Raw genomic sequence first — 71,297 nt, forward strand, 5'->3', positions numbered from 1 at the left:
ACCCTCCGAAGCTCTATTTCCCTGGATGAAGAATGGCTGTCTTATTCCTATTCCTGGGTCCTTCCCCGTAAACTCCGACGTCTAGATGTCTTCGCATTTGAGAGAAACTGGGACCATTAGCGCCTTTCACACTAAGCGAGACTTACTAGGTGAAGTGACCAGTCTGGCCGGACACAGGAAAACCTATAAAAACTACATTACCCAGAAGACTATGCTGCCCGCGGGCCCAATAGTGGACCAGGACGGGGTGTATTTCCGGGTTGCTCGCCCTAGACGCCGCTGACCCCGCACTTTTGGTTCCCAGGGAACCAATATGCGGGGAGCCTAGGGTCACTTTCCAGGCCTGTACCCGGATTCTAAAGGATTGGAAAATAAAAATTCTCTCCGGAAGTCCGTGCGAACCTGGATGGTCTGGTCCTCCGGCGATCCGCGACCTCTCAGCCTTTGTCCTTCATCTCGCTGCAGCCAAGGGCAGCGGTTGGGGCTGGTTTGTCATTTCCACGGAAGATCGCGCTGTCCCGTGTCGAGCCGATTTCCGTGGTCACCTGGCCAAGGCCGGACGGGCGTGGAGAGGTTCAGCCGAAGCTTGCAAGGTGCTCCATCCACCTCACTCCACCCCCGAAAAGTCCGACTATGGGATCATCCAGGAAGGACTACACGCAGGTGAGTGAGTTGCGAGCTTTAAATTGCCGCTCGTCGGAAGGTTGAGGCGAGACACCCGCCCTGGACTGAGCTGTAACCGATGTCATTTTTTTTGGAGGGCGGGGGTGGGGGTGGGGCTGGGGGGGGGGGTGGTGCAATGGGGCCATTGGTTCTAGATGCCTCCTAAAGATGCTATTTGAACTGTGCGGTAGTTTCCAGAAGGAAGCGACACCTGACTGATTAGAACACCAGTGAATGGGAAGGGATTGGGACTTTGCAGACCAAGACCCTGTTTATTAATTATCTTGGGCTATGTTTAACCTCTTTATAGCTATTCCTTGCCCACCTCAGTGTCTGACCTAACATCATTGTGAAACATAAATAATGAAACATTTGAATGTGTTAGCTTAGCAGACTATTAACTTCCACTAACCACACGTGTGTGTGTGTGTGTGTGTGTGTGTGTGTGTGTGTGTAAGTGTAATTTCAGATAGCATTTGAAGCCTGTGGAAAAGGTTTCTCCACTGAGCTCTAAGCTGCCAGCCTGATATATTTGTGAGTTGTCCGAGAGCAAGAAGGTAGATCTAGTTAGTATAGCAGAAGTTATATTTTAATATGCTGAGGGTCATCACACAATGTCTACAGGCTGTTCACTTGTGCAGTGCGTCTTAGCTGAAGGTCAGCTCCAGGCTCTAACAGAAGTGTCTTTATTTGCGCATCAGGATCCTGGGGGAAGAGTCTCCTCCAGCTGCAGGGCAGATCAAGGTGGCATCTCTCCAGCTGTGCAGAACAGAGCATTGCTCTTGGTCTCAGCTTATACACTGTCCAGTGGCCTCCCAGGGGTTCAAAGACTGTGCCTGGCTACCTCGAGTGAGTGACGTCACTGGGTTCTGATTGTCAGGTGCACCTTTCTCATAGTGGTGTTCCCGACTAAGCAATTTTTACATGTCTAAAAGTCATTTTTGTTTGCTTGTTTGTTTCTTGAGGCAGTTTTTCTATGTGCGTTGGCTGTCCTGGACTTGCTTTGTAGACCAGGCTGGCCTTGAACTCACAGCGATCTGCCTGCCTCTGCCTGGGATTACAGGCATGCTCCCCAGTGCCTGGCTTTCACTAACTCTTTTAAAAGAAATCTTTAAAAAAAATTTTTTTTTTTCAAGACAGGGTTTCTCTGTATAACCACCCTGGTTATCCTGGAACTGGATTTGTAAGCCAGGCTGGCCTCAAACTCACAGATAACTGCCTGCTTCTGCCTCCCCCAGTGCTGGGATTATAGGCGCATGTCACTAGTGCCTTGCTAAATCTTTTTTTCTCGTTCTTTCTTTCTTTCTAGCTTGCTTTCTTCCTCTGTTTTTGGTTTTTCGAGACAGGGTTTCTCTGTGTAGCCTTGGCTGTCCTGGACTCACTTTATAGACCAGGCTGGCCTCGAACTCACAGAGATCAGCCTGCCTCTGTCTCTGCCTCTGCCTCTTGAGGGCTAGGATTAAAGGTGTGCCCCACCACTGCCCAGCTTAGCCTTAAATTACTTACTGCCATGTGAAGACCTGATGATGGTGACCTCGGAGACTGTGAAGGATTAATAAAGCTTTCTGAGCCGGATGTGGTGGCACACGCCTTTAATCCTAGCATTTGGGGAGGCAGAGACAGGCTGATCTCTGTGAGTTCAAGGCCAGCGGGTTTACAAAGAGAGTTCTAGGACAGCCAGGGCTGTTACACAGAGAAACCCTGTCTGGAAAAAAAAAAAGAGAGAGAGAGAGAGAGAGAGAGAGAGAATCCTGTTGTCAGATAGAACTGCTATTTTTGTTTTGTTTGTACATTTATTTAATGTACTTGCGTGCACGTGGATGAGCGAGGAGATCAGAGGGCTGCTTAAGGGATTTGCTTCTTTTCTTCTATGATGTAAATTTCAGGTATTGAGTTCATGTTAGCTGTATTGACATCACCTTTGTTTCTTTTTTGTTTTTTGTTTTTTTGTTTTTCGAGACAGGGTCTCCTGTGTAGCCTTGGCTGTCCTGGACTCACTTTGTAGACCAGGCTGGTCTCGAACTCACAGAGATCCGCCTGCCTTTGCCTCCTGAGTGCTGGGATTAAAGGCGTGTACAACCACGCCCGGCTTCATCTTTGTTTCTATATGCTCTGATTTCCTAGAATCCTTACTGTCTGCATCTTATAATCCACATGTTTTTGTTGTTGTTATCATCTTCTTTCTGGTTTTGTTTGGAGTAGTGATCTTTTTCACATTTATTTATTTGTTTGTCTATTATGTTTTTTACCTTACTTATTTCTTGTGTGTGCTCACATGTGTGTGTGTGCGCACGTGTGGGTGCAACTGTGTGCATGCCTGCGTATAGAGGTCAAGGACAACTTGAGGGAATCACTTCTCCTTCCATCATATGGGTCTCTGGCTTAGTGGCAAGTGACCTTACCCACTGAGCCATCTTGCCTGCTCAGTTGTTTTGTTTTTGAGGCAGTCTCAAGTAGCCCAGGCTGGCCTTGAGCTTGCTGCATAGCCCAGGTTGGCTTTGAAATGGTAGCAGTCTTCCAACCTTCAGCCTTGAGTTTTGGGATTAGAAGTGTGAGTGGCCAGACTTTGATGACTCTTTCTTTTATTATTATTATTTTTTAATTTGTATTTATTACATATACAATGTTCTGCCTGCACACCAGATGAGGGCAGCAGATCTCATTATAAATGGTTGGTGAGCCACCATGTGGTTGCTGGGAATTGAACTCAGGACCTCTGGAAGAGCAGACAGTGCTCTTAACCACTGAGCCATCTCTCCATCCTGATGACGCTGGGATTAAAGGTGTGCGCCACTACGCCCAGCTTGCTTTGATGACTCTTGCACAGGAGGTCTCTCTCCCTACACCTCTATGTTCCCCTAACCCTGAGTCTTAGAATAGGACCTGAAGATATGCTTTGGGCCTTCATCTCTCTTAGCCTCTTTCAGTGAAGCATAGGCGAGCTCCTCTGCTCTAACGCGAAGGCTAACACGGATGCCTCTGTTTGACTTGGCCAGGTGTCTCTGACATTTGAAGATGTGGCTGTGGCTTTCACCCAGGAGGAGTGGTGGCAGCTGAATACTGCTCAGAAGACTCTGTTCCGGGAGGTGATGATGGAAGTCTCTAGGTTCCTGGTCTCTCTGGGTAAAGCTTTCTACTCTACTTTCAAAAAGAAAAAAAAAAAGGTGGACATGGTGGTGCAGGCCTTTACTCCCAGCACTCGGGAATCAGAGGCAGGCAAATCGCTGTGAGTTCGAGGCCAGCCTCGTCTACAAAGTGAGTACAGAATAGTCAAAGCTACACAGAGAAATCCTGTCTCAAGAAACAAAACAAAAGAAAAATACTTCAAAAATGAATATGGTTTATTTTGTATATGGGTTGGTGGTACACATGTGTCTCGTGTGGAGGTCAAAGGGCAACTTCCAGATACCCTGTTCTCGTCTTTTACCATAATTGGTCCTGGGAATCAAACTCAGGTTCTCAGGCGTGGTAGCAAGCAACTTTATCCACTGAGCCGTCTTGTCATTCTGCACCAGCAGCACAGCAGCACCAGCACCAGCAGCAGCAGCAGCACCAGCACCAGCACATTTTAAAAAGCAAGATATCTCATTCTGCTCCTCAGGATGACCTGGAATCAAACTATGTAGCCCAGGTTGACCTCAAACTCATGGGCAATTCTCTGGGGGTGACATGCACATTTGTGTGTGCACCCGAGCAAACACACACACACACACACACACACACACACACACACACACACGTATGCACACACGCAGGTATGCACGCACTGTGGTTTAAATGAGAAATGTACCCATAGACTCAGGCACTTGAACAGTTGGTCTTTGGTTGGCCATGCTGTTTGAGGAGGTTATGGGGAGGTGCAGTCTAGCTAGCCTTTGTTTTTCATCTTTTGAGGTGAAACCTCACTATAGATTATAGCCCAGGCTAGCCCTTGTACTCGAAGTGATCTTCCTACTTCACCCTTCCCAGTGCTGGGATTACAGGCACATGCCACCATGCACATCTCAAAACTCTACATTAGATCTAAGTAAAAACTTCCATCGGAAAGGACGCATACAGCTGCGTATTGGCTTTGTCTCCCAGGCTTTTGGGAGGGCAAGATTGTTCTTCCACGTGAGGGTGTTGAGATGGGGGGACCTTTGAGAGATGGGGTTTCAGAACTGCTGCCCAGGGAATGATTTTCCCCACGCTGAGGTGAGTCTCCCCACATCAGTTAATGTAATTAAGGCAGGCCTCTGCAAACCTGCCCATAGGCCAGCCCAGTGTAGATCTCTTCCCAGGATCCATCTGCCTCTACCTCCCGCCAAGTGCTGGGGTCACAGGTGTGCACCGCCATGCCCGGCTTTGGTTTTGGTTTTTTGTTTTTGTTTTTTTTGGTTTTTCGAGACAGGGTTTCTCTGTGTAGCCTTGGCCATCCTGGACTCACTTTGTAGACCAGGCTGGCCTCGAACTCACAGCGATCCACCTGCCTCTTCCTCCCGAGTGCTGGGATTAAAGGCGTGCGCCACCACGCCCGGCTTGGTTTTGGGATTTTAAGACAGCTTTTCTCTGTGTAACAACCCTGACTTTGCTGGAACTTGCTTTGTTGGCCAGGCTGGCCTTGAACTCTCAGAGATCTTTTTGCCTCCTGAGTGCTGGGATGAAAGGCATGAGCCACCACCGGCCAGCCTATTATCTCTTGCTATAGCAGAATTAACAGATAACGTTGGGGGGGGGGGGGCTTTTGTTTTTTAGGAAGATTTTCTCCTGTAGACGAGCTGTCCTTTTTTCTCAGCCTTTCTCAAGTGCTGGGATTACAGATGGGTGCCATCTTGCGCAGCATGGCACATTGCACCTAAAACGTTTGCTGTGATCCTCTGCATATGCCATATAAGTAATAATTTATTGCAGCTGGGCATGGTGGCGCATGCCTTTCATTCTAGCACTATGGAGGCAAAGGCAGGTGAATCTCCATGCGTTCACAGCCAGCCTGGTCTAATTAATGAGTTTCCGGGGCTGGAGAGATGGCTCAGAGGTTAAGAGTACCATCTGCTCTTCCGAAGGTCCCGAGTTCAATTCCCAGCAACCACATGGTGGCTTATAACCACCCGTAATGAGATCTGGTGTCTTCTTGTGGTGGGCAGGCACACGTGTGGGCAGAATACTGTGTAAATAATAAATAAACCTTTAATTTAAAAAAAAAAATGAATTTATGGGCAGCCAGAGCTACATACTGAGACCCTGTCTTGCAAAGAAAAATTGTAGCGGGGGTGGTGGGGGGGGGTGGCGCACGCCTTTAATCCTAGCACTCGGGAGGCAGAGGCAGGCAGATCGCTGTAAGTTCGAGGCCAGCCTGGTCTACAAAGTTAGTCCAGGACAGCCAAGGCTACACAGAGAAACCTTGTCTCAAAAAACCAAAATAAATAATTAAATAATTAAAAAAAAAAAGAAAGAAAAGAAAATTTGTTACATTTTGTAAAATTTTGCATGTACACATGCACTTGCAGGCTACAGTGTGGTGTGCTTGAAGGTCAGAGAACAAGTGGTAGGAGACGGCTCTCTCATTCCACCATGTCAGACCCAGGAATCAAACTCAGGGCCTCAGTTTTGGCAGCAGGTGCTTTTACCTACTGCGGGATCTTGACAGCCGAGTGTCAGTCTCTGATGGAGTGTTTTGTATGGCACCGTAAACTTAGTTTCTGGGTCACGCATCACCTTTTGTGTGTGCGTTGATGGGAGCAGCTTCATTCCAAGGTCCTGACCAAATCCTGTGAGATTGAGGGTCTTTATTTTGTCTCACCAAAATCCCTACATGTGCTTTTTGTTTGTTTGTTCTCCCTGAAGTTCTCTCCTGTTCCCAAACTGGAGCTGTTGTGCCACCTGGAGCAAGTGCAGAAACCGTGGACAGTGGCAGAGCCCCCCTCCGAGAGCACCTACTTAGGTAAGAGTCCACACATGTCTGGACTGGTGGGAGGGCCTGGAGGTTTGGACCACGGATCTCCTGGAAAGCTATTTTTAAAATCCCCTACAGGTGTGTTTTTATTTATGTGTCTGTGAGTATATGCCACACATGTGTAGGTGCTCTCAGAAGCCACAAGAGTCTACTAGATAGAACCCCTATAGCTGAAGATACAAGCCATCATGAGTTACCTTGAGTGCTGGGAACTGAACTCAGATCCTTTGAAAGAGCAGCAAGTTTGGTTTTTTTCTTTTTTTCAATATTTTTTTCGATTTATTTATTTATTATGTATACAGTGTTGTACCTGCCTGTACACCTGCAGGCCAGAAGAGGGCGTCAGATCCCATTATAGATGGTCGTGAGCCACCATGTGGTTGTTGGGAATTGAACTCAGGACCTCTGGAAGAGCAGCCAGTGCTCTTAACCGCTGAGCCATCTCTCCAGCCAGCCTGAGCAGCTGAGCCATCTCTCTAGTCTCCTGGGACGCTTCTTAGTGCATCACTTGAGGATCTGGAGCCCTGAAACCCCGTCATCTGTGGGCTCTTTTGATTCTCCCAGCCCTGCCCCTACTGTCACTGCTCCTGGGAAGGACTCAGGTTCATAAGCTACTGTCCCAGAAGGCCCTCCCTCCACCTGCGTGGGTTTGCAACCTCGCTTCCTCGTCACCAGTTCTGTGGCTCTAGTGACGCTGAACGACACACTGGTGGTTGTAAGTGTATTCATCACTGTCCTGCTGCTGTGCTAAAACATCATGACCGAGCAACTTATAGAAGGGAGGGTCTATTTGGCTGACGATGGTTCATGAGGGATAAGAGTCCCTCAAGGCAGGAAAGGAAGATGACGAACAGCAGAATTGGTAGCCGGAGCAGCTCAAGTCTTGAACCACAATCCGGAAGCAGATAGCACACTGGGAATGAATGGCCTTCAAACCTCCAAGTGATGCGCTCCCTCCAGCCATGTTATACCTCCTAAGCCTCCTTAAACAATTCCACCAGCTGGAGACATGTTTTCAGATGCCTATTGGGGGGGGGGGGTGTTGCTGTCATTCACACCACCATAGTAAGTGTGACTGAGCAGTAACCGCCATGTCAGACTGCAGGCTCAGTGGCTCGGCATGTAACCTCTTCTCACCCGTTTCAGTGTCTGTGGACAGCTGAGAGCTTTGTGGCACACAGCTGTTCAGGGACTGTCACACCTTCTGTCATCAGCCTGTTGCTGTAAGGTTGTCCTGCCATCTTCAGGCTGTCCAGAGACTGTGAGAGGAAGAGATGTCATGCACACTTCCAAGAACACCAGGTCTATTCAGAGAACTCAGCATTTGCCCTTCTTGGGGCCCCCAGGGCGGCGACAGGTTTGTAGAGGAATGTTAAACCAGAACATGGCTGCTTTGGAAAGAGATCATATATCTAAAGACCTATGTCTGTGTGATCTGGCTGGCAAGGGATCACATCCAGAGATCTTCTAGGTCTGTGTGATCCAGTTGGAATACAAGCATGCCTTTAACCCAGGAGACAGAGGCAAGCAGATCTGAGTTCAAGGCCAGCCTGGTATAGAGCAAGTATCAGGTAAAGAAAGGTTTAGATCCAGGCATAGAGATAACATGCCTTTAATAAACAAAGGTAAAGTTAAGTTTGCAGAAAGAAGCACCCATGTTTGAAAGTGATGTCTAATTGAGTGGCAGAAAAAGTGATGAATCAGCCGGGCGTGGTGGCGCACGCCTTTAATCCCAGCACTCGGGAGGCAGAGGCGGGCAGATCACGGTGAGTTCGAGGCCAGCCTGGTCTACAAAGTGAGTCCAGGATGGCCAAGGCTACACAGAGAAACCCTGTCTCAAAAAACCAAAATAAATAAATAAATAAATAAATAAATAAAATTTTAAAAAGTGATGAATCAGAGAAGATTTGACACAATAGGATACGCCCAACTCTCACTAGAAGAGAGAGGAAAGGGAAACTACTTAAGAGGATGTTCTACAGAAAGAGGAGGCTGTTTTTACCAGGGCAGCAATAGAGATGGGTTGCAGAGAGACAACTCAGGTGAAGACAGAACAAGCCAGAATGAGAAGAAGCCAGAAGATGAGAGCAGATTGCTGAGTTAGTTTGAGGCCAAGCAGAGCAATTCCAGGCCGAGAGAGAAGCCAGATTGAATAACTCAGCTGGGAGAAGAGTTTGAGCCAGAACAGCTGAGCTGAACCAGCCAGCCCAGAGCTCAGAAAGAACAAGTCAAGGGTGAGCTTGCTAAGCAGTAAGTCTCAGGGGCTGAAAACATTCTAGGTCTAGATTACATTGTACAGAGGCTAGAAGCTTCCAGGACTAGGCCTAGGTTAGCAGAAGGAGGCAGTAAGCCTCCCAGACAACAATTGTTTTTTTGTTGTTGTTGTTTTGGTTTTTTTGGGTTGTTTTGGTTTTGTTTGTTTCTTGAGACAGGGTTTCTCTGTGTAGCCTTGGCCGTCCTGGACTCGCTTTGTAGACCAGGCTGGCCTTGAACTCACAGCAATCCGCCTGCCTCTGCCTCCCGAGTGCTGGGGTTAAAGGCCAGTGCCATCATGTCCGGCTCCGATAACGAATTTTAAAAGGAGCTGTGGACACCTCTGGTACTTGAAGGTGATTTCCTATGATGCTGGGCACTGTCTTTTGCCTCAGGTGTTCCATGTCTTCCATGGGGGATGGTATCAGGCTATTACCTAGAGGACTTCTACTCCAAGGTGTCTGTGTCACTCTGCCAGCCACAGCCAGCCTGTAAGTGTTAAAACAACTCCTTGAAAGGGCCCTCCTCAAAAACAAAACAAAACAACAACAACAAAAAAGAAAGGGCCCTCCTCTAGCTGCTGGCCCAGTCTCTCCCACAGCAAGTCCTTTACACAGTATTTATAGAGTCCAGAGCACAGGGCAAAAAGAGCCAGGCCTTTAATCCCAGCACTCAGGAGGCAGAGACAGGTGAATCTCTGAGTTCGAGGCCCAGTTCCAGGATAGCCAGGGCTACACAGAGAAACCATGTCTTGAAAAACAAACAAACAAACAGATAAGAAAAAGAAAAGAAAGAAAAATGCTAACCTAGGCTGAGAAGATAATATAGCAGGCATCAAGGCACTATTTTTAGCTTCTTGGAGGATGTGTTTTCAATAGCACGATGGGTTTGGTGTTTTCCATGTTATCTTTACTAACAGTCCTGTTGTGTGTTGAATCTGTTTTAGGTGGCAGGGGAAAACCCCAGGCTACAGGACCCCCCCACTCGTAAGGCTAAACTGTCTGTCCGAGGGACCCTCACTCCAGGGAGAGTTAACACCAAGAACCCCAGGAGGCTTGCAATGGGTGCAAAGCAAAGGCCAAGATGGCCCGTGAGAAGCTCAGAAAAGCTTTTTTAGACAAGAGACAGAGGCCTTGGGGGGACGAGCTCCCTGGGAAAATGAGTCCCGCACAGGGTGGTGTAGGGACAGCTGAGAAAGCACGGCCAGTGCTCGGTCAGTAGGAAGAAGAAACTGTCTTCAAATGCAGTGACTGCGGGAAGACATTTAATAAGAAACACCTCCTTGCCGGACACGAGAAGAGCCACTCTGGAGCGAAGCCCTACGAGTGCCCGGAGTGTGGCAAGACCTTCAACCGCAGCTCACACCTCACCCAGCACCAGCGGATCCACAGTGGCTAGACACGGGCGAATGCGGCACGTCCTTCCCCCACCGCTCCAATTTTGTCTTGCATAGCGGGAGACATACTGGAAGAGAAATCTTTCGGCCATGCAGGATGCGGATAGGTCTTCCGATACAGGGGAGGCTTCCTCAGACATTACATCATCCACGGTGGACAGAACCCGTATTATGAGCGCCTTGAGTGCTGACAGGTCTTCAAGCACAGGTCGTTACCCCCTGTGGCACCAGCGGACTACCACTGGGGAGCAGCCCGATGAGTGCAGCGAGTGTGGGGAAAGCGTTTTTTGCGGGAGGGCAGCCCTGCCCCACCACTATGTGATGCACACTGGGGAGCAGCCCTCTGTGTGCGGGGAGTGTGGCTAAGCCTTCAACCACAGGTCATACCTCAAGAGGCACCAGCGCATTCACAGCGGGGAGCAGCCCTTATGTATGCAGGGAGTGTGGGAGGAAGGCCTTTGCCCGCCATGTCAGGGCACAAGCTGATTCATGGGGGTGGATGGGGGGAGCCTTTTGAATGTACCGAGTGTGGGAAATCCTTCTGCTGGGCCACGAACCTCACCCGCTACGCCGTCACTCACACTGGGGAGAAGCCGTATGAGTGCAGTGATTGTGGGAAGGCCTTCAGCCGCAGCTCATCCCTCACTCAGCATCGAAAAGTGCCCAGTGACGGAAACCCTCGCAGTGTGTCAGACGAGGGGAAGGCCTTTCCCAACCACACGCGCCTCAGTTACCCTCCAAGAAGAGTTTTTGAATGTAATGACTGGGGGGAATCTGTTGTCACAAGAAACACCTTTCTCAGTATCCGATCGCTTATACCAAAGAGAAACTCCACAAATATCTTGACTGTTAAAAAAAACAAAAACGCCGGGCATGGTGGCGCACGCCTTTAATCCCAGCACTCAGGAGGCAGAGGCAGGCGGATCGCTGTGAATTCGAGGCCAGCCTGGTCTACAAAGTGAGTCCCGGACAGCCAAGGCTACACAGAGAAACCCTGTCTCGAAACCCCCCCCCAAAAAAAATAAATAAAAAAAAATAAAAAAAATAAACAAAAACAACGAAGTGTCGCAGAATATTTTCTGTCATCTGAAGCGCAGCACTGGCAGCAGACCCAGCTTGTAGCCTTATTTCCCATCTGAAAATTCACCCAGGAAAAAGACTCGCGCTGGGCTGGAGAGATGGCTCAGTGGTTAAGAGCACCAACTGTTCTTCCAGAGGTCCTGAGTTCAATTCCCAGCAACCACATGGTGGCTCACAACCATCTATAATATGATCTGATGTGCACAGTATGCATAATAAATAAACAAATCTTAAAAGAAAGAAAGAAAGAAAGAGACTCGTACTTTGGGGGTTTGGAATTTTGTGTTGTTTTCACACAGGAAAAGCTTCAGCCCATCTCTCTCCTAGATGACACTGCAGTGTTATCTCAGGGATTGTCTTACAAAGGGGCCGATGCAGAGAAAAAGAAAAGCTCAGGTCTCCTCAGACCTCCCTGCCGACCCGATCGCTCTTTGACATCGATTGCTCAGTAAATGTGGATTGCATATTTTATGTCCTAAGGTAATATATATATATATTTTTTTGGGGGGTTTTTTTTTTTTTTGGTTTTTCCAGACACCGTTTCTCTGTGTATCCTTGGTTGTCCTGGACTCGCGTTGTAGACCAGGCTGGCCTCGAACTCACAGCGATCCACCTGCCTCTGCCTCCCGAGTGCTGGGATAAAAGGCGTGTGCCACCACACCCAGCTGTCCTTAGTATTCTTTATTCTTGAGACCAGTAGCTTTTATGAGGTATGGGGGCACTTGAGCCATGAAAATACTTCATATTGAAGGCACTAAGGATCCATATTTTCTCTAAGTATATCTGTACTCTTGCAAATCCCAACAGCCTTTTCCTGTTTTCCTTTACCGAGAGGCACTTTGCTGTGTGTATATCTGTGTGTGTGTGTGTGAGCGTGTGTAAGCTCTTCCTATCTGATGAGTCATTTCTCCACCCCCTTAATCACATAAGTATGCAGCTTTCTCCACAACATAGAGCTGAAATTTTTGCCCTTCTTGGTGGGGTAAAAAAATCAGAATGCCCAGCCCGGCATGGTGGCGCACGCCTTTAATCCCAGCACTCAGGAGGCAGAGGTAGGTGGATCGCTGTGAGTTCGAGGCCAGCCTGGTCTACAAAGTGAGTCCAGGACAGCCAAGAGTACACAGAGAGACCCTGTCTCGAAAAACCAAAAAAAATAAAATAAAATAAATTAGCCAGGCCTGGTGGCGCATGCCTTTAATCCCAGCACTCGGGAGGCAGAGGCAGGCGGATCGCTGTGAGTTCCAGGCCAGGCTGGTCTACAAAGCAAGTCCAGGACAGCCAAGGCTACACAGAGAAACCCTGTCTCGAAAAACAACAACAACAACAACAAAAAAGAAAAAAAAAAGAAAGAAAAGAAAAAATCAGAATGCCGCTGGGTGTGGTGGTGCATGCCTTTAATTCCAGCACTCAGCATTGGGGAGGCAGAGGCAGAGGATCGCTGTTTGAGGCCAGCCTGGTCTACAAAGTGAGTCCAGGACAGCCAAGACTACACAGAGAAACCTTGTCTCAAAAAAAAAAAAAAAAAATCAGAAAGCCTGTGCTTTCAGCTGACTCAAATATTTCTCAGGTTAAAAAATGCAGGGGAGCCAGGTGACGCAGGAGGCAGAAGCAGGTTGATCTCTTGAGTTTGAGACCAGCTTGCTCTATGGAGAGTTCCAGGACAGCCAGGGCCACACAGAGAAACCCTGTCTCAAAACAAAACAAACAAACAAAAATAAAGGAAAAGAAAAAATGCAGCGGGGTGGGGGTGGGGTGGAGCACCCTGGTAAGGCGTAGCTCAGTGGTGAAGAGCATAGCTTCTCTTGAAGACCTGAATTCAGTTGCCAGTCACCATGTCGAGCAGCTAACAGTCTCCTGTAATCCCAGTTTCAGGGCATCCCTACCACACGCATTTGCACTCCTGCACAGAGGAAAAAAACTGGCTCCGCCAGGTGTACCTGAGTAGTTCTACAACAAATCTTTCCTTTTTTCTTTTCTGAGACAAGGTGTGTCTTCATAGCCCTGTAGCTGAGCTAGCTCACGGTGTTATGAGAACTTGTTGGTCTTCCAGAGTCCTGGGTCTGGTTCCCAGTATCTACACGGTGGCTCCCAACGACCCATAACCTCATTTGTAACTGACCTCGGTGGGCACCAGGCATGCATGGAGTGCACACACATACATACATGCAGACAAAACATTCAAACACACACAGGGGGAAAAAAAAAACACCAAACGTTTTTTAAAAAAAAAAAAGAAGCCAAATGTAAGGCTAGTCCCTGCCTCCAGGGAAAAAGAGGAAAAAGAAGTGACCAAGTGTAGTGGGGTGTGCCTCCAGTATCAGCATTCAGGAGGCTGAGGCAGGAGGATTGTGTAATGCTTGAGGCCAGCCTACTCTGCATAGTCCCTGGTCTCCGTGGGCTACGTGATAAGACCTTGGCTTCAGCTGGGCGTGGTTGCGTGGTTGCGCACGCCTTTAATCCCAGCAGTCGGGAGGCAGAGGCAGGCAGATCGCTGTGAGTTCGAGGCCAGCCTGGTTGACAGAGTGAGTGCAGGACAACCAAGGCTACACAGAGAAACCCTGTCTTGAGAAACCATATCTCGAAAAACAAAAAAACAAAACAAAACAACAAAAAAGACCTTGGCTTCATAGTGAATGCCTGACCAACCTGGGCTACAGAGTGAGAAACAAAACCTAAGCAATAAACATTAAAGATGGAAGGCTATACCCATTTTGCCTTAAGATATATCTCTTCCTATTGGTGAGAAAAGTACAGGAGAATGGGGAAATAGAAGGATCCAGAGGGTCCTAGAAACCTACAAGAAGAACATCATGATGGGTGGATCTGGACCCACGGCGGTGGGGGGGCGGCGGTCTGCTCAAACTACTGCACCAACCAAGGACAATACATGCAGTAAACATCAAAGCCCTACTCACATCTACCCAACGGACAGTACATTCTCCACAGTTATATGGAGAGCGGGGACTGACTCTTGACATGAACTCTGGTGCCCCATATTTGACCACTCCCCCTTTGACCAGGTGGGGAGGCCTGGTGGCACTCACGGGAAGGATAAGCAGGCTACCAAGATGAGACTTGATAGCCTATGACCATATGGTGCAGGTGGAGTGGGAGGGAGGGAGGAACAGGAGGATATAAGTGAGGGGGAAACAATTGAGCTGTATTCTGAATAAATTAATTTAAAAAATATATCTCTTAGGTGGGTGGAGGGGGAGGGGGCACACCTTTAATCCCAGTACTGGGGAGGCAGAGGCAGGTGGATGTCTCTGAGGTCAAGGCTTGGGCAGGCCAACACAATGGGATATAAGTGTACCTGTTTATTCTCACTCAGGTGATGGTCATTTTTTTTCCCCAGTGCGTGGGTGGGACTTCACAACATTGGCTAGTCTGAAAAGACCAGGGAGTTGAGCAAGGAGAAAGGGTCGGTGGGTGCTCCAGGCCATCAATTCCTAGAAGAAAGCTGTGAGTCTTGGTGCCAACTAAAATTTTACTGGGCTGCCAGTCATGGTGGTGCACACCTTTAATCCCAGCACTCGGGAGGCAGAGGCAGGCGGATCTCTGTGAGTTCAAGGCCAGCCTGGTCTACAAAGCTAGTCCAGGACAGCCAGGGCTACACAGAGAAACCCTATCTCAAAAAACCAAAAATAAATAAATAAATAAAATAAAAATTTCTGGGTAGGGAGGATTAAACACTTGGATTGGCCAGGTGTAGTGGAGCCAGTACAGGGTAAGTGCACCACAAAGACACGTTCCTAAGGAAGACTCCTATCCCTAAATCCCAATTAGTGGGGAAATGTAACTGTAACCTGGCCCAGATGTTATGGATTTCGGGTTTAAATGCTGACATTATGGTTGGGGATAGGGGGTGGGGGTGGTCACAGTTCAGGTCTGTTTTGTGGCCCTGACCAATCATTAATGGCCTGAGTACAATAAAATTTTTGTCATCTACTTATGAATGTTCGAAGATGTAGTCAGCTCCCAAGTCTGGTTCAATAAAGATCTTGTTTTGGACTTTTGAACCCCAACAGTTTGTTTTTCCAGAGAGGTGTAGGCCAGTCTGTCCTCAAACTTGGAGATCCGCCTCTATCCTCCTGAGTGCTGAGATTACAGGCCATACCTTCCGGTATGGGCTGGATTTTTAAATTTTAATTTTAATTAATTTTAATTTTAAATTTTAATTCCCTCTTCTAATAAACACGAGTTTTGACTATTTGATTGGAAGGGCGTATTTCTTTCTTTTAGATTTATTTATTTATTTATACAGCAGTCTGTCTGCAGGTGAGCCAGCAGGCCACAAGAGGGCACCAGATCGCGTGATTAGAGGATTATGCGCCACCGTGTGGTTGCTGGGAATTGAACTCAAGACCAGTTGGGAAAACCTCTGAGCCATCTCTCCAGCCCCAGAGTTACTCATTCTTACAACGGGGTCCTTGAGGTTCACTGACAGCCATTTGTGCCTGCACAAGCACACCACCGGGCGCTGACCTCAGCTCGTTACGTTCATTAACTTACCTACTTTTTCTGAGACTTTAGGCTTCCAGGGGCGGGCTGGTCCCGCCCCAACCATCCTATTGGCCGAACGCCCTCGTGGCGGAAGTTCTTGTTTCTCAAGCTACCCTATTGGGTGAGCCCTTGATTTCAGAAAGCTCAACCAATGGTTATCAGCTGGAATCGGCTATTCCTAGGCGAGGCACGGACTACAAGGCAGTGGAAAGCTCTTCTAGTGGCTTACCGGTGAGTGGGTCGCGGGTGGCACATCCTGGGCGGTTGGAGCCGCCCACCCCTTTCTAGGGGCCCCTGGACTCCAGCACCTAGCAGGACTGACTACAGCGTGCCTTCACTCTTTAGAGTTTAGAGAAGACGGAGAACGCCCTGGGTCGCAGCTTCGCCCACAAGTAAGAGGGATGCGAACCGGTACCCAAACTCGGGGTGGTTGCCAGTGTGTTGTTATCCCAGCAAGGAGGAGGTTAAGGCAGGAGGATGGGCGCAGTTAGAGGTCATCCTGAGCTACTGTGAAATCCTGTTTTAAACAGAAACTGGACACTAGCCAGAGGAAGGGCAGAACGGACTGGGATCTGCCGCCAGGGTGCAGTGCGTGGGCACTGAGGACTTCAGCCCCATCTTCTCGGGGCCCCATCCTCCTCCTAGGCTCTCTCCCCCATCCCGCCCTCTCCTCCTGCAGTACTTTTCTTTCTCTTTTTCGTCCTCCCCTCCAACGTCCCTCACTCCTCCTCCCTTCCCCCTACTCTCCCATCCTCCCTTAGTCTCTGTTAGGATGACTTTGAACTTGTGATCCTCCTGCCTCCACCTCCCACAGACTGTGATTGCCAGGGAGGCATCGCCACGCCCATTTTCCCTCCATCTCTGTTCAGCCACTGGCCAGATGGAGTCCAGCACTTTAACCAGGTGAGTGCCTTGCCATGGTATCCAAAAGAAGAAAGAAAATAGGACTCAGGTGTAGAGCAAACTGGGCAAGTGGGGCGGGGCTAATGGATCCAAGGTGCTATTTTCCCTGTGCAGTGCTGGGGTTGTGAGCAGAGTGAGTGAGGGAAGGGGAGCCGGTGGGATCTGTAACTCTTCCTAGTCTCTGAGATGAGATTATCTGTATGCCTTCTCTTTGGCAGGCGGTTCACCAAAGACGACTTTCAAATAGGGCGGCCTCTGGGCAAGGGGAAATTTGGGAATGTGTACCTGGCTCGGCTCAAGGAAAACCATTTCCTTGTGGCCTTGAAGGTCCTCTTCAAGTCCCAGATAGAGAAGGAGGGATTGGAGCACCAGCTTCGCAGAGAAGTGGAGATCCAGGCTCACCTACAGTAAGCATGGTCTGCGTGGGACTGTCCCTGGCCGTGCTGTGGATCAGGCCGGTCTCGAACTCAGAGGCCCGCCTGCACTTGCCTCTGGAGTGGTGGGGTTACATTTGTGCACCAGCACGGCCCAGCGTTTTCTTTTTTTATTTAATTAAGTGCTGCAGATGGCAGGCTGGAGAGATGGCTCAGTGGTTAAGAGCACAGACTGCTCTTCCAGAGGTCATGAGTTCAATTCCCAGCATCCACATGGTGGCTCACAACCATCTATAATGTGATCTAATATCCTCCTCTGGTCTGCAGGTGTATATGCAGGCAGAGGTCTGTATACATAATAATAAATAAATCTTTAAAAAGAAAAAAGTGCCGCAGATGGGCCACATGTGAGTCACAGCCCACACGTGGAGGGCAGCTTGTGTGGAATTGGTTCTTCCCTTCCACAAACGGATTCTAGGGACAGAACTCAAGCTTGGCGGGTTTGGCAGCTGGTGTCTGCGTGCCGTGCCACCTTTCCTGCCTTGACGCTCCCTTCCTCCTACAGACACCCGAATATCCTCCGCCTGTACAACTACTTCTGCGATGCTTCCCGGGTGTTCTTAATTCTGGAATACGCTCCACGGGGTGAGCTCTACAAGGAGCTCCAGAGAAACCACAGGTTAGACGAGCAGCGCACAGCCACGGTGAGGGGAGCTCTGGGACCAAGGGTCCGCCATGCGATGGTGATGGTGGTGGGTGATGATGACAACGATGACGATGATGGCTGAGAGTTGCTGTTTGTGGCTGCCATTGTCCTCTTCCCAACTCTTCTGAATGTACTGTTATGTGTATTTGTGTGTGATGTGTGTGGAGGGGGTGAGCATACATGCCATAGTGCACATGTAAGGGTCATGAGACAACTTGGAGGAGTCTGGTTTTCTCCTTCTCCCTTTATGCGGGCTACAGGGATGGGGCTCAGGCCACCAGGCTTGCACAGCAAGCTCCAACTTGAGACATCTTGCTGGCCTTCATCCTTTTTTGTCTGAATCGAGGGACGCTTGCTATATAGCCCAGGCTAGCCCAGATTTCCCTAGCGTCTCCAAGATGATGTGGAGCATGTGAAATCCTGAGTGAGCCTCAGAAGTATTGGGATTGTAACACATGAGCCACCATGCCTGACTTGGGGTTGCTGTATTCCCCCTAACCTCACTCAACCCCTGCTGAGGCAGAGTCTTTCTAAGTAGCTGAGAATGAGTTGGAACTTCTGAACAGCCCAGGATGGCCTCTTAATTTTTAAATTTTAAGGTGGCAGGCATGTGCTAACACACCCAGCTTTGGACTGTTTCTATTAGCTCGCTCTTCCTTTTTTTTTTTTTTTTTCTGGGGTGCCTAGATGTAACGCGGTGGTCCAGTTGTTGTCCATTATGTGAGCGGCCTGTGGTTTGATCCCCAGTGTAGCTCCAGAATATTAGCATTGATAAGATTTGATAGTGTGTGTGTGTGTGTGTGTGTGTGTGTGTGTGTGTATGTATGTGTGTGTGTGAGAGAGAGACAGACAGACAGACAGGGATAGTGTCTCCCTGTGTAGTCTTGGCTGACCTGGAACGATATATATAGACCAGGCTGGCCTCAAATTCATAAATCTTAACCCTCTTGCCTCTGCTTCCTGAGTGCTGGCTGCCACATCATACCTGGAATCATTTATATCAAACATACGTCAGAGTCTAACTTATGCTGGAAGGGTGGCTCAGTGGGTAGGGCTGCTTGCTACCAAGGCCGAACACCTGCCTCCTAGGACCCACAGAGCAGGAGGGAACAAATCCGGAAGATTGTCCTTGGCCCTACGCACATATTCATCTGTAGCCACAGAGAAGCAATAAATAAATAAATGTAATAAAAATAGTATTTTTATTTCTGCTACGCAGAAAATGAAACCATCAGCATATATTGGAAGGCTAGCTGGGTGTGGTGGTGCTGGCCTATAATCCCAGCACGTGGAAGGCTGAGGCTGAAGGATCAGGAGTTCAAGGGCAGCTTGGTCTACATATCAAGTCCCAGGCCATAGGGTTACATAGTGAAACTCTGTCTGAAAAATGGGAAGGACGGGCTGGAGAGGTGGCTCAGTGGTTAAGAGCACCGCCTGCTCTTCCAAAGGTCCTGAGTTCAATTCCCAGCAACTGCATGGTGGCTCACAACCATCTATCATGAGATCTGGTTCCCTCTTCTGGTGTGCATGTGTACATGCAGACAGAGCACTGTATACATAATAAATAAATAAATCTTAAAAAAAAAAAAACTGAAAAAAAAAAATGGGGGGGGAAGGAATAAAAAAGCTACCTAGAAATTTGCATGGCACTAAAAAGAAAGCCATAGCAGGCCAGCCTTTATCCCAGGGGCAGCACCCGGATCCATTGCATATCCAAAGGACTGACTCTTGTCCTTTCCCTCAGGATCCTTTCCAGGGATGATCTGATTAGCTCAGCACAGGTTCTGTGTCTGGCTACTTCTTCTGCTAAGTCCATAAGGAAGCCCTGCCTATTTTAGTGTATATTGCAAAACTATAACGATGGGGCTATTTAAAGAGATCGGGCAAGCCGGAGGGCATGGTGGCGCACACGTTTAGCCCTGTCCTCGAGGAGGCAGAGGCAGGCAGAGCTCATGAGTTCAAGGCTAACCTGGGCCATCCCGCCAGACCCTGTGTTCAGAAGGACAAAGAGCCAGGTGGCGGCAGCGGCGGCTCACGCTTTTAATCGCAGCACTCAGCAGGATCTCTGTGAGTTCCAGGCCAGCCTGGTCTACAGAGTTAGTTCCAGGACAGTCAGGGCTACACAGAGAAACCCTGTATCAAAAACCAACCCTCTTCCCCAGCCCACCTCCCCCCACCCCCTGAAGAAACCCAACCCAACCCAAACAAACACAACAGAAAGACAAGGTGAGTGGACAGTAAGAGACTGTCCACTGTGCTCCACACACGTATGTGTACGCACACCAAGAGATGTTAAGAGTTATTGGTCAAGGAATGAGAGTGCATCGCAGCCCGGGATTTCATAATGCCTGTTCCCCATCACGGGGAAGCTGTGAGAGTCTCCCTGCCCCCCACCCCCAACCCCACCCCCAACCCAAACCCCAACCCAAACCCCAACCCCAACCCCACCCCCAACCAGATTGCTTTTGTTCACACACACAGATCATGGAGGAATTGGCTGATGCCCTGACCTACTGTCATGAGAATAAAGTGATTCACAGGGACATCAAACCAGAGAACCTCCTGCTGGGCCTCAAGGGCGAGGTGAAGATAGCAGACTTCGGGTGGTCTGTGCACACCCCCTCTCTCAGGTACGTAGGTGGGATGGGGGTGGGGTGGGTGGGCCCCTCACACCATTGAAGCTTCTCTTAGTGAAATCCATCTCACTGGTAAGACCCAGATACAAGCTAGGGTTGGAACCGGGCGTGGTGGTGCACGCCTTTTAACACCAGCACTCAGGGGACAGAGGCAGGTGGATCTCTGTGAGTTCGAGGCCAGCCTGGTCTCTAAGAGAGAAATAAGTAGAAAAAAGAGCTTGCCTCAGGCGGGTGCGGTGACACACGCCTTTAATCCCAGCACACAGGAGGCAGAGGCAGGTGGATCGCTGGGAGTTCGAGGCCAGCCTGATCTACAAAGCGAGTTCAGGACAGCCAAGATGACACAGAGAAGCCCTGTCTTGAAAAAACAAAAACAAAAAGCAAGCGTGGTGGTCCACGCCTGTAATCCCAGCACTCAGGAGGCAGAGGGAAGCAGGTCTTTGTTAATTCAAGGCTGGCCTGGTCAACAAAGCAAGTCCAGGACAGCCAGGGCTACACAGAGAAACCCTGTCTCGAAAAAACAAACAAATTTTTTTATTTTTTTATATTTTAGAATGAGCCTGTCTCAAAATTTCATGGGCTCAGCAGTTAAGAGTGCTGTCTGTTCTTTTATAGGTCCTGAGTTCAATTCCCAGCAACCACATGGTGGCTCAGAACCATCTATAATGAGATCTGGTGCCTTCTTCTGGTGTACCTGCAGATAGAGTGCTCATATACATAAACTTTGGGGGATTTTTTTTGTTTGTTTTGTTTCTTGTTTGTTTTTCAAGACAGGGTTTTCTCTGTGTAACCTTGCCTCTCCTGGACTCACTTTTATAGACCAGGCTGGCCTTGAACTCACATCAGTCCTCCTGCCTCTGCGTCCCAAGTGCTGGGATTACAGGCATGCGCCACCATGCCCGGCTTACAAAAACAATTTTTTTTTAAGAAAATTAAAATTTTAAAAAGTCATTTTCAGATTGAAAGAATTGGGTGGGGTGACGACTCAGTGGATCAGAGCCTTTCTTTGTAAGCATGAAAACTTAAGTTTAGATTGAAAGCACCTGTATAGAGGCAGGACCAGGCTGGCCTTGAACTTACAGCGATCCACCTGTCTCTGCCTCCCAAATGCTACAGATTTCTTTAACCCTGCATTGAGGGGTGGAGACCGGCAGATCCTGGAAGCTGGCTAGCCTGCCAGCACACACACACACACACATACACACACACAGCCCAACCAGATCTTTCATGGTTGCCTGGCTGGTCCACAGTCTCCTGTGGATTCTCCTGTGCCTCCCATCTCACTGGAGGAGTGCACGGAGCTCTATGTGGGTTCTGGACGTAGAACTTGGGTCCCCAGGGCATTCACTGCAAGTGTTTTACCCACCAAGGCACCTCCCACAGCCCCTCTGATTTGTTTTCTTTTGAGACAGGGTTTCTGTGTGTAGCCCTGGCTGACCTGAAACTCACTCTGTAGACCAGGCTGGCCTTGAACTCACAGATATAGATCCTCCTGCCTCTGCCTCCTGAGTGCTGGAATTACCAGGCGTGAGCTGCCACGACCGGCTCGTCCCTCTGAGTCTTGATCCATGTTGACAGTTGGTGTTTCTGTTTATTTGGTTTGTTTTGGTTTGGAATTTTGAGACAGGGTTTCTCTGTGTAGCCCTGTAGCCCTGGCTGTCCTGGACTTGCTTTGTAGACCAGGCTGGCCTCAAACTCACAGAGATGCGCCTGCCTCTGCCTCCCGAGTGCTGGGATTAAAGGCGTGCGCCACCACGCCCGTCTTGACACATGCTGTTTGTGAACCTCCCTCCCTCCCTTCCCCCCTTCCTCCCTCCACCCCCTACCGCTCAGGAGGAGACTCTTAGCACGTCCCTGGATCTCCCATTTCCTTGGAACAGGGAGCCTTTCCCTCAATCCGAGCCTATTCAAAGTGCTTCCCTTCTGTGTCCTCCCGTAGGAGAAAGACAATGTGCGGCACTCTGGACTACTTGCCCCCGGAAATGATTGAGGGGAGGACATATGACGAGAAAGTGGACCTGTGGTGCATCGGGGTGCTCTGCTATGAGCTGCTGGTGGGAAATCCGCCCTTTGAGAGCAGCACTCACAGTGAGACGTACAAGCGCATCGTTAAGGTGAGACGGCCGCTCGCAAGGGGCCACTTAGCAGGGAGCCAGACGGCGGTGGCGGCTCCCGGGCCTTTGGGACCTGGAGTGTGTACAAAAGATGATCTATTAGCAGATGGTGGAGCTGATGCCCCAAAGAGACCGAAGAGGGAAACAATTAACCAAAGAGATTAACTAGCTCCTCCTCCTCCTCCTTCCCTGCCTCCTTAGGTGGATTTGCGGTTTCCACCATCAGTGCCTTCGGGGGCCCAGGACTTGATCTCCAAGCTTCTTAAGTACCGCCCCTCAGACCGGCTGACCCTGGCCCAGGTCCTGAAGCACCCCTGGGTCCGGGAGCACTCTCGGAGGGTGATGCCTCCCTGCGCTCAGATGGCTTCCTGAGCCCAGTCTGCCTCTGTTCTTAAGTGTTTCTCCAGGAAGCTCTCCAGGGCTCTGTCTGTTTCTGCGTCTGGTTTGCTTGTGGTCTCTTTTAAGATGCTAATTAAAAGTGATTAATTTAATATTAATCTTTCAGTTAGTGTGTCACTGGGTATGTCCTTTGTCCTATGTGTGTGTGGTGGGGGTGGAGGCCAGGGGTCCACGGCAGGTGTCTTCCCTCCGTTGCTCACCATGTCATGGTGTGAGCTGGTGGGTCTCTGAACTGAACATGAGACTCACCGATTTGCCTGGGCTGCCTAGTCAATGAAACACAGTGACCCGGTGGGAAGATCACAGATGCACTAGTGTGTGCCTGGGGATCACAAACTCAGTCCCCGCACTTCCACTCATGGGCGGAGGCACACCCGTGCTCCCACACATACAGAATAAGTACTAAATGAAAGGAGGAGCGATGGTATATGTGTAGAAGTCAGGGGTCCTGTAGAGCACCCAGTTTCTCATCTTTGTACTTGGCCCTGATTGTTGGCCAAGGTTACACACACACACACACCTGTTACTGGGTGGGTCTGAACAACTTACTGAGATTGTCTCAAAAACTAAAACAATTTCAAATAACAATAACAAATAGGTTTATCTAAGGCATGACGTTGGCTCTGTCCTCTGTTTTAGACAAAGACTTAAAAACACTTAGGGGGCCCTGGTGTTGCCAGCAGCAAAGAACTACGTTACCCAGAAGGCACAGCACATGAGTCATGTGGCTTGCTTGGCCTAAAGGGGCGCCCTCTATGAGATCTTAGCTGAGTTCCCTATATCGCCTTGGAAGAGGAAGAGACAGGCAAATTATGGACACTGGAACCGCTGGGCTTCTTGACCTGGGCACAGCAGCCATCAGCCAAAGCCGCCTGCCCCTGGGCAAGGAGACGTGAGGGTCTACCAAGCCCACGGGGCCCCTCCTGGTCCACAACCCGCAGGGTCGCAGGATGGAGTCAGCACTGATAGACTCGGGGAGGGCAGGTGGTTTGACGAGATTTTGATGCCTCCTTGGCTTGCAGAGCTTTTAATCAAGAGAGCCTCTCCTTTTGTCTTTGTAATTGAGTTTATTTAGGAAAAGTGGCTCTGGATGGCCACCCAGTTTATTTCCAGTCTGAGCGTTTGTTTTCAAACTCGGGACAAAGTGCTGAGATGCCTATTTAACAGAGCCGAACTGGTCACCAGGTTCTCGCAGCATCCCTCAGTCCCTTCTTGTTACCGGGTCCTCAGGGCTGGCAAACTCCGCCCCCATACCTTAAACTTCTCCAGCCAAGGGGCTGGCCTGCCCTTATTTAATTTAACCATTTTGGTTATCACTCCACATTTGAGCCTCCTGGCTGTGGAAGGCCAGCCTAGGGGTGGAGATGAGCTTGGTGGTCCATGCCTTTAATCCCAGCACTGGAGAGGCAGGTGGATTGCTGTGAGTTCGAGGCCAGCCTGTTCTACAAAGAGTTCCTTTTTTTTTTTTTTCTTTCTTTTTTTGTTTTTTGAGACAGGGTTTCTCTGTGTAGCCTTGGCTGTCCTGAACTCACTTTATAGACCAGGCTGGCCTCAAACTCAGAGATCCGAGTGCTGGGATCAAAGGCGTGCGCCACCACGCCTGTCATAAAGAGAGCCCTAGGACAGCCAGGGCTGTTACACAGAGAAACCTTGTCTCGAGTCCCTCCCCGCCCCATTAAAAAAAAAAAAATCCAGGTTAAGGACTTTCATCAGCTGGTAATCTAATAAGACATGGTCTGTTAAGTATCCTATTTTCCTGGCTGACCACTTACGATTTTGTCTTCCGCTGGCTCAGTGACATTCAGGTGTACCAACCTGACCCACAATTTCCATTGCTTCTCCAGCTTTATACCTTTGCCGTTCACTCTGCCTCTGACAGTCCTCAGCTCTCCGGAAAACCATTCTTTGTAACATTTCTGCTCAGATACCAGTTTTTAAAAAAAATTTTTTTTTTTTTTTTTTTTTAATTTAGCTTGGGAGAGATGGCTGAGTGGTCAGGAGCACTGGCTGCTTTCAGGGGACCCAAGTTTCAATTCCCAGCACCCCACGGGGCAGCTGACAACCATCTGCTGCTCCAGTTTCGGGGGTGATCTGACACCCTCACACAGACACATATGCAGGCAAAACACCAACGCACGTAAAAGAAAAAGACATCATTTGAAACTTTAAAAACACATTAGAATTTGTGGGTGTTCTATGCGCCCGGTGGGTCCCCTCATGTGCAAAGCAATGGCTGTAAGGGTGTGGAGGTCAAAGGACAAATTTCAGGAATTGGTCCTCTCGTACTTTTATATGAGTTCTTGTGCTGGACCTTAGGTGTCCTGGCTTGTGGCAGTGTACTTTCGCCCTCTAAGCCATCCCACTTGTCCAAAAAGCACTCCTTTAGTTATTCCTGTAAACCTGGTACTGGAGAGGCAGAGGCAGGAGGATGAAGACTTCAAGGTCAGCCCCTGGCTACATAGCAAGTTGGAGGAGACTGCCTCGGTCGGACGACTTGTGACCATAACAGAAATGAACAAATTGTGGGCATCTTTTAACCTCAAGTCAACGACCTATGCATAGGTGACCAGTGGTATTTACCATAGACTGTATTAGTTAACAGAGACTAAGCCAGTTAAGTATGGTGTGTTGCATCTTTCAGAAACCTCATCTCAATCTCATGGCTATTTTGTTTGTTTGGGTTTTTTAGACAGGGTGTCTCTGTGTAGCCTTGACTATCCTGGACTCGCTTTGTACACCAGGCTGGCCTCGAACTGCCTTTTTTTTTTTTTTTTTTTTTTTTTTAACCCATGTTTACCTTTTTCTGTTTTTTGTTTCGTTTTGTTTTCCTTCTTCATAGCTGTCGTCAATGAAGTGAGGAGGGAAGAAATGGAGGCTCAGAGACGAAGTGAGGTGTGCCTAATGCTGCACAGCTGTCCGGGGGTAGTTTCAGGACCCGGGACTGAAGCCGTAGGAGCCTTGACTTCAGAACTGAGGGCTCTGGAAGCATTCAGCTAGGGCAGGAAACCAGCTGGACCAATGATGCTCAGGATTTGCTGTTCTTGGGGGGGGGGGGGGGCGTGGTGGCCGCATGCCTTTGATCCCAGCACTCGGGAGGCAGAGGCAGGGATATCTCTGTGAGTTCGAGGCCAGCCTGGTCTACAAAGCGAGTCCAGGACAGCCAGGGCTACACAGAGAGACCCTGTCTCCAAAAACAACAAAACAAAACAAAAAAAGATAAAGATACAGAGGGCTCCGACATATGGTATTCATGAGAAACTGACTTTGCATGTGATAATATCATAAATTGATGAAAAGGGGCCAGTGAGGTGATCCAGCAGCTACAAGTACCTGATGCCACGCCTGATAACCTGATTTGGGTCCCCAGACACCATAAAAGGAAAGGAAAGAACTGATTCCCTCACGCTCTCCCTTGATCTCCATAAGCATGCCGTGGTGCATGCATACCCAAACACACACAAAAAGGAAAACGTTTTTTAAAGAGATGAAAAAAAAAAAAAATACAAAGCCTCAACTAAAAATGCGAGGGTAGCTAGATGTCTCTCAAAGCTATCCTGCAGAGCTGAGAGCATTTAAGGGGACACAAAAGGACACATTAGTAATGTGAATAAATTACAATTTTCTTAAAGTAATATGAATAAGTTATAATGAATAGACTTTTAAAAATCACTATCAAAGCCGGGCATGGTGGCGCTTGCCTGTAATCCCAGCACTCGGGAGGCAGAGGCAGGCGGATCGCTGTGAGTTCGAGGTCAGCCTGGTCTACAAAGTGACTCCAGGACAGCCAAGGATACACAGAGAGACCTTGTCTCAAAAACAAAACAAAACAAAACAAAACAAAAACAAAAACAAAAAAAAACCCAAAAACAAAAATCACTATCACTGAAATTAGCAGAGGTCCCGTTTGACCTCCCAACTCCCTATTATTTTTGGACCTATATATTTTGCCAACAACCTCCCTGCCTTACAGGTAATTTCCTGACTTTTGTCGGGTCCTGCCGTTCTTTAAAGGCAGTAATACTTGCATCCATGGAGCAGGTATAATCCCCAGTGCTTTCCCGGCCATGAGTTGGTTTAAGTTTTTGTTCATGTGGGAGTTGTTCCATCTCAGGGTGTTTGCTTTCGGTGACATGTCAGGTTTCTCTGAGTGCGGCGTTTCTCTCGTCCATGGTCACCGTCCATCCTTTGGCCTGTTGTGTGTGATCACACCTCCTGTGCCTGGGTGTGGGGGTCCACCCTGTGGCCACGAAGAGTAAGGCAAATGTTCAGCGCTCGGGTATCCTGCGCCCTCTTCTGGCCACTGTGAGCACTGCACTTGTGAGCAAATCCATACACTAGGTCACACGTATGTATACACGTAGTAAAAAAATACAATCTGGGGCAGGAATGATGGCTCAGTGGATAAGAGTACTGGCTGCCCAGCACTCTGGAGGCAGAGGCAGGCAGATTGATGTGAGTTCGAGGCCAGCCTGGTCTACAAAGCCAAGGCTACACAGAGAAACCCTGTCTTGAAAAACCAGAACAAACAAACAAACAAACAAACAAGAGTGCTGGCTGCTCTTCCGAGGCCCTGGTTTCAATTCCTAGTACCCTCAGACTGACTCCCAATTATCTGTGATTCCAGTTTAAAGGAACACAGGGTCTCTGTGGCTTCTACCTACACCAGCACGGAAGTGGTGCATAGCCATACATTCAGGCAAACACCCAAATGTGATCAACCAACCAACCAACCAACCAATCAATCAATATTTTTTATAAACAAAATAAATCCTAGCTGCTGTGGTGACACATACCTTTAATTCGAGCACCCGGGAGGCAGAGGAAGGTGGATTTCTGAGTACAAAGCCAGCCTAGCCTATACAGTGAGCCTATACTCCTGTAAGCAACAAAAAATGTCTTGCTTTCTCTATTTGATAGAAGAATGTGAAAACTTATTATTTTTTTTTCCAAGACAGGGTCTCTCTGTGTAGCCTTGGCTGTCCTGGACTCACTTTGTAGACCAGGCTGGTCTTGAACTCACAGAGATCCGCCTGCCTCTGCCTCCCGAGTGCTGGGATTAAAGGCGCCGGCCACCACCGCCCAGCTGTGAAAACCTTTTAAAAAGTAATATTTTGATACATTCGTGACTATTTTCTTTTTCTTTTCTTTCTTTTTTGTTTTGTTTTTGTTTTGAGACAGGGTGTCTCTGTGTAGCCTTGGCTGTCCTGGATTCACTTTGTAGACCAGGCTGGCTTCACTCAGGTTCTTTGCCAGAGCAAGTGCTTTTCATCATTGAGCCAACTCTCCAGACCCCTATTGGCCTTTATTTAGCTGTGTCTTTTAATAACATCAAAGTAATTTTTTTGGTTAAGTTATTTTGCCTAGTAACGCCATCAAGTCATGTTTGTGCTTTGATTACTAAAGCTTAATGTTTTAAATGAAAAGTTCTACACTCTCCAAACATCTTTTTTTTTTTTTTTAAGAGTTTTGTTGTTTGTTTTTTATTTTGATTTTTTTTTTGAGACAGAGTCTTACTTTGTAGAGCTGACTGGCCTGAACTCATGTGTACACCAGGCTGGACCGGAATCCATAGTGATCCACTGGCCTGCTGAGATTAAATTGTGTACCAACAAGATTTATTTTTATGATAATTTAATTTTTTATTTTAATTAATTGATTTATTTATTTTGGTTTTTCAAGACAGGGTTTCTCCATGTAGCCCTGGCTGTCCAGATTATGAATGGTTCAATTGGTAGCAGAACGCTAATCAGAAACCACAGAGGAGAAAAGGAATGGAAGGGATGGGCTGGTGCTGACCAGGCTTGCCCACTCTGCATCCTATGTACCATAAAAACTGCATCCGAGAAACAGGGGCGCCCTTGGATGCGGGTACATAAGAGTGTCACCAGCCTAACACAGACAAAATTCACTAGTTAGGCAGGAAGTATTAACAGAGCCGTTTTTTTCAGGACGATAAAACAAGCAATGGAACGGGAACAGTTGAAAGTGAAGGGGATTGTGGAAGCAAGGTGTCTGTACACCACCGTGTTAAAGGTTAAACCATGCTAAGGCAGGGGTCGGTTTGGTTAATGGGACACAATCTAGCCTCGCCTACAGAGGGAGGTTCAGTGAAGGACTGTGTAGATCACGTTGGCCTGTTGGCATGTCTGTGAGCGATCGCCTTCATTATAGTAACTCAAGTGAGAAGACCTGTGCATTATGGGCGGCACCATACCCCACGCAGGGAATTCTGGATTGTGCAAGAGTGGAGAAAGGGCATGAGAGAGATGGCTCGGCACTGGAGAGCGCGTGTTATTCTTGCAGAGGACCAAGGTTCAGTGTCTCGTACCCACATGGTGGCTAGTGACAGAAACTCCAGTTCTAGAGGATGTGAATCTTCTGGTCTCCAAGGCCACTGCATGCACACAGGGCAGAGGCACGCACACAGGTAAAAAACACCCATGCTTGTAAAAATCTAAGAGTGCAGTGAGCAGACCACATACGCTGGTTCACTGGCTTCTGCCCTTTCCTGTGGATGTAATGTGGTCAGCCACTTAATGGTCACTTCAAGTTCCTGCCACCCTGCCTGCCTGCAATGAGGCACTGCATCATGAGACAATGAAACCTTTACTCCCTTAAGTTGCTTTTGTCAAAGTATTTTATCACAGCAATGGTGGGGAGAAACCCAAAATGTAGGGTAAATATATATGTATATATATATACCTATTTTTACATATGTGTATGTATGTGTGCTCACATATGTGTATATATAGGTATGTATGTGTATATATGTACACACATTAATAAAGCAATGATTAAAAATTTAAAATACAAACAAAACAGATATATAAGATGGAATTCTAAAAATTGTTCATGTAAATCCACAGGAATAATATTGATGATAGAAACAACACAAACTCATATCATAAACGGCAACCTTAAACGCTATGACATGTCAATGTTTTGGGTTTTCAAGACAGGGGTTTGTCTGTGTAGCAGAGCACTGGCTGACCTGGACTCGCTTTGTAGACTAGACTGTCCTTGAACTCAAGGAGACCACCTGCCTCCTGCCTCTGCGTCTCAGAGTGCTGGGATTAGAGGCGTGCGCTACCGCACCTGGCAGGATGATGTGTAAAAATGATGAGAAAGGGACAGTGAGATGATTCAGGAGGCACAACCCACCTTCTGCGAGGCCTGATGACCTGATTCTGGTCCCCACAAGAGGAAAGGAAAGAACTGATCCTCTCAAGCGCTCCCCTTCGATCACCACATGCACGCCATAGTGCATGCATAGGCAAACACACGGAATAGAACGGTTTTTTTTTTTTTTTTAAAAGATGAAAAATGTAAGGCATCACCTAAAAACGCAAGGGTCGCTGAACGCCTTCTCAGAGCTATCCTGCAGAGCTGAGAGCATTTAAGGGGACACAAAAGGACATGCGAAATGTGGAGACACACCGGGAAGTCTTAGCAAACGTACAAGTCTATGTATCAAACACAGAACAGGGATTGTATGAAAGAAAACCAATGGAAGCCAGGCAGTGGTGGCGCACGCCTTTAATCCCAGCACTCGGGAGGCAGAGGCAGGCGGATCGCTGTGAGTTCAAGGCCAACCTGGTCTACAAAGGGAGCCAGAGAAACCTTGTCTCGAAAAAGAAAGAAAGAAAGAAAGAAAACCAGTGGAACTTGTAAGCAGGGACAGATTAGTCCATACATTTTTCACAAACTGACAGACCATCACCACGAACATAAAATGTCAGAGCAGTACAACAGACAGCCACGTGGCCACTCACAGAAATTCCACCAGTGACCATACAACACACATGCTTTGCAAGCAGCGCTACAGAGGAGACCAAACCCCAGGCTGGGGGAAGTGGTAGTGGTGGGGGGCAGTAGGGGGGGGGGAGTGATGGTGCGGGGGCGGGTGTGTGTGTGTGTGTGTGTGGTGGTGAGGGAGGGGGAGGTTCTAACACAGCAAAGCAGAATAACAACAAACAGCAAGAAATACTCCGACCCCCAGAAACTGAACAACACATCCCTAGGTAGCCTGAGTTAAGAGGAGAAAATCAGGACGCTTCAGAGGTGAACGCAATAGAGTTAAGGCACAGTGAACTTGGATGGCGGTAACAATATTGTGACATTATTAACTTTCTTTAACAATACTGTGCTATTGGTTTTTGTTGTTGTTTGTTTGTTTTTGTTTTGTTTTGGGTTTTTTGTTTTGTTTTGTTTTTTGGCTTTTCGAGACAGGGTCTCTGTGTGTGTGATATTGTTAATATCATCTTACATTAGAAAAAAAAATGTCCAAATCAAGTCTAAACCCCATACTCCAGAAATGTCTAAAAGCCAAGCACAGCAAATCAAGTAAAAGAAAGAATAGAACACAGACCAAAGCAAGAATCAATAAAACTGGGAACAGACAAAGGAAGGTGGTGGTGAGGTTATCAATCCGGGGAGAAGATTCAAATTAATTTGAATTGACCAAGAAAATAAACAAATGTTTTACTTAAAAAAAAAAAAAAAAAACATTGAATGACTATATTTCCAAAATGAGGACTAAAGCTACATTTGAGTATAGATCCGGCGGAGATGGAAGGATAGTAGGAAAACAGGTTAGGGCCAGTAATTCCAGCACTTGGGAGGCAGAAGCTGGTGGATCTCTGGGAGCTCCAGGCTAGCCTGGACTACACAGTTCCTGGACAGCCAGAGCTACATACTGAGACCCTACCCAGAAACAAAACAAAACAAAACAAAACAGACAAACTGCAGGATGATGGTTGCTCCATAAACAATACTCACTTAGCTTTGCGTTGGTTTGACTACTCGCTTGAAAAAATTAACAGATTTCCCCTTTTCTTTTTTTTTCCCCCCCCTGAGACAGGGTCTCTCTGGGTAGCCTTGGCTGTCCTGGACTCGCTTTGTAGACCAGGCTGGCCTCGAACTCACAGCAATCTGCCTGCCTCTGCTTCCTGAGTGCTGGGATTAAAGGCTTGCGCCACCACGCCCGGCTTCCCCTCTTTCATAAGGCTTTTTTCTCTAGGATAATTTCTCTTTGTGTGAGACACATTTAAGAGATACCACCAAATGGCCCCTGTCCTGTGGCACTCACGAAGCCTTTATCCCATATGTGCTCTCTGATGCCGTCCAAGGTTAGAACTATCTGCGTAGGCTTTTCCACACTCTGCGCAGACGTAAGGCTTTTCTCCGGTGTGAACTCGGCGGTGAATGACGAGGCTAGAATTTCGACTGAAGAATTTCCCGCACTCACTACACATATAGGGCTTTGCTCCAGTGTGAAGTCTTTGATGGAAAGCGAGGCTGGAGCTGTGACCAAAGCATCGCGCGCATTCACTGCACTTGTAAGGCTTGGCTCCTGAGTGAATTCTCTGATGTTCAAAATTTCCCACACTCGCTGCATCCGTAGGGCCTTTCCCCGGTGTGGATTTTCTGGTGACTCGCAAGCGTGTCTCTCCGGTTGAAGGCCTTCCCACACTGACCACACTCATAAGGCCTTGTGCCAGTGTGAGTTACCTGGTGCCTAACCAGGGTTTCTTTGGAGCCAAAGGCTTTCCCGCACTTGCTACAGACGTAGGTCCGAGCTCCGGAATGGGACCTCTGATGTCTTAGAAGGCTGGGTCTACGACTAAAGAATTTCTGACATTCAGTACATTGGTAAGGCCTGCTTCCGGTGCTTCCGGTATGAGTTCTCCGGTGCCGAAGACGGTGGGAACGTTGACTAAAGAACTTCCCACATTCACTGTACTGATAAGGTCTTTCCCCAGTGTGGAATCTTTGATGCTGGGCGAGTGTGTCTTTACGGATGAAGGCTTTGGCACATCCCCTGCACTTAAAAGGTCTCTCCCCCGCGGGAACTTTCTGGTGCTGGATCAGTTTGCCTTGGCGGGGGAAGATCTTGCCACACTCGGGACATGCGGGGTGTCTTTTCCGAGTGTGAAATTTCTGGTGCCTCCTCAGATGGGATTGGTGGATGAAGGCCTTCCCACACTCCTTACACGCAGGAGATGTCTCTCTAGTGTGGATGTTTCTGTGGCTGAGAAGAGCTGAGATCTTGGACGCATGTCCACCTGGATGGCGACTCAAGGGTTTCCCCTCAGGAAGAGGTGGCAGATTGTGAAGAGGAGTAAAGGTGTCCAGGGAGGCGTGCCCATTACCCGTGCCTTTGAGCGTCACCCCGTTACTCTCTTCCTGGTGTTTCCCAAGAGTGGGAGAGGCGTGTGGGAGAGGCTCCAGGCGCTCGGTTTTTTCGTGTAGATTTACCTCACCGTGTGCTGTGTGTTGTGTCTGGCGCGAGTGCGGGCTGGAGCTGCTCAGCAGACCCGTCTCTTCTTCTCTGCGTGGCAACGGTGTCTCTAACACATGAAGGGCACTCTTCAGGAGTGGGTCCTCTCCTCCCTCACCCCATCCACAGAGATGTTGCTTGTGAGGCTGCGAAGGCTCTGTGGCGAGCAAGAAGCCCCTCCCGTGGAGCCCGCCTCCGTGCTGCTCAGGGCAGGAGCCACCGTGTCCCACCAGGTGCAAAATGATCTTCAGGAGTGGGTCCGACTCCTCACGAGGGCGTGCTTTTTGCATTGGGAGACTTGATTCGGCAGTTCCGGTCCGTGGTGTTCCTTGGACAGCGACACAGTGTGGTTCCTTGCTATCTTCTTCACTCCGGTGACCTAAAGGCAGAGAAAGCGAAGAAGCTGTCCCCGCATCCTAATGACAGCCTAGCGGGTTATCAGGGTTGTTTGAGGAGCGAGGGTCAGTGTACGAGCCGGTAGTTAGTACTGGGCATTGAAAGGTTATAGAATGGGGAAATTTTAACACTGAGTAGCGGTCTAATAACGGTAAGTGGGTACAGAAAAAAGGGGAAATCACTAATTCTCATGGGGGGGGGAGGGGGCTACGAAATGGTCTTAGCAGGATGTAGGCTTGCTCCGTAGAAGGGTGACTCCACTCAATGAAAACCTGGCTCCAAACAAAAGTTTTCTCAAATACCCAAAGCTCTTTCCCATTAAGGCAGGGTAGTGTTGTAAAACAATGTAGGTAAAAGAGTACCTGAGAGGCCGGGCGTGGTGGCGCACGCCTTTAATCCCAGCGCTCGGGAGGCAGAGGCGGGCAGATCGCTGTGAGTTCGAGGCCAGCCTGGTCTACAAAGTGAGTCCAGGACAGCCAAGGCTACACAGAGAGACCTTGTCTCCAAAACAAAACAACAACAAAAACAAGTACCTGAGACACACAGAACAAAAAAGGGGGACAATAACTAAGGGATGCAGGGCAGAAGAGGGGGACAATTGGACAAAGAGCCAAGAATGAGGAAGAAAGAACAGAAGTCATATAATACGCTGCAATGGCAGGAAATAAGGCTAAGGTTTGATCTGAATCCAGCTCCAGTGACACGACCTGCAGCTCTGAGCCTTGTGGGTGGAACCTTCTCCAGGCCTATCCCGCTGTGACTCAGGTAACAGGTACCCTGCCACACTGTCTTTCTCCAAATAAGCAAATACATGGGGTTTTTAAGAAAAAAAAAGAGAAACCCTGTCTCGAAAAACCAAAACAAACAAACAAACAAAACAAAACAAAACAAAACAAAAAACCAACTAGAAGAAGAACAGAAGTACCTGACCCAGGCAGATCCACATCATAAAAAACCAAACCACCAGAGAGTGTAAAAGAACTCCCATGAGGGATTTTTTTGGGGGGGGGGTACAGGTACAGGACCACCACAAGCAGTTGACCGTCTTAGTGAACCCAATTCTGGGTGTAGAGTCCTGGAAAAAAATGTATTCCTAGTTTATGAAAATTGGCCACAAGCTTTTGAGGCTTTTGAAGTAAGGGCAGCAAAATGGCTCAGCAGTTAAAGGCACTTTCTGTGAGGCCTAACAGCCTAGGCTCGAGCTCCAGGACCCACATGATAGGACAAAACAAAACAAAACTCTGTGGGGTATTCTCTGACTTCCACTTATTTGTTATTTTACGTACAGGCCACCACCTGCCCCCTCCCCCCCGGAAGAAAAATAAATCAAATTTTAAAAATGGGGCAGCCAAATCCAAGGTTTCACAAAATACAATTTACCAGTAACTTACTCACAGAAATATAGTCAAGGTTGAGGAATGCTCTGTGACATGGTCAGAGGGAGGCATTCACACAGCGCTCAGGACACAAGTGATCTCACACAGCATCTATCTGTTTTACGTCAAGAACGTCAGGCGCAGTTGTGTTGACGTAACACTCTGATGCTCTTAAAAGTTTGTGGTGCTCTTAAAAGCTATGTGGAAGGGGGCTGGAGAGATGGCTCAGTAGTTAAGAGCGCCGCTCTATCCAGAGGTCCTGAGTTCAATTCCCAGCAACCACATGGTGGCTGAAAACCACCTATAATGTGATCTGCTGCCCTCTTCTGCAGATAAAGCACTCATATACAATAAATAAATAAGTCTTTAAAAAAAAAAAAAGCTATGTGAAAGAATACCAGATCAGGGCTACTCTGTTCCACCCATGGTAGCTACGACCCAAGAAGGCATTAGTGGGATCAAGCTGGGTCCCCACATTCCAACCCTTGGCAATGACTCTTACAAGCTCACACACCTCCTCTACTATAATCTGCCCAGAGCCAGGGAGGGGGTGTTAGCACGCTGCTGACAGGGTCCACAAAAAGCTGTTTGTCCAGAATCTAAACAGTTCTCAACAAAGAAGGAAGAACATGCATGAAAGGAACAGAATAATTATACAGATGCTGAGAAAAATACATTAAAAAAATTATTTTATATGATTGCTGTGAGGGTGCCAGATACCCTGGAACTGGAGTCACAAACAGTTGTGAGCTACCACATCGATGCTGGGAATTGAACCCGGGTCCTCTGGAAGAGCAGAGTGCTCCCAACCACTGAGCCATCTCTGCAGCCAGAATGATCAATTCAAAACAAAACAAAATGCCAGGCGTGGTGACACACGCCTTTAATCCCAGCACTTGGGAGGGAGAGGCAGTCAGATCGCCACAAATTTGAGGCCAGCCTGTTCTACAAAGCGAGTCCAGGACAGTCAAGGCTACACAGAGAAACCCTGTCTCGAAACCGCGCCCCCGCCCCCAAACAAAACAACCCAGGATCGATGGTGTACATCTTTAATCCCAGAACTCAGGAAGCAGAGGCAGGAGGTTCTCTCAGTTCTAGGCCAGTGTGTTGTATAAAGTGAATTCCAGAACAGCCAAGGTTCCATAGAGAAACTCTGTATTGAAGGGGGAGGCGGGGGAGAGTATCTCCTTTGTTTGTATATGTGTGAGTATATGTGTGTCCACCATATGCATCTAGGTACTTGGCAAGGTCAGAAGAGAGTGTCAGGTCTGGAACTGGAATTCCAGGTGGTCGTGAACCACACCGGCTGTGGGTGCTAGAAACTGAACCCAGGCCCTCTGGAGAAAAATCAAGTGTTTTTTTCCCCTTTTTTTCCTCCAATAAGAGACTTGGAAACAAAAAGACTATTATGTTACCTACAGAAGGGACATGACCAGATATCTAAGATGTTAAAGTGAGCTTCATGACAGTATAGCATAAAAACAGGACAGGAAGGGCTCTATAGAGATGTAGAGTATCCCTGTGTGGGGGGCTGGAGAGATGGCTTAGAGGTTAAGAGCACTGTCTGCTCTTCTGAAGGTCCCGAGTTCAATTCCCAGCAACCACATGGTGGCTTACAACTACCTGTAATGAGATCTGGTGCTTTCTTGTGGTGGGCAGGCACACGTGTGGGTAGAATACTGTATAAATAATAAATAAATCTTAAAAAAAAAAAAAAAAAGAAAGAAAGAATCCCTGTGTGTCAAATACACACACACACACACACACACACACACACACACACACACACACACCCTGTCCCTGAGATATGAGCAAACACTGACCAAGTTGGTATGAAGTCCTGTGGACAGCAGCCTGAAGATGGAATTTCATGTTGGAGGTCATTCCCTCAGTTACCTGCTAGAACGGAAGTCACCTTCCATGTTCTGGGAAATCATGCTCCCTGTTCAACAACTACATCCTTGTGAGCAGATCCTTCCATGACGGCAGAGGTCTGTCTGACAGTTGGACCGAAACCCCTTGAGGCTCTTGAGCAAGCAGTGCCCACAATCCCGAGGGCACTAACACGGAGCGACAACCTTTCAATGTATTAAGCCATTGCATCTGGAGTCGGCCAGGTAGCAATGAGCCAGACACTTACCGAGTGTGGCCACCAGGGCAAAGTTCTCCAGCATCACTCGGAGGTACAGGAGCCTCTGAAGATCGTCAAGGAGTTCCCACTCCTCCCAGGAGAAGTTGATGAACACATCCTTGAAGGTCACACAGCCCTAGCATGACGAGGGAAGAGTTAGGCCCACCAGAAGCATCCCCCATAGGGCACACCCTTCGGTCTGTCTCACATATCTACATCCCTTATTCCCTCTCCTCCCCAAGCCATGGGGCCACTGATGCTCACTCTTTACCCAGGACGCTCACTCCAGTGTCCGGACCCCAGAAGAGCCAGGTCATGTGCAAAAAGGTATCATCTACACATAGGGTCTTAGGCTAGCGGGATGGCCTGCCTTGTATGGCTGATGACCTCAGTGAGTGCCCAAAACATGGAAAAATGAAAGAAAACCAACTCCACAAAATCTGGTCTCTGTCTCTGTCTCTGTCTCTGTCTCTGTCTCTGTCTCTGTCTCTCTCTCTCACACACACACACACACACACACACACACACACACACGGTGAAAATAATAACAAACAAACAAACAGAACCCCTCAGCTTTGCCTTCTCCTAGCCGCCAACAATACTAGGGAAGTTAAGATGATCAATTTCTAGATAGGCTCAGTGGACAAAGAAAGCCTCATGACCTGAGTTCAATCCCCGGAATCTGCATAAAGGCGGACAAGACCCTTTCTGGGGCATGCACGTGCCTTGGTACACATGGGTAGATGCACACTTACTTACATATACACAATTTGAAATGACTGTCGGGGCTAGAGAGATGGTTCGGTGCCTAAGACCCTGTACTGCTTGTGCAAAGTGTCTGAGTTCAGTTCCCAGCACCCACATCGCGAAGCTCACAGGCATCTAGATCGGGAAGGAGGGGGAGGGAATCTGACACCCTCTTCTGGCATCTGCACTTAAACATACACCCACACCCCACCCATTTGCACCCTGAGGCTAGGGGACTGCTGTGAAACCTGTGCCATGGCCTCTCCATCTCTCCACTAAATGTCCCAGGCTCCTCTCACCCTCAGGAGGGAAACTCAGCTCCTCAGGCTGCGGTTCTCTTCTGGAACTTGATGCCCTGCTCTCAGTTCCGATCAGACACAAGCACTTGAGCTTTCTGGAACTCTCCTAACTCCCTCTTACATCCAAGCACTGCTGCCTTTGAAAGCCCTCCATGTTTCACCCCTGCCTTAGCTAAGAAGGGGACCTGTAGTTCCCTGGACCGTCCACTGGGTGCCGATACTTAGGAGGATGGAGCAATGAAAGCAAGGCGTCCGGGACACACAAACCTCTGTGTGTGGGCGAGAAGCTGAGGGAACTTCTAATCACCTATGCGCAGTCCATCAGTGAAACCGCCAAGTTGGCAGGCAGCTCGGGGTTCACATATATACCCTCCCGTGGGGTACCTTCAGCCCGCTCGGTGCAGAAACGCCTACAAAGCTTTGGTGGCTGACTGGATCTAGGTAAGGCCAGGAGAGGAACTGCCAGCTGTCACACGAGAGTGGAGAAAGGTCCTGTGGTCTTGTTATCTTTCCTCTTAGATTCCGCCTGTGAGAAGTCATGTGGCTTGCAGACTCCTAAACCAGTGTGAATTTAGAGGACACAAGCTCAAACATCACAAGTATGGCGACGGAAACCCTGCTTTTTCCATCGGTGCCCTTGGCATAGGATTGTGGGTAATGTAGTTTCTTCCCTGTACCCAGCCATGTTGTGATTCCCGACTCCTTCCGGCCACCGTGGAAGGGAAGAAAGATAAAGAAAACAGTATTTCAGTCCACCGCCCTCACATTATGTGGAATTCACTCTAATTTATCTGGCCATTGGGGTTAATGCCAAGTCTCAGAAGCCGCCAGTACATGACTTATTCTATCTTCCTGCTTCTGGGGTCCAGGGAGAGCTGCTTTGCATCTACCAGTCTTGGGGCTGGAAGTGTTAGTTCTTCAAAACCTAATGGACTTCACTCTTGGGGCCTTTCTGTATCAGAGTGAAATGGCCCTCTATTTCATGAGATCCAAAATTGGGTATCTTAGTTGACAGAATCAGCATGATGTCTAGTTGCTTATGCCAGTTCTGAGGACATGGAGTTCGCTTAATGGCTAAGAACGCTTGCTCTTGGTGAAGACCCAAGTTTAATTCCCACCTCCCAGCAATACTAGAAGTTGCTCAACCACCTGAAAACTTCAAATCTGGGGGTTCCTGATGCCCTCTTCTGGCATCTGAAGGCATTGCACGCATGTGTACAGACCTACAGACAGAAAGACATAATTAAAAAAATAATCACTAAAAAGAAATCTTGAAAGCCAGGCATGCTGGGACATGACTTTAATCTCAGCAGGCAGGCAGATTGCTATGAATTTCAGTCTAGCCTGGTTTACACAGCAAGTGCCAGGCCTGATAGGACTGCAAAAAAGAAACAAAACAAAACAAAACAAAAACCCACAAACAACCAAACAACCAAAAACCTTCAATAAACAACCTTTACAAATTTAAGCTTTAGCGATAGGAAGTCCAATGTTACAAATATGACATGACCTGCCAATTTTATTAAGAAAAATAATTTAACTGAAGAAAATGGCGCTGATGGCATTAAAAGATACAAGTAAATAAAATGACTTATTGGCACTAGAGAGTTGGCTCAGTGGTGAAAAGCACTTTTTCTGCAAAGAATCCAAATTTGATTGCCAGCAGCCACATGCAAACTCACCACTTTCATAGGCACCAGACATGCATGTGACACAGATATGCATGCAAATTAAGCACTCAGACATACAAAAAAACCCAAAACAAAACAAATAAAAAAACAAATAAAAACATTTTAAAATACACGTATTTATATAAAGGCAAAAAAAAAAAAAAAAAAATTCCAGTGTTTTTCTTCGCCCATTGGCTCCGTATCTGTCATAGTTACTGACAGTGCCCTGTTTGTGGTAGGTAGAAAAGAGGGACTTGTAAACCTTACAGAAAATAAGGACACACTCATAGGTCTTCTCCTCAGTGTGGCCGCTAAAGTGGGTCAGATGAATCCTTTCTTCCTTCAAACGTTTGTGTCAGGAAATCGTATCACAGGCATAGGAAGCAAAGCCGAGACAAGGCATGATATGTCAGTGTGAAGGGCAGGAGCCTTCTATGCAGGAGCTTTAGAAAGTAGCAGACAAAGAACACAAACTGGGTTGTGACAAGTTCTGTCTGGGACTTCACAGGAATGACAAAATAGTGATAATGACGACCGAACCAAGACCAATAATGTTAAGCACAGTAATTCTTGCGGTTTGTTGTTGTTATTTTATTTTTATTTTGTTTTATTGTTTTTTGGAGACAGCCTTTCTCTGTGTAGCCTTGGCTATCTGGACTTGCTTTGTAGGCGAGGCTGGTCTCTTGAAATCACAGAGATCTGCCTGCCTCTGCCTCCCAGGTGCCCGGATTAAAGATATACACCACCATGCCCATCTCGAGAAAAGCAATTCTTGAGCATTGTTGGTCCAGCTTGTTTCCTGCCCAAGTAGAAAACTTCACAGGTCCTCGGTTCTCGAGTCAGTCTCCTACAGTTTCAATCCAGGCTCCTGAAACTACCACTGGTTCCAGGCCACAGAACAGCCTGGGGAGCTGAACTGTGACAGCAAGGCAGAATGTTGCAAACGTTTTGAGCCTGAAATCTATAACATCTGTGCCAAGTTACAGCTACGTTTTCTCACCAGTCAGGATTTAGGGATGGGGGACTTCCTGCGGAACACATCTTTGTGGTATATTTATCCTGTTCCCATGGGTTGGGTTATTGAAATGTGGTAAGGTGACTTGCCTTAGCATTTATGTCTCAACTTGCCAACCATGTTGTCAGTTACTCAGAGAAGTCTTAGGAGCTTACATTTTATTTGACCCCTATTCAAAATGAAAGTTTTATTCAAAATGGCTTCAGTTTGGTTCCTTCTTACAAAACAAACGAAAAGTTCCACTTTTACACCTACCTTGTAAAGACTTTTGGGGGAGTATTTTTGTTTCTTTTTATTTGTCATTTCACCTCCTCCTACCCCCACCCCCCATCTCCCAAACAGGATCTCGGTTTTTGTTTTTGTTTTTTGTAGTTCTGGCTGTCCTGATAATCATTATGTAAACCAGGCTGGTTTCCAGTTTACACAAAGATCTTCCTGCCTCCGCCTCCCTAATGCTGGGATCAAAGGACTGTACTCCACTACAACTGGCCAATCTAAGTGTTTAATCTTCCCTACCTGGTAAAATTTGGGCACCAAGGCTCACAGCTTTCTTCTAGGAATTTGATGGCCTGGAGCACCCACCTGGAACACCCACCTGGAGTACCCACCGACTTTTTCCTCTTCCTCTACTCCCTGTTTTTTTCAGACTAGCCAAGGTTGTGAGGTCCCACCCAGCCCCTGGGAAGAACCACAACCGTCACCTGAGTGAGAATAAACACTGTGTTGACTTTTCCAAGCCTAGAACTCAGAGACATCCTCCAGCCTCTGTCTCCCCACTGTTGGGATTAAAGGCGTGCCCCCACTTCAACTCAGCTAAGAGATATATCTTAAGAGTGTTAAACTGTGCTTCAGGCAAAATGGCTATAGCCTTTCATTTTTAATGTTTATTGCTTGAGGGTTTTCTTTTTTGTTTTTGTTTTTGTTTTTTTTTTTTGACAGTGTCTCATTCTGGAGACTAGGTTGGCCTGGATTTCACTATGGAGCCAAGGTCTTGTCATGTAGCCTATGGACACCTCCTGAATGCTGGCATTGTAGGGACACCAAACTACACTTGGTGGCTTCATTTTCCTCTGGGTACAGAGTCTTACTATGTGGCCCCAGCTGGCCTGGAATTCAAAGATCCAGCTGTTTCTGCTTTGTTTGTTTGTTTGTTTTTTGTTTTTTCTAGACAGGGTTTCTCTATGTGGCCTTGCCTGACCTAGACTCACTTTGTACACCAGACTAGCCTCAAACTCACAGCGATCCACCTGCCTCTGCCTCCCGAGTGCTTGGATTAAAGGCTTGCACTACTGGCTGGAGAGCTGGTCCAGTTTCTTGAGGAACCAGGTTCAATTCCCAGCACCCACTAAGAAAAGAGAAAAAACAAAACAAAACCAAAAGTTGTACATACTGGCATTTTAGCCAGGCATGCTGTACACATCTGTAATCCCTGTACTCAGGGAGGCAGAGGCAGGCAGATCTCTGTGAGTTCAAGGCCAGCCTGGTCCACAAAGCAAGTCCAGGACAGCCAAGGCTACACAAACAAACCCTGTCTCAACAAAACAAAACACAAACAAACAAAAATGCTTGTACCACCATGCCCAGCTTTATATTTGGCTTCCCCCCCCCCCCCCCCGCCGTGTGTGTTTGAATGTTTTACCTGCATGTGTATATGTGCATCAAGCCCACAGAAGCCAGTTGAATTGCTGATAGCCACTGTGCAGATGCTGGAAACCAGACCCAGTACTCTGGAAGAGCAACCAGTACTCTCATCACTGAGCTATCTCAGCAGAGATGAGAAACTGGGTGCTCTACAGGACCCCTGACTTCTACACATATACCATCGCTCCTCCTTTCATTTAGTACTTATTCTGTATGTGTGGGAGCACGGGTGTGCCTCCGCCCATGAGTGGAAGCGCGGGGACTGAGTTTGTGATCCCCAGGCACACACTAGTGCATCTGTGATCTTCCCACCGGGTCACTGTGTTTCATTGACCAGGCAGCCCAGGCAAATCGGTGAGTCTCATGTTCAGTTCAGAGACCCACCAGCTCACACCATGACATGGAGAGCAACGAAGGGAAGACACCTGCTGTGGACCCCTGGCCTCCGCCCACACCACACACACAGGACAAATGACATACCAAATGACATACTAACTGAAAGATTAACATGAAATCAATCAGCTTTAATTAGCATCTTAAAGGAGAAAAACAAGCGAACCAGATGCAGAAACAGACAGAGCCCTGGAGAGCTCCCTGGAGAAACACATAGGAATAGAGGCAGATTATGCTCACATTTTTTTTTTTTTTTCCCGAGACAGGGTTTTTCTGTGTAGCCTTGGCCGCCCTGGACTCCCTTTGTAGACCAGGCTGGCCTCAAACTCACAGCGATCCGCCTGCCTCTGCCTCCCAAGTGCTAGGATTAAAGGCGTGCGTCACCACACCTGGCCTTCTGCTCACATTTTTATACAGGTGCATTTGGTCTAAATTTAGGATTCTGTGCTTACAAACGAAGGACTCTTACATCAACCCACTCTATTCTTTCAATCTGCAAATTCTGGCATGTGAAGGAATTGCACTCACAAATAAATGGCCTACACAGAGATATGCGTACTTCAAAATAATCGCTAAAAAATAACATTTGAATCCAGGTGTGCTGGTAGCTAAATTTAATCTCAGCAGGCAGGCGGATTGCTAGGAATTCCAATCCAGCCTGCTATACACAGCACGTCCCAAGCCAGGCAGGTCTGAAATGTAAGACCCTGTCTCATAAAAATCAAAATAAGAAACAAACAACAAAAACGTTGAGAGAAACATGTTTTAGAGAGTGTAGAGTCCCTAACTTAAAATTTTAAGCTTTAGTGATACCAACAGTAGTGGCACACATGCGACTTGTCTTGTCAATCTTATTAAGCAAAATAATTTAACTGAAGGAATAACTCTGATGCCATTAAAAAAAAAAAAAAAAAAAAAAAAACTAAATAAAAGGCCTAATAGGGGCTGGAGAGTAGGCTCAGTGGTGAAGACCAGTTGTTCTTGGAAAAGACCCAAGTTCAAGTCCCAGCAGCCACATGGCGGCTCACCACTTCCACAGTCACCAGGCCCAGGCATACATGCAAGCAAAGCACTCATACACACAAAGTAAATTAAAACTAACTAACTAAATAAATAAATAAATAAATAAATAAAATAAATTACTATAAAGCAGAAAAAAATGTTCAGCTGTTTTCCTTCGTCCATTGTCCACCATATCCGGCATAGTTACTGACCTTTCCCTGTTGACAGTAGGTAGAAAAGAGAGTCTTGTAAACCTTACAGATAAAGGTGCGAGTGCCCTCCAAGACTCTACTCAGGTATCATTGCATAAAACATGAAAAAGGTATGCACACAAAAGCATTAAAACAGGTATGTCATGCAAATCATCATTAAGAGTTCAAATTTCAAGCTGGGCGGTGGTGGCGCACGCCTTTAATCCCAGCACTCGGGAGGCAGAGGCAGGTGGATTACTGTGAGATCGAGGCCAGCCTGGTCTACAAAGTGAGTCCAGGACAGCCAAGGCTAACACAGAGAAACCCTGTCTTGAAAAAAAAAAAGAAAGAAAGAAAGAAAGAAAAAGAGGGATGGAGAGACAGCTCAGTGGTTAAGAGCACTGTCTGCTCTTCCAGAGGTCCTGAGTTCATTTCCCAGCAACCACATGGTGGCTCACAACCATCTATAATGTAATCCTATGCCCTCTTCTGGACTGTAGTTGTACAAGCAGGCAGAGCACTTTATACATAATAAATAAATACATAAATAAATAAATATTTTTTTAAAAAGAAAAAGAAAAAACAAAAACAAAAAACCAAGAGTGTGAATTTCCTAAGGTTCGAGGTATTGTATGACCACAATTCCTTGGAAATTTAGATGATGCCTATGGCAGTATCCATCACAAAAAACAAGGACTTGGAGCTCCATCCTCAGGCCCCAGCAACATCCAGGTTAGAGGCCTCCTGCAAGGGCCCTGCAAGGAACATTCAGGTCTCCCTGGGGCACAGTTGACAGAGCAGAGCAGTGCCTTTTTCCCTGAGCTCATTGACAGGCTAATGGATCAGCCTGCCTCCAGGAGGTTACCTGTTTGCCTCAGGAACTTTCAGCCAACTCCGGGGACAACCAGATAGTAATCACCAGTGTAAACATACAATCAACAAGAGGCAAGGCAATATGACATCACAGGAGCCCAGCTGCCCTACTACAACAAACCCTAGATAGTCAAACACAACGGACACAGAAGAAGATAACCTTAAGTCCCATCTCAATAAGATGATAGAGGTCTTTAAAGAGGAAGTGATGCACACCTTTAATCCCAGCACTTAGGAGGCAGAGGCAGGTGGATCGCTATGAGTTCTTGGCCAGCCTGGTCTACAAAGGGAGTCCAGGACAGCCAAGGCTACACAGAGACACCCTGTCTCAAAAAACCAAACAAAACAACAAACAAACAAACAAAAACAACACAAAACAAACAAACAAACAAAAAAAGAGGAAATGAATACATCCATTAAAGTAATGCAGGAAAAACAATTGAACAGGTGAAGGAAATGAATAAATCTGTTCAAAACCTGAAAGTGGAAATAAACACCATAAAGAAAAACAAACCATGGGAATCTCAGAAACGGAAAACAAACAGAAACTGCAGACACAGAGATCACCAACAGAATACAAGAGATAGAAGAGAAAATCTCAGGCACTGTCAATATGAATGAAGAAATTGTTAACATCACTTAAAGAAAATGTTAAATCTAAAAAGTTCCTGACACAAAACATCCAAGAAATCAGGGACACCGTGAAAAGACAAAACCTAAGAATAATAGAAATAGAAGAAAGAGAAGATTCCCGGCTTCCAAAATCATACAAGAAAAATTCCAAAACCTAAATAAAGGGATGCCTATAAATGTACATGAAGCTTACAGAACACCAAATAGATTGTACCAGAAAAGAATATTATCCTCACACATAATAACCAAAACACTGAATCTACAGAACAATGACAGAATATTAAAAGCTGCAGTGGGGGAGGGGGGAGATGGAAAGCTAAGTAACATATAAAGGCAGACCTATCGGAATCACACCTGATGTCTCAACAGAGTCTCTAAAAACCAGAAGGGCCTGGGAAGATGTCTTTCAGACCCTAAGAGATCAGAGCTGTCAGTCCAGACAACTATACCCAGCAAAACTTTGAATCACCCTAGATATAGAAAACAAGATTTTCCATGACAAACCAAATTTAAGCAATATATATCAACAAATACAGCCCTAGAGAGGATACCAAGGAAAACTGCAACCCAAGGAGGTTAACTACAACTAAGAAAACACAGGAAACAAATAACTCCACTCAGCAAAATAAAATGACCGAAGCATACACACACAGAGACACACAGACACACAGACACACACACACACACACACACACACACACACAGATACACACAGTACCACTATCAACATAAAAATAACAGGAAACAATAGTCATTGGTTATTAATATCTATCGACATCAATGGACTCAATTCCCCAATTTAAAAAAACACAAGCTAACTGAATGAATCCATAAACAGGATCTATCATTTTGCTGCCTACAAGAAACTCACTTCAGCAACAAAAGTAGACATTACTCAGGGTAAAGGGCTGGAATATGTATTAAAACAGGCACTCAACCAAAATTAATTAAAAGAGATGAGGAAGGACACTATGAAGTGTAATCACTAAAAGGATATCTCAATTCTGAATATCTATGCTCCAAATACAAAGTCACCCACAATTGTAAAAGAAACATTGCTAAAGCTTAAACCACACATCGGCTAGGTCTTGGTAGGGGTTCGAAGTTTACTGCCTATATTCTCCTTGGCTGGTGCCTTAGTTTGAGGAGGACCCCAGGACCCAGATCTGCCTTCATAAAATTCTTCTTGTATGTTTCCAGGACCCTGTGGATCCTACTATTTCCCCATTCTTCCAAGCTACTCTCGCCTAAAGTCTCAATAGGATGTCCTCTCCTCTGACCCACTTTCTTGGTAAGTAAAGTTTTTCATGGGACGTATCCCTTGGTTAGGTCCTAATTTAAAAGGCTGTACTCATCAAAATTAGAAAATCTAAATGAAACTGATGTTTTTCTTGGTAGATTCCCATGTACCAAAGATAAATGAAGATCAGGTAAGAAATTTAAATAATCCTATAACCCCTAAGGTTATAGAAGCAGCCATCAAAATTGCTGGCCAGGATGTGGAGATCTCCTTTGTACTATCTTTCCATCCCCCCCGAATAATTTAAATATCTATACCCCATCATCCCCTTTAATAATTTGAATGGCTGTGTTCTAGCAAACGTCCTTTAACTCTACAAGGAAAATTTCCCCCAACTTCTGCTCCGTTTACTCATTAAAATCTAACACACTCTTAAGCATCATCATAAATTACCACAAAGTGAAAATGATTTGCTCTGGGGATAAAATCTTTTTTTTTTTCCCTGTCAGTAGAGGTTTTCTGGCACCCCCATAAGGACATAATCAATAACACCGCAGATGACATAGTAATGGACTCTCTGGGGCATGTCAAGCCCAAGCACAGTCCCTTTATGAGGTCTGGTGTCTGGCTGCACTCAGTGATGTGCACAGCACTTCCTGGACAATATGGGAGAGGTAGGCATTTCTTTCTATCCTGTCTGAGAAAATAGATGCCCAGAGGAGTTCTTCAAAGGGAGGGGAAATCGGAGCTCCTGTTTCTGCAGCAACTGTTCAGGAGTTGGCCTTCATCCCTGATGGGACTGGGCAGGTGAGATTCCCTGTAACCGTAGATTTCTGTTTGAAGGTCTCTTCTCCCTCCCACAATCCACAGTATCCTTTGAAGCCATCGGTAATCGTTAAAACAGCTCCATTTCTGTCTCAGGGATGTACTTAATTATGTCAAGGATGTGCAACGACAGGTTTTTTTAGCTGTTGGATGGAGTTGATTGTTCCCATGGAAAAAACAAAACAAACCAAGTAAGTTGCAGACTAAACAGGAGCTTTCAAAAACTGAGTCTCAAATAACCCTGTGTGTGTGAAGACTTTCATGGTGACAGTGTTAATGTTTTTGTTGTTGTTGTTTTGTGGGTAACAAAATCTGGAGATGAATCAGGTGTGCGTCCAGCACCAGATTCCTTAGAAAAACAGATAAAACTCAGAAAATTAAGAATCAATGAAATGCTTGGGTCCCTTGGACTTTTTTTCTCCGCTACATGGTAAATGTGTAAATCAAGGCTTTTCTGTGTAAACAGAAAACTAGTGACTTTTTCAAAAATATTTTGGATTCTATCACGACGATGAGTAGTTTAAAAATATATCAAACCTAGATGGCTTATTTGGCGGAGGCTGGGGCACAAACTTCAATCACATTCTTCGGTAAAGTATAAAATCTTAAATTATATCATATTTTAAAAAATATTTATTTAGGGCTGGAGAGATGGCTCAGAGGTTAAGATCATTGGCTGTTCTTCCAAAGGCCATGAGTTCAATTCCCAGCAACCACATGGTGGCTCACAACCATCTATAATGAGATCTGGTGGTCTCTTCTGGAGTGCAGGTATACATGCAGGCAGAGCACTGTATACCTAATAAATCTTAAAAAATATTTATTTATTTATTTATGTTGATAGTATGTGCATTGGTGTTTTGCCTTCATGCATAACTGTCAAGGTACTGGATCCCCTAGAATAGGAGTAACAGAGAGTTGCGAGCTGCCATGTGGTTGCTGGGAATTGAACTTGGGTCTTCTGGAAGAGCAGGCAGTGCATTTAACTGTTGAACCATCTCTCCAATCCTGTATTTTATATATATACATACATATATATATATATATATATTTCTGTTTTGCTTTTCAAAAGTTTATTTATTTTCAACTTATTTACTTTACATCCCTATTGTAGCCTCCTCCCTCGTCTCCTCCCTGTCTCACCTTCCCTCCTTCTTCCCACTTCCTCCCTTCCCCTAGTCCTCAGAAAGAGGAAGCACTTCTCACCTACCATCCGACCCCAGCCTGTCAAGTCTCACTTGGACTGCCTGTATCCTCTTCCTCTGTGGCCTGGCAAGGCCTCCCTGCCAGGGGGAAGTGACCAATGAGTAGGCACCAGAGTCCATGTCAGAGGTAGCCTCTACTCCCCATATTATGGGGACCACAAGTAGACTGTGCTGCACATTGGCTACATCTAAGCGGAGGATCTAGGTCCTCTCCGTGCATGGTCCTTGCTTGGTCCATCAGTCTCTGCAGGTCCTCCTGGGCTCAGATTTGTTGCCTGTGCTGTTTTCCTTGTGGGGTTTCTGTCCCCCATCAGGTCCTTCTATCCCCCATCTCTTTCACAAGACTCCCCTATGCTCCGCCCTGAAGTTTGGCTATGAGTTTCAGCATCTGTTTCCATCATCCCCTGCTGGGTGGAATCTTTCAGAGGACCTCTATGGTAGGGTCCAGTCCTGTTCCCTCCCTTCAAGCACTTCCAGTGACTGTTCTATTTGCCGTGCTGGATGAGAATTAAGTTTTCTCTCTAGGGTCTTCCTTATTATTTAGCTTCTTTTGGGTCTATAGATTGTAGCTTTGTTATTCAGTATTATATAGCTAATATCCACTTATGAGTTGCATCACGTATGACTTTCTGGGTCTGGGTTACCTCCCTCAAGATGCTCTTTTCTTATTCCATCCATTTGCCTGAAAATTTTTCAAGATTTGTTTGTTTTTAATAGCTGCACGGTATTCCATTGTGTAAAGGTACCACAATCTCTTTATCCATTCTTCAGTTGAGGGACATCTAGGTTGTTTCCAGATTCTGGCTTTTACAAATAAAGCTGCTATGAACATAGTTGAGCAAAGGTCCTTGTTGTGTGGTGGAGCATCTTTTGGGTGTATGATCAGGAGTAACATCACTATTTCCAAGTTCCTGAGAAAGCTCCAGATTGACTTCCAAGGTGATTGTACTGGTTTGTACTCCCACCACCTGTATTGTATTTTTATGCGTATGACTGTTTTGCTTGCATGTGTGACTGGAAAAACATGGTGTTTGGTGCCACAAAGGCAAGTAGAGGGCATTAGATCCAGAGCCATTTCTATAACACCAAATTTCTATTTCTTAACATTGTTCTAACCTGAGGAAAAACTCTCGTCTGTTAATGTTAAATGTATAAATATGCAGAACCCATGCCGTGTTTGAAATGTGTGTCATGTTTTTGAGCACCTAAGGTAGAGTTGCATCACACACACACACACAATTCCATCACGAGGCAAGAGAAAGTCAATAAGTATAAATCAGATACTCTGGATTTATATCCATGCAGTGTTTTCCAGGCAAACTCGTGTAGTGTGCTAAAGTAGTGTTGCCCTTCTTGGGAAAAGAAGACTCCAAAAATCATTGAAAAGTCCAGACAATTGAGAAGACTGTTATAGACCAAACAGGTCAACAAGATCATTACTACACTGGCCAATGAAACTTTCTCCATTTTGTATCAGAATGAAGCCCTGAAAACGACAGCGGAAGTGGCTCTTCAGATCTTTTTGCTTTGCCAGCTTGGGGTTGGGACTGTGGCCAACATCCTTCTGTTTGTCCATAATTTCTCTCCTATCTTGACTGGCTCTCAACCGAGGCCCATACAGGTCCTTTTCACCAACTTAGCTGTGGCCAACGCCTTGATTCTCCTCATCTTGGCGTTCCCAAGCAATGTGACTGTTGTTGTCCCAAGGGAGCCCCCAACTGACCTCAAATGTAAACTTGGGTACTTCCTCCATGTGGTGGCTCGAAGCACCGACTTGTGCTCCATCTGTGTCTTAAGCATTTATCAGTTTATCACTCTTGTTCCTCCTAACTGGGGTAGAGTGATGCTCAGAGCACTAGCACCTAAGATTGTGAGTTATTCTTGTTACAGTTGTTGGCTGTTCGGTGTCTTAAATAATGCTTACATCCCAATGACCATCACTGGTCCACAGGATACAGGCAATGACACTGGTTCCCAAAGCAAGTGGGTCTGCTCCACCTCTGCTTTCAGTGTAGGCATGGGTGTCTTGCGGTGTACCCATGACACAGTGTTCATCAGCATCATGGTCTGGGCCTGTGTCTCCATGGTGATTCTTCTGAACAGACACCACCAGAGACTGCAGCACATTCATACCCCTAATAGGAACCACAGAGGCTATGCTGAGATCAGAGCAGCCCACACCATCTTGATGCTGGTGGTCACATTTGTGAGCATGTACATTCTAGACTGTATTAGTGCTTTCTTTCATGCTTTTTTTGTGGACTCTCGTCTCTGGTTTAGGCGTATCAATGTAGTTTTAGCTGCAAGCTTCCCTACCATTTCTCCCTTGCTGTTGATCATTAGGGATCCTAGGATTCTCTGGTCTGTGCTCTTCAGCTGATGAAAAAAAAAAAAAAATCACAGTCCAGATGACAAAAGCAGATGATAGCTTTGGTGACAAAAGCACATGCTTGCTTTGCTGACAGCCGCCAATATCCTATTTTATAAGAATACGTTGAAGATCTGCCTTTATGAACCAAGTATGGTGCCTCACTACTATTATCTCAGCACTATGGAGGTTGAGGTGGGTAGACTCCGATGCAATCTATGGCAGCCCATACTAAGAAAAGAAACCAAAAAAAAAAAAAAAAAAAAAAAAAAGTAAGAAAGCTAGTCGTCTCAAAAATTCTAATTATTTTAAGGAAGTAATTTCTTTATTATTGACGTGTTAGAGGATCAAATATACTCCAAAAGTCCATATGCTTTAGAGTGTCTTCTTCTGCTACTGTGGCTGTCCAAACCAAATTGTTCTTATCATTTGAAGAATTTCCAGAGACTTTTACCTCAGATCTATGAGTCTAATAAACCATATGCAATTGTCAGTTGGCCGATACAAGTTTCAGTTGAAAACAAGGATGTGTGCTTATCCTATAGCAGTATACGATACCCGATCAATAAACGATATGTTATCCTCCTTTTGTGTGTTATTTCCACATATACCACTCCCAAATGACGGCATGCTGACCATAAAGTGTGCCGTGCAACGGTAGCTTGGTCTTCACCATCCAGGCTCACTGCCTTTGCATTAGAAAGACTTGCTGCGGGTTAGAATGTCAGCGAAGGCACAAAAGCTTCATTTCTTGACTTTATCTCATGAGTTTTTACTTTTCATTATTGAAAATCAAAACGAAGTTCCTAGCTTTCTATTAGATCTATTTGCCTTTCCGTGTCTATTCTGGCTTTCTCTTCATGGCATTTTAGCTTTGTCTTGTTTTGGCATACAATAGAATTTTTGGTATTATAATTAAAAAAAATTATTTATTATGTATATAATGTCCTGCCTGCATGTATGCATGCCTGCCAGAAAAGGACACCAGATCTCAGTATAGATGGTTATGAGCTGCCATGTGGTTGCTGGGAATCGAACTCAGAATCTTTGGAAGAACATGCAGTGCTCTTGACCTCTGAGCCATCTCTCCATCCTGGTATTATAATTAAAAAAAAATTGTGATATTTGGATTTTTTTTCATATTTGACATGAGAAACAAAAGAGTACTCTAGACACTGGCCAGAGAAGCAGCCAGACTAATTACACGCCTTCACCTCTCTTTCTGTTCCTCCAAATAAAATCCCTGAGTTTCACTCCCAGAACTGCAGCACAATGCCTGCTCCAGCCTTTCTTTCCCTCATTTCCACTATTACCAGTGGATCACACAGATCTTCCCCCTCCTAGCCACCCCACCCCCCATCCAGATGCTTTGTTTCAAATGACTACTCCAGCAGGCACTCCCTGGGAACCCACGGACCTCTCCTGCCAGAACAAGTGGATAAGCTAGCTACAGAGCTGCAAATTTCCCCCTCATTCCTCCACGTAGAACTACCCTGTCACATCTCAGAATAGCTGCTGCAGCCTCCCTACCCTTCTGCACCTGTCTTCATGGGTTAACACAGGTCTTTCACGTCAATTTTTCTCTCCCCCACTATTTGCTTGGTACAATCCCGCAACTCCAGGAGGCACTCCTAAGAACCATACAGGTCAACAGAATCCAAGGAACCAAACTCACACTCAACAAAGATAAGATCAGATATCAGCACCTAGAATTACAAACTTGCCAGTGTCACATACCTAGGTGACAGAATAAAAACAAAATACATAACAGCAAAGAGCTCCACTAGAGCTCAGAAACCCTAACACAGCAGGTCGTGAATATTCTGACATAACTGAAGCACAGGGAAAAGACTTTGTAAGAAATTTTAGGAATATGATAGAGGCTTTCAAGAGGAAATAAATAAACTCCACAAAGAAATCTATGAAAGGGGCTGGAGAGTGGTGCCTTTAATCTCAGCACTTGGGAAGCAGAGGCAGGTGGATCTCTGGGAGTTTGAGGCCAGCCTGGTCTACAAAGTGAGTCCTGAACAGTCAAGGCTACACAGAGAGACCCTGTCTCGAAAAAAACAAAACAAAACAGCAGCCTATAGACTGGGAGATCTTCACCAACCCTGCATCTGACAAAGGGATAATATCCAAAATATATAAAGAACTCAAGAAATTAAACACCACCAAACCACATAACCCAATTAAGAAATGGGCTTCAGGGCTAAACAGAGAATTCTCAACAGAGGAATATTGAATGGCTGAGAAACACTTAAGAAATGGTCAAGTCCTTAGTCATTGGGGAAATAAATCAAAATGACTCTGAGATTCCATCTTATACCTATCAGAATGGCTAAGATCAAAACTCAAGTTACGGCACATGATGGCGAGGATGTAGAGAAAGGGGAACACTCCTCCATTGCTGGTGGGAGTGCAAACTTGTACAACCGCTTTGGAAATCAATATGGTGCTTTCTCAGAAAATTGGGAATAGTACTAACACGAGACTCAGGCATACCACTCCTGTGCATATACCTGAATGATGCTCCACCATACAACTAGGACATTTGCTCAACTATGTTCATAGCAGCTCTATTTGCAATAGCCAGAATCTGGAAACAACCTAGATGACCCTCAACTGATGATGGATAAAGAAACTGTGGTACCTTTACACAATGGAATACTACTCGGCCATTAAAAACCAAGGAAATCTTGAAATTTGCAGGCAAATGGATGGAATGGTTACATCCCGAGTGAGGTAACCCAGACCCAGAGAGACACACATGGGATGTACTCACTTGTAAGTGGATGTTAGCCCAACATAGATGCCCTCTGAGAGACTCCGCTCTGCAGGGGTTTGGGACAGATGCCGAGACTTGCTGCTGGATTCCAGATGAAAGCGGATGAGAAACGCGCTGATCTACAGTTACAATGATAAGTAATTAAGGAATGTTCCAGTTTTCTGTCCATTAAGCAGAACATTAGCATTGGGTTTCCTGATAGGACCTAGCTACCCACAGGTCCTGTAGACAGTGCCATTTTTGAATTCTAATCCACACTGTGAGCCTTCGATCTAATAAAGTGGGACTCGGTTTCTTCTATGACATTCACGGCTGGAACTCGGTTTCTTCTATGACATTCATGGCCCGATTGCACCTCTTGGCATATCTCCTCAGCCCAGCCATTGCTGTACCTTGCAGAGCTCACAATAAGATGGGGTTTCCGACTACTTCTCCTAGATCATGGGGAAAAGATCTTCAGCAACCCGACATCTGACGAAGGGATGATATCCACAATACATAAAGAACTCAAAAAATTAAGCACGAACAAACAAAATAATACAACTTAAAGATGGGATGCAGAACTAAACAGAGAATTCTCAACAGAGGCGCCATGAATGGCCTGGAAGCTCTTAAAGAAATGCTCAACTAAGCCAGGTGTGGTGGCGCACGCCTTTAATCCCAGTCCTCAAGAGACAGAGGTAGACAGATTGCTGTGAGTTTGAGGCCAGCCTGGTCTACAAAGCAAGTCCAGGACATCCAAGGCTACACAGAGAAACCTTGTCTCAGAAAAAAGAAAGAAAGAAACTCTCAGCTAATCATCAGAGAAAGGCAAATCAAAACGCCTCTGAGATTTCCATCTTACACCAGTTAGAATGGCTAAAAAAAAAAAAAAAAAAAAAAAAAAAAAAAAACCTGAAGTGATGGTGCAGGCTGGTGGGGATGCAGAGAAAGGAGAACACTCTTCCTTTGCTGGTGGGAATGCAAATTTGTGCAAACACTTTGGAAATCAATCTGCAAGTCTTTCTGAAAATTGAGAATTGCTCTATCTTAAGATCCAGCTGTACCACTCTTGTGCATATACCTCCCCCACACACAATGCCCTATCATGTGACAAGGACATTTCTCAACTGTATTCATAGCAGCTTTATTTATAAGCAGGAACTGGAAACAATCCAGATGTTCCCTCAACCAAAGAATGAATAAAACAAAACAAAACAAAACAAAACTGTGGTACATTTACACAATGGAATACTACTCAGCTATTAAAAACAAGGAAATCATGAAATTTACAGGCAAATGGCTGGAACTAGAAAAGGTCATCCTGAGTGAGGTAACCCAGACCCAGAAGGACACACATGATATGTACTCACTTATAAGTGGATATTAGCCGTATAATACAGGATAACTGTAGGGAATCTGCCACTGCCATCAGTGGTGGCCAGATCAAAGCAACCACAGAGGCCCCGCTACCACCGCCCACGGTATCACCACCCCCAAAAGTTATCTAGTCCTTGAGCAGCGGACCACTAAATTATTTTTTATTTGTTTGTTTTTTTCAAGACAGAGTTTCTTCTGTGTAGCTTTGCCTGTCCTGGACTCGCTTTGTAGACCAGTTCGGCCTCGATCTCACAGCAATCCTCTTGCCTCTGCCTCCGGAGTGCTGGGATTAAAAGCGTGCACCACCAAGCGCGGCTCCTGGACCACTAAACTTTAGTGTCTCCCTGCCAGTCTTCCTTCCTGCCTCAGAGTAGTCAGCCCCTCCTTCCTGTTAGAGAGAAAATGCAGCCCGGGGGGGGGGGGCCTCCTACCCCCCTCCCCGCCCCCTGCGTCACCCCCTCCGGGCCCTGTATCAGCAACTCAGCAGGAGCTGTCCATGGTGACTATAAGATTTGCTTCAGCTGACTGTGTTAAAAATCTTTCCACGGGAGCTGTCCATGGTGATTATTCCTGCTTTAGCCGACTCCTCTATGAAAACCGGACATCTTTCCTGCCTCACACAGCCTTCCACTTCCTCCATGGAGCTGCCCTGGAACTTAATTTGTAGATCAGGAATGGCCTCAATCTACAGAGATACACCTGCCTCTGTCTCCTGAGTGGTGGGATTAAAGACACTTGTTCAGCCATGTTCATTGCTGATCTATTTATAATAGCCAGAAATTGGAAGAAACATCAACAGGAGAGTGGATAAAGAAAGCGTGATATATTTACACAATGGAGTGGTTTTTTTTTTTTAATTAAAAAAAAATCAACATCATGAAATTTACAGGTAATTGGATGGAACTGGAAAAAGGTCATCCTGAGGGAGGTAAATCCAGACCCAGAAAGACAAATACGGTATGCATTTGCTTATGTGTGCGTATTAGCTTTAAAGTCAAGGATAAGAAGCTACAATCCATAGAACCACAGAAATTAGATATGAAACTATGGGCCAGGCGTTCAGACAGAGCTCATTAGGAAATGGAAGTAGAAGAGGTAGTTATAGAGGTATGGGGCGGGGGCGCTAGAATGGGAGGCTCAAGTAGGGAGCGGGGAGGAAGGATAATAAGTATAGTGAGAAACAGATAAAATTAAGGGCCATTTAAGAGGTGGTATGGAAGCATAATACGTTAGAAACTTCCTGAAATATATACATATATGAAGCCACTCTAAATGAAACCATCTAATAACGCAGAGACTTAGCCCCACCCGGACATCTCTGATCACCGAACGAAACTTCCAGTGCCGGGAATGGATTATATCTAATTGAATGATTTGCCAAAGGGACCCCATAGGAATCCACAAACAACCTAAGCTGTTACCAAGACAAACCGTTGCGCTCCGCACACTGATGGCAAGGTCTCGTTGCTGAAGACAACTCCTACACACTAATTGAACATGAAAAAGTCAAGCTGGTGCCTACGTAGAGCTTTCACCCCTACCTTCTAGAGTCTTTGGAACATGAAGGTACTGTGTACACTTCCAAAAGAAAAAAAGCATAAACAACAAGCCATCCACAACCCCCCTTGATCTATAATGCTTTACTACCTGTAAGATATGCTAGGGTAGTGGTGGCGCAAAGCTTGTGGGAGTAACCAACAAGTCTCTGATTTGACTTAAGGCCCACTCCATGGGATGGAACCCATAACTGACACTGAATGAGTGACCAAGAATTAGAGACTAGATAGTTCAAGGGCCTAGTGTAAAAGCAAATATTACTGTTAAGGAGGAGGAAGAGGAGGAGGAGGAGGAACAATACTCACAGATCAGTGTCTTGCCCATCCATCATTAGAGAAGATGTTGGAATACTCAGCCCTAATTAAATATCTCTACCAAATACTTCCCCCTTGGGGCTCAGAGAACCCTTAGGAAGAGGAAAATGTAAGAGGCAGATGGGAAGGAGGACACCAAGAAAAAAGGTTCCATAAACCAACATGAGCAAAGCTTGTATGAACTCACAGAGACTGAGGTAGCATGCACAGGGCCTCCACCAATCTCTGCCAGGTCCTCTGCATATATACCGTGGTTTCCATTTTAATGGTATTCCTAAGTGTGTGAACAAGTGGGTCTTTCTTGGGCCTTCTTTTGGCCTCTTTTTATTCTGTTTGTCTTCTCCAACTCCAATGTGGTAGTTTTGGTTTTATCTTAGTATATTTTGTTATCTCTTAGAATCTGGTATGCTTTATATTTTTATTTTATTTATGTACTTATTTGGTTTTTTTTCCAGACAGGGTTTTTTTTTTCTGTGTAGCCTTGGCTGTCCTGGAACAGGACAGGCTGTCCTCAAACTCACAGAGATCCACCTACCTCTGCCTTCCTGAGTGCTAGGATTACAGGCATCCAGGAAAATGGTACAGGCATGGCTAAGGTTCCAGGGACTGGGGAGAGAGAGAATCTTGGGAAGAAGAGAGAATAAGAAGGCTGCCATGGGTTAGATGGAACAGAAGCACATGGCTGGCATGGATGGAGATTTGGCCCAGATGAAGAGCATTAGCAAGTACTTGGGATTATGGATGGGAGGTAGCTTGATAGAAATTATTAGAAGCAGATGGCATGGGATTGGGGCAGATGTGGGATACCTGCCCCATATGAGAAGTAGTTTAGGGGATTAATATCTGCCCTGCCCCAGGTTAACTAAGGCTATTTTAAAATATAACAAGTGTCTGTGTCTTGGCTGATTGCTAGCGGGTTAGAAAATATTGCTGTAATATTAATTATGGGCCTAATAATAAACATTAGTAGGTCATATTGATATTCTAACCGCAACAGTTTCTTCCATAGGAATAAGGGTTCTTCCTTCTTTTGTGGAAGGCTGAAGAGGTGAGGCATGAATAAGCCTTCATTTTTTGTTTGTTTTTCAAGACAGGGTTTCTCTGTGTAGCCTTGACTGTCCTGGACTCACTTTGTAGACCAGGCTGGCCTTGAACTCACAGAGATCTGCCTGCCTTTGCTTCCCAAGTGCTGGGATTAAAGGTGTGCACCACCTTTGTCTGGTGATTGACCTTCCTTTTATCCACAGGGAGTGGCCATGAAGGCCAGCTGAGGCACGTCTATCCCACCAACCACCAGCTCTGGGCCGCAGTCCCAGAATCTTTACATTCTACCAACTTCCAATCCTGAAGACACCAGCCAATATGATCTCAGATTACAGGAGACTCCAGGAGCCAAAGTGAGTCAGCTGTAGATTGCCTGGTGATGATCCACTCCTGAAGGGCTTGGAGTGTAGTTTAGTATGGATGGCTTGCTGATCTCACAGGGGAACCTAGACTCTACTCTCAATACCACTGAGTAAGTGAAAAATTAATAATAATGATGATAATGAGATGATGATGATAATAATAATAACAGCCCCCACTGTACCTCTTCTTTGTCCAGTATCGACATGAGAGTAACTAATGTGGAATTCAGATAGTCCACTTGCTTCTGTGTCCCAAGTGCTGGCATCCAGCACCACACCACGGCTCCACTCTTTGCCTCTTTGTGCCTCACTTCCTCACTCACTGTAACACGATCTAGCTGCTGTTTTGGGGAGACACTCAACTGTAGGTTAAGCCTATCATATGGGAGGCAAAACTTCTGTATCTCTTCACCAAAGTTCTCTTCGGTGCTTGTAGACCATACTGACCATGAACTCACAGCGATCCACCTGTCTCTGCCTCCTGAGTGCTGGGATTAAAGATGTGTACCACCACGCCTGGAAGAACCAGTTTTTTTAAAAATGAGAACAGAACTGGGTGTGGTGGTAACTCAGCCTTTATTTCTAGCATGAAAGGGGCAGAGGCAAGCAGATCTCTGTGAATTCAAGGCCAGCCTGGTCTACATAGGGAGTTCCAGGCCAATTAGAACTAAATAGTGAATCCCTGTCTCATAACAAAATTAAATAAAATGACCACAAATTCTGAAGAGACAGCTTTTAAAGAAAACATGCATTAGAGTTAGAGAAATGACACAGCAGTTAAGACCAGTTATTGTTCTTGTAGAGGACTAGGGGGTTGATTCCCAGCACCCACATGGTGCCTTACAGTCACATCTAACTCTTGGTCCGGGGCATCTTGGTCCAGAGCATCTGAGGCCTTGTCTGGCTTCCATGGTTTCTACACATATAGTACCCAGAAACTCATGTAGGCTGTGGTGGTTTGAATAGGTGTGGCCGGCATAGACTCATGTGTTTTAATGCTTGGCCCCACAGGGAATGCTGCTATTAGGAGGTGTGGCCTTGTTGGAGAAAGTGTGTCACTGTGGAGGTGGGCATTGATGTGTCCAAGCTAAGCTCAGTGTGGCACGTAGTGTCCTCCTTGCTGCCTGTGGATCAAGATGTAGAACTCTCAGTTCCTTCTGCAGCCCCGATCAAATGCTTTCTTTTAAAAGAGTTGCCTTGGGCCTGGAGAGATGGCTCATAGGTTAAGAAGGCTGCCTGTTCTTCCAAAGACTCTGAGTTCAATTCTCAACAACTGCGTGGTGCCTCATAACCATCTATACTGAGATCTGGTGCCCTCTTCTGGCGTGCAGGTGCACGTGCAGGCAAAACACTGTATACTTAATAAATAAATCTGGGGGGGAAAACCCTAAGTAAGACACAGGCAAACACACACACACACACACACACACACACACACACACACACACACACACACACACACACACACACACTCAAAGAAGGAGGAGAGGAGAAAGGAGAGGAGGAGGAGCAGGAGGAGGAGGAGGAAAACGTGTGGAAGATAGAGCTAGAGAGATGGCTTTCTTCTAGCACCCACAAAGGAGACTGCAAGCATCAATAACTCCAGTCCCTTTTCTTACCTCTGAAGGCACAAGTGATACATGCATATGAAATAAAAATACACTTGTATCAAAATAGGTGAAAGGCGAGTACATGAGAGAAGTGCAAATTAAAACCTGCTATTTGCTGCTACTGATGAACTAGCCTGCCTGCATCTTGGGCTATAGTAAGGACAAAACTATATTCAGTTCTGTTTGTGAATAAAAAAAAAAAACCCTATTTCTCAAGGATTTGGCTATGTCCCCACCTGTAACCTTAATTACACATTGTTCTGTACTGCTTATTTCAGGGAACAACAACCATGCCTTTGTTTCAAAGGGTTATTATGGCTACCTGTTGCTGGGCTCATCTTATAACCATGGCATTGTTTCGCAAGAGGTTGGTATGACCAACCTGTGCTTAAGTTTCTGCTTCTGTAACCCTGCCTTATGTGCCTGCCAAATCCCCTCAGCTATTAGGAAAAAAAAAAAAACACCTTATCTTCCCCATGGACAACAGTGATCTCTTGAACCCTGCCTTAGGGGGAGGCAGCCAATGCGCACAAATTTTAAAAAAAAGAAAGCTTGCTTTAATTAATTTCATCATGCTGATTTAGATTGCTGGTCTTTCTCCTCCCATCTTTGGGATTATCCTTACCTAGCTATCAGAAAGGCTCATTACATCCAAAGTGTCAGGATATGAGGGACTGGTATCCGATATACTCCAGGAGAAAATCTGAAACACACAGCCACTTAGAACATAATCTGATAACTTCTTTAAAACTTAGAACATGGGCTAGAGAGAGAGCACGCACAGTGTTTAAAGCACTTGTGACAGAGGAGCAGGGTTCGGTTCCCAGCTCACAAGGCAGCTCATAATTGCCTGTAACTGGAGTCCTAGGGGATGCAATGTCTTTTTCAGCCTTCCAACCTTGCAGGAACCATTTGGGAGGAAGTTCCAGGATCAAGGCCCTTCTTTCTGACCTCTTTCTTTATGAAGGACCCATCTAAAACAACCATTTTTTTTAATTTATTTATTTATTATGTATACAACGTTCTGCCTGCATGGTGCCTGCCCGCCAGAAAAGAGCACCAGATCTCATTATAGATGGTCATAAGCCACCATGTGGTTGCTGGGAACTGAACTCAGGACCTTTGGAAGAGCAGCCAAGTGCTCTTACCTTCTGAGCCATCTCTCCAGCCCTGAAACAAACATCTTAGGATGCTCCTTCTTAAATACTCCACTGATCACCTATGTGTTATCTCCAGCTCAAATAGTTATTTGACAAATTTGAGCTCCCTCTTTTTTTTTTTTTCCTTAGTCTTGTTAATTATAAGTAAAAGGGAATGAGGCTTAGTGGAGCACGCAGCACTCAGGAGGCAGAGGGAGAGGAAGAGGCTGGTGGGTCTTATAAGAGTTTGAGGTCAACCTGGTGTACCTAGTGAGTTCTAGGATAGCCAGGCCTACGTAGAAAGACCTATCTCATAAAAACATTAAAAAAAAAAAAACAAAGAAAATTAAAACTAAATGAGGTGGAAGCTGGTAAGACGGTTCAGTGCTTTTTAGGCAAGCTAAGCTCTCAGTACCTATGTTGAGTGGTAACTGCAACTCCAGGGGATTTAATGCCTTTTGTCACTAGAGGGAACACACACACACACACACACACACACACACACACACACACACACACACACACACACGAACTATTGTGTGTTTACATACATTCATATACGTGAAAGCAAACGAAAGAGAGAATAATTTAGGGACTCATGTGATGACTCGGTAGGGTTAAAGTGTTGGAGAACCAACCCTCTGACCTTCACATGAAGGTCACTGTGTGTGTGTGTGTGTGTGTGTGTGTACATACTACACTACATATAATGAGTAATTTCTAAATAAGTGCGTGAAGTAATCTAGAGATGGGTTACGAAGGGGTTCCAGCCCACCTACATTTATCCGTTAGAATGGAAAAACATCTGGGCAGGCAAGCTGTTCCTCTCAGCAGCTGCTGGGAGAAGGAAGCTGTGATGTTTGAGCGGGACAGGCATACTCAGCAACAGAGGCCAGGAAGCAAGTACCTGGCAGGCAGTAGCTCCGAGGGACTGAGATTTGCTGGTAGGCAGACAGATAGGGTGACAGGCCATGACTAGGACGTAAGGATAACAAACGTCCAAGATGGCTGGCTTCTGAATGAAAAAAAGAAGAAGAAGAAGAAGAAGAAATAAAAAAGAAAGAAAAGAACATGACTGCTCCAAGGTATGGTGGAAGAGAAAGTTTATTATAGATACGTGCAAAAGCGTAGCTAGAGGCAAACGTGTCTGGACATCTGGAAGAGTCCAGAATGTTCATGACCCTGAACCATGTAGGAAGAAGGGAAAGGGAAGGAAGAACAAAGAACCAAGGAGAGCAGCCAGGAGGTCAAAGGTACAAAGGAAGGGCTGGTGACTAAAATGCCTGCATTGCATAAGGAAGAGCCTCTGGAGGAAGGAAGGGCAGCCCAGTCCCCAGGCTGCAGAGTTCAGGGTAGAGAGTGGTATATACCAGCCATGCCCTGTAACAGACAGGGCCTGATGGATGTGGGAGAACCTGGAGGCAGGGCCCGCTTTAATATATTAAACAGGCACCTCAGCCACTTGTCTGGTGTTTGAAACTTAACCATTGCCCCAGCCTGCGGGGTTTGACTAAAACTCGGGAGGAAGGTCACCTGTTGAAAATGCAAGACACAAAGAAGGAGAGCAAGTCTGACTGATCAAACTCTCAAACTTTATCTGTCAGGCAGCAGCTGTTATAAGTCAGAAGGCAGGGAAGCATATTGCTATAGCAACCCAGCTGCAGGCTTTTCTCAAAACATAGGGAATTCCAGGCAGGGTCATAATGTGCTGCCATAAAGGGCATCTTGTTCTGCCTTCATCTAGCTTTAGTCTAACTGCTGACTCATAACAGGGTCGCCCCACCCCTATCTGTCTTTAGTCTAACTGTTGACTCACAACAGGGTCAGCTAGTTTCTGGTGAAAGGCAAACTTTAGGAAAGACACAGACTTAAAGGTGCAGACTTGGACAAGATGGCCGAACATTGGCCATATGGCCTATTGTCCCCAACAAACCATTTCTATCTCACCCTCCTAACCTAAGGCTTCAAAAGCCCGGCAGGTCAAAACCAAAGCCTTGTGGGATAGTTTTCTCCTCAGTCAGTCCCTGCTGGTGGACTGTCTCCACAAATTCAAGACCAGATGATCAGGATATGCTTAAGCAAAGGTTGTGGGCTAATGAGTCATGTCTCTTTCTTCGAACGGATCAGCTTGAAGTTAGGGGAGGAAGTGGGCGGACTAAAGTTATGTTTTAAGTTTAAATTGCTGTGCTGCTTAAACACGTCTATCCTATCGGTAACTTCCTGGAAGGCCGGAGGCTGTTGTTCACGTAAGATCACAAGCCAACGTGTTTTTCATTCTGTAAAACAAGCTTGGTTGCTCCAATTGCATCGGATGGGCTTGATCACACACACATAGGAAAGGGATAGTCAGGAGGTGTGCTCGCCCCCAATTGGATGAAGGCGAGAAGCATGTGGCTTTGTGGGTTTTACCTTTGTAATGCCTCTGCCTGAGGTAATTTGGTGTCATACTCTGGGAGTCGTGGGTATGAATCTAGCCAGTGTCCATTGTCCGGGCTAGTATTTAACAAAGCTTGTTTAGAATCTGCCTCAAAGACTGTGGTGGCGGTCTTAGTCTCATCCAGTAGATTTAATAGAAGACCCTTCAAAGACCTTTTTTTTTTTTCTTTCTGTTTTTCGAGACAGGGTTTCTCTGTGTAGCCTTGGCTGTCCTGGACCCACTTTGTAGACCAGGCTGGCCTTGAACTCACAGCGATCTGCCTGCCTCTGCCTCCTGAGTGCTGGGATTATAGGCGTGCGCCACCACACCCAGCTCCTTTGTAGACATTAAAAAAAAAAAAAAAAAAAAAAAAGAAGAAGAGAAAAGAAAGAAGAAATATCCCTCAAGGCGAGGCTGGCCTTCATTTCCCAGAGCCCCCAACCCCTCACCTCTTCTGTGTGCTTGACATATGTGTGTCTTCCCTCACCCCTTATCCCAGGCCTTTCTTGACAGGCTGAATGCTCATGTCTGCTGTGTTTGAAATTTTCCCTGGAAATTTTTCCTGCCTTTAATGAGCAGAGAGAACAAACCTGATCCATACCTCTAGACCAGTGGTTCTCAACCATCCTAATGCTATGACCCAACAGTTCCTCATGTTGTACCGAGCCCCAAAATAAAAGGATTTTTGTCACTCTCTCATAAATGGAATTTTGCTACTTATGAATCGTATGTAAAGATCTGTACTTTTGATGATCTAAGGTGATTTTCAGTGGTCTAAGATAAATTAAAGTTAAGGACAATGGTCAGTCATGCTAAGTACAAATATGGTTTATTTGCTGAGACCAGCTTGGAGGGATTGTCCAATTTTTACCTCCCATTATATAGAATTCTGTATGTGTTGTCAAAGTTAAACCTGAAATAAATAAGTAAAAGAAAAAAGATTTAAAGTAAACTTAAAGTTTGTTTAAGGTGGGGCTGGAGAGATGGCTCAGAGGTTGAGAGCCCTGTCTGCTCTTCCAAAGGTCCTGAGTTCAATTCCCAGCAACCACATGGTGGCTCACAACCATCTGTAATGAGATCTGGTGCCCTCTTCTGTCATGCAGGCCTACATTAGGCAAAACGCTGTATAAAATCACATTCATAAAATTGGTTATAAAATTGAAGTTCTATATAAGGCTATGGAAGACTGAATGCGTGAGGGAAAGGGTTGAATTTACAATACACTTGCATGGAAATCTCCAGGCTTAACTAGTGCTCTTGGATGGAGCCCAAGTTCCCTTGGATGAGGAATCATCCCAGCAGAGGAAGTTGTGAACTAGCCTCATTATAGGACAACGATGCACGGGAAATAAGTCTGAGGCTTTTTTTTTTTTTCCAAATGCTAACATTTTCTTTCTTTTTTTAAAAAATTTTTTTATTAATTTATTCTTGTTACATCTCAATGGTTATCCCATCCCTTGTATCCTCCCATTCTCCCCCCCCCCCCCATTTTCCCATTATTCCCCTCCCCTATGACTGTTCCTGAGGTGGATTTCCTCCCCCTGTATATGCTCATAGGGTATCAAGTCTCTTCTGGGCAACCTGCTGTCCTTCCTCTGAGTGCCACCAGGTCTCCCCCTCCAGGGGACATGGTCAAATGTGAGGCACCAGAGTACGTGAGAAAGTCATATCCCAAGTCTGAGGCTTTTGCTTGTGGTTGTGTAGGCTTGAACAGCTCTGGCCATGTAAGCCAAAACAAACAGACGAACACCTGCCCCCCCAAAAAACCCCACATTTTATCTACAGAAAAGATGAATTCTTACTAATGTCTCACATGCCCAAAGGAGGATCTCAGAGTCTGCACATACATCCTAAATATCTCAAACAACAGAGAGGCAGAGAGAAGTTCCTATGCCGGGGAGCTGGAGAGATGGCTCAGAGGTTGAGAGCACTGGCTGCTCTTCCAAAGGTCCTGAGTTCAATTCCCAGCAACCACATGGTGGCTCACAGCCATCTACAGTGAGATCTGGCGCCCTCTTCTAGTGTGCATGCATGCAAAACCACTCTGTATATATGAAAAATAAAATTTAAAAAAGTTCCTATGCCCTCCATGTCTACCACAAACTGTCATATGAGGATGCAGTGAACAAGGAAATTTATACATAAGCCTACCATGTGACTGGCATGAGGCCTGCATGTTGGTTCAACTGGCCATGCCTTTACCCTGGCATTCAATTCTTCCTCTTAGCAAGAGCTAATTCTAGGATCTATACCATAACCATTCAGGCTCCCTCATAAAGGGAGGATGCCAGATACTCTGTCATCAAACTCATAGCTCTGTAAAGTTATTCATAATATCCAAGCTCTGTCCTTGACATTTGGTTTTGTTCTGCTGAATCAACAAATGATTGTCTTAAGTGATATCCCAAGCTTTTAGATTCTTCAAGAGGTAATGTCTTAGATGAAGGCGATCCTTTCCAACATGGGTTCACCTGCGGTGCTTTGAGGATACAATCTATTTTCAGTTGTGAGCCTAACCTGTCATGGCTGAGCAGGACAGGGCAAAGGTAGCTGGATCTCTGTGAATTTGAGGCCATCCTGGTCTATGGAGTCAATTCCAGAACACCCAGGGCTACCCAGAGACACCTTGCCTTGAAAAACAAAAACAAACAAACAAAAATTAACATGAGTAAAATGCAATTCTACAACCGGCTGGACCATGTACCACAGCTCTGTAGAAGGAGAAAGTACCTGTAATTAGCTGTCTGTTTACTTCAGTCTCCTGTGTATGGAACAGGCATGTGCAGCCTTTGTTAAATAAGTCAGTTAAAACTCAGCATCTAAGAAATGTGTCTGAACAAAAAGGACCTAAGTGATAATTCTTGATTCCACATATGATACATACTAGGTTTCAAACCCCGGGAGAGATGACTGAGATGCCTATTTAACATATCAAATTGGACATGGCTGCCAGATTCTCCCAGCATCCCTCAGTCCCTACCTGTTACAGTGTATGGCTGGCATACCCCACCCTCTATCCTGAACTCTTCAGCCCAGGATCTGAGCTGCTCTTCCTCCAGAGGGTCTCCCTATATTATGTAGCCATTTTGGTTAGCCACCCCTATTTTTTGCCTTTTGCCTTTTTTAGATGCTGCACCTGGTCCCCTTCCCTCCCCTCTCCTCCCCCACCCCTGCCCCCACCATGGCTCAGGATCATGTTCACCCTGGATTTTTCCAGATGTCTCTGTCTTTGGCTATACTCTCCCTTTTTTAAACATCAAGATTGATTGATTGATGTATATGAGTGCTCTGTCTGCATGTACACCTGTGTGTCAGAAGAAGGCATCAGATCCTAGTGTAGATGGTTGTGAGCCACCATGTGGTTTCTTGGAATTGAACTCAGGACCTCTGGAAGGATAGAAAGTGCTCTTAAACCACTGAGCCATCTCGCTCTCCCTCTTTATCTACAAAAAACTTTCTCTTCCACCATACCTTAGAGGAGGAGGAGGAGAAGGAGGAAGAGGAGGATATAATGTAGTCTGTACCAAAATAGAGAGTTTTAGACTTAGTGTCTATACTCTTACCTTGAATCTTTTTTTTTTTTTTTTTTTTTTTTTTTTTTTTAGACACGGTTTCTCTGTGTAGCCTTGGCTGTCCTGGACCCCCTTTGTAGACCAGACTAGCCTCGAACTCACAGCGATCCACCAGCCTCTGCCTCCCAAATGCTGGGATTAAAGGCGTGCACCACCACTGCCCAGCTTACCTTGAATCTTAAAAGGAGTATGAAGCTTTGACAATGCTGTTTCTGGATATTTTCTCAGAAATTTCAAAAGTCAAAAACTCATTTAAATTGGCTAGCTTGCTTTACAAATTATGCCTTTCCCCTATGAGCATATAAAGGGGGAGGAAGTCCCGCTCAGTCACAGTCATAGGGGAGGGGAGTAAGGAGAAAATGGGAGGGAGGGAAGAATGGGAGGATACAAGGGATGGGATAACCATTGAGATGTAATAAGAATAAATTAATAAAAATAAAATTAAAAAAACAAATTATGCCTCTCTATATACAACAAATCTACTTTTAAATAGAATAATGTCAAGAAATATGCTTACTGCTATTAATATGTGAGATTTGTCCATGGACAAAAGGAATAGAGTTGGCATTAGCTTTCTTGTTTAACTCAGTTTATGTCACATGTAAATTAGTTATCATAGATGATAAGACTGACTGCCTTCATTACTCACCTGTTGGTTGAATATATAGAATGAAAATGTTGTAAAGAATTTTTAATCATTTTATTAATAGGGTTCATTTTAGAAAACCATAAATCAAGCCATTTGCTCTTGACATGGTAGTCACACTGAGTCTGATAGAAACATAGTAACTTAGAATGTTCTAGAATGTTCTAGAGATGTGCCTGTTGAAGAGAAAGCAAAGCCATCACTGTCTCTGGGAGTATTTTTAAATTGAAAAGCATTAAAAGTCAAATTTTTTTTGGAAATACAACTTAGAAATAAATTGTCTCCTGCAATATAGATTATAACAATTTGATCTTATCAAAAATATGTACTAAGCCATGTTTTCAAATAATAGATATGGTCATTTAATGTAATATTCTAACCAAAATTGTGTTTTACTTGGGATATTCTGTTTTTGTTCATTAAATAGTGGCTGATATTGCTCATATTTGAAACAAATATACAAAGTATACTGAGTGAAAAAATAAACAAAAAAGAAAGGGTTTGACTGCTTCTAGGTATGGTGGAAGAGAAAGTTTATTGTAGAAAAAAAGGGAAAGCAAAGCCGGGTATGGTGGTGCACGTCTTTAATCCTAGCACTCGGGAGGCAGAGGCAGGCTGATCGCTGTGAGTTCGAGGCCAGCCTGGTCTACAAAGGGAGTCCAGGACAGCCAAGGAAACACAGAGAAACCCTGCCTCAGAAAAAAAGAAAAGAAAAGAAGAAAAAAAAAACAAAAAAAAAAAAACGTTACCATATGGGTGCTGGGAACTGAACTCAGGCCTCTGGGGAAAGTAACAAGTGCTCTTCACCATCTCTCTGCTTCTGAGAAATGTCTTTTTTTTTCCTGTACTGTAATGGATTACACTTTTTCAGAGGGCCCATAGTGATGCAGGGATGTAATCCCAGCCACTTGGAGTGGAGTAAGGAGGAATAGGCATTTAAAGCCAGTTTTTAGAATGAACGGCATTACATGTTGTATTAAAGAATCGAGCGTCACGTTCTGTGGTGGTGTACCGTGGACCAAACCTAAGGCAGGATGTATGCAAGGCAAGCGCACTCCCAACTGAGCCACAGCTATTCTGAAGTTTTGGCATCATGATGTGTGTGTATACCACTATCTGACACACCTTCCTTCTATCTCATGAAGACTTTTTTATAGCCAGTAATGCTTGAAGTACCACTCAAGCGAAATACAGTGCAAATCAGTTTTTGCACACGCACTGATGATGCGGACAACAAATTCCTCCTGGGCTCTGAATTTCTCTGCTGGGCTAGGAAGTTCTCATTTACTCTTGTGATACACAATGTACTGGACCTATCTTAGTTTACTCTTCAGTTTCGTTCTATTTCCTCTCTTTCTATATCATGAGGCCTGATTGTTGCTAAGCTACATTTACAAAAAAAAAAAAAAAAGTATATATTCACTATAACATGACTTAGTTCTTTTCCCCAGAAAACACTCAACTGTTGGCTAGTCCTGGCGCATTCATGACAAAAAATACAAGGCTTTCAATGTCTGGAATCACATCAAAGGCCTCTGAAGATCTGGGAAGCATGAATGGGCGGAAGCATGTGTAGGTACCAGAACTTTCCACACCATATCTCTTTGTTCTGATGTCAGGAACAACATAGGCTTAGATTTTTTTTTTTTCACAATCTACTTTATTTACGGTTTCTTAAAGCACGACAACCCCACTTCTAAGCCACAGACCAGAAAAAGGGGAGAATGTTAACAGGAAAAGGGGGTTGCAGATAATCAGTTTAGACACAGTTCCTTGGGCCACTTACGCTCTGTACGGTCACGATACCAGCAGTCCAGTCCAACGGCCAACACCAAACAGCCGCACGAGTCTGTAGTGGCCGCACAACCCAGCAGAAGCGGCAAGGGTCTGCCAGATGAGCACAAGTCAGTGGAAGCAGCCAGAAGCAGCCAGCGTATCATGAGAAGTTCTCTGGAACATTTCTCTCTGCAAAGCAAAGATCAGCGAAGACCAGCAAAGACCGGGGAAGTGCTGCTCGGCGTAGAAATGCCAAAAGAGCTGTTCCACCGTCGTCCATGGTTGTTCTCATAGCCCTCCCACCGCCGTGTGTCCTCTCTCATGTCTGCTCCCAGCAAAGCATCACAATGCCCTCTCACGAGACATCTTCTCACAAGACAGCATTCAGCAAAACGCCACTTGGTGCAACTGAGCCTCCAGAGAAACCAGAAACTTCGCCTTCAGAGCACTGCCATATTAGATACATGGTTGAGAGAAATAACCATGAGTCACAAAGGCCAGAGAAAGGCCTCGGCAGATGAAGAAACAGTGTTGAGAAGTGAAAACAGCCAGGCGTGTGGATGCACATACAAGCCTAGTGTTCAGAGGACTAAAGTATGAACATCAAGAGTTTGAGCCACAGGAAGTAGAGGCACACACCTTTAATCCCAGCACTTGGAGGTGGAGGTAGGCAGATGTCTGTGAGGGTTTTTTTTTGTTTTTGTTTTTTTTTTTTTGGTATTTCTTTGTGGAGCCTTGGCTGTCCTAGACTCGCTTTGTAGACCAGGCTGGTCTTGAGCTCACAACGATCTGCCTGCCTCTGCCTCCTGAGTGCTGGGATTAAAGGCGTGCACCGCCATTCCCAGCTCTGAACCTAGTCTTTAAAAAAAAAAAAAAAAAAAAAAAAAAAGCACATACAAAAAGAAGTGACCCAAAATCAATAAGCACAAAATTTGGAGACATACATCCTTCAAGAAAATGTGTATGATGGGGCTAGAGAGATGGCTTATTGGTTAAGATTGGTTGGTTTCTAGCAGAGGACTGGCTTTCACTTGAATAACACGCATGGTGGCTCTCAAGGATATGTAACTCCACCTGCAGGGCATCCGACAACCTTGACAACGTCCTGCAGCACCAGGCATTCCCTGGATGCCCATAGCACATGCAGGCAAAAGCTCACATACATGAAGTAAACACACCCTTTTAAACTAATCCTTTGGAAATTTCATACACATATACATGTATTGTCATGTATCTTTTTTTTTAATCTCCTGTTTTTCATAGAATGTAGTCTGATCACATTCTGATCCCCCCCACCCCACCCCCCCCACCCCTTGCTAGGCTCTTCTGACCTTCCTACCCACCCAACTTCATGGTCTTTATTTCTCTGAAAACAACAACAACAACAACAAAAACCCTTATTAAGATTAAAACAAAAGCGAACAACAACAAAAATCAAAAGTGTGCACAACACACACACATACACACACACACA

General features: G+C 45.9%; 3 protein-coding genes and 1 pseudogene across 3 annotated transcripts; 3 read left to right on the forward strand and 1 right to left on the reverse strand.

The window, feature by feature from the left end:
• The first annotated feature begins 9,266 nt into the window (after positions 1 to 9,266).
• Positions 9,267 to 11,090, forward strand: LOC127203050 (zinc finger protein 264-like; annotated as a pseudogene).
• A 5,506-nt stretch (positions 11,091 to 16,596) lies between these two features.
• On the forward strand, positions 16,597 to 22,955 carry Aurkc (aurora kinase C). Its single transcript, XM_051161905.1, has 6 exons — positions 16,597 to 16,730; positions 16,949 to 17,137; positions 17,670 to 17,808; positions 20,292 to 20,440; positions 22,386 to 22,560; positions 22,762 to 22,955. Exons 1-6 carry the CDS (start codon positions 16,708 to 16,710, stop codon positions 22,930 to 22,932), a joined length of 846 nt encoding a protein of 281 aa, XP_051017862.1. The 5' UTR covers positions 16,597 to 16,707; the 3' UTR covers positions 22,933 to 22,955.
• A 9,077-nt stretch (positions 22,956 to 32,032) lies between these two features.
• Positions 32,033 to 37,458, reverse strand: LOC127203051 (zinc finger protein 304-like). The gene is given in 4 exon segments (XM_051161865.1): positions 32,033 to 32,334; positions 32,336 to 33,617; positions 37,151 to 37,277; positions 37,426 to 37,458. Coding segments are annotated over 4 exon segments (1,722 nt in total). The 3' UTR covers positions 32,033 to 32,054.
• A 44-nt stretch (positions 37,459 to 37,502) lies between these two features.
• Positions 37,503 to 51,255, forward strand: LOC127203052 (vomeronasal type-1 receptor 4-like). Its single transcript, XM_051161866.1, has 3 exons — positions 37,503 to 37,532; positions 38,707 to 38,841; positions 50,290 to 51,255. Exons 1-3 carry the CDS (start codon positions 37,503 to 37,505, stop codon positions 51,253 to 51,255), a joined length of 1,131 nt encoding a protein of 376 aa, XP_051017823.1.
• Positions 51,256 to 71,297: the final 20,042 nt, after the last annotated feature.

This window comes from Acomys russatus, chromosome 19, assembly GCF_903995435.1.
Source record: "Acomys russatus chromosome 19, mAcoRus1.1, whole genome shotgun sequence".
Lineage (NCBI taxonomy): Eukaryota > Metazoa > Chordata > Mammalia > Rodentia > Muridae > Acomys > Acomys russatus.

Excerpts from the sequence above, each read along its gene's own strand:
- Aurkc (XM_051161905.1), top strand. The coding sequence starts at position 16,708 with ATGGAGTCCAGCACTTTAACCAG. Across the intron at positions 17,138-17,669 it reads GAGATCCAGGCTCACCTACA|ACACCCGAATATCCTCCGCC; the intron begins GTAAGCATGGTC and ends TTCCTCCTACAG. Across the intron at positions 17,809-20,291 it reads ACGAGCAGCGCACAGCCACG|ATCATGGAGGAATTGGCTGA; the intron begins GTGAGGGGAGCT and ends TCACACACACAG.
- LOC127203052 (XM_051161866.1), top strand. The coding sequence starts at position 37,503 with ATGGCCTGCCTTGTATGGCTGATGACCTCA. Across the intron at positions 37,533-38,706 it reads TTGTATGGCTGATGACCTCA|ATTCCGCCTGTGAGAAGTCA; the intron begins GTGAGTGCCCAA and ends CTTTCCTCTTAG. Across the intron at positions 38,842-50,289 it reads CCCTTGGCATAGGATTGTGG|ACCAAACAGGTCAACAAGAT; the intron begins GTAATGTAGTTT and ends AGACTGTTATAG.